The sequence below is a fragment of the Aristolochia californica genome, unplaced genomic scaffold, assembly GCF_029961685.1.
Source record: "Aristolochia californica isolate CCGP_79_NKW_82.1479 unplaced genomic scaffold, dmAriCali1.0.hap1 SCAF_8, whole genome shotgun sequence".
NCBI lineage: Eukaryota > Viridiplantae > Streptophyta > Magnoliopsida > Piperales > Aristolochiaceae > Aristolochia > Aristolochia californica.
Genome location: NW_027182279.1, coordinates 6,685,789 through 6,756,861, shown reverse-complemented (window position 1 = coordinate 6,756,861; position 71,073 = coordinate 6,685,789). Strand labels below are relative to the sequence as shown.

General features: G+C 36.0%; 4 protein-coding genes across 4 annotated transcripts; 3 read left to right on the top strand and 1 right to left on the bottom strand.

Moving 5' to 3' along the window:
* Positions 1-23,040: 23,040 nt before the first annotated feature.
* On the bottom strand, positions 23,041-23,980 carry LOC137938238 (uncharacterized). Its single transcript, XM_068783232.1, has one exon. The coding sequence runs from the start codon at positions 23,978-23,980 to the stop codon at positions 23,114-23,116; it is 867 nt and encodes a 288-aa protein (XP_068639333.1). The 3' UTR covers positions 23,041-23,113.
* Positions 23,981-45,546: 21,566 nt separating this feature from the next.
* Positions 45,547-51,082, top strand: LOC137938821 (piperic acid--CoA ligase). The gene is made up of 6 exons (XM_068783868.1): positions 45,547-46,918; positions 47,298-47,487; positions 48,733-48,878; positions 49,014-49,081; positions 49,548-49,650; positions 50,705-51,082. The coding sequence occupies exons 1-6, from the start codon at positions 45,902-45,904 to the stop codon at positions 50,816-50,818; spliced, it is 1,638 nt and encodes a 545-aa protein (XP_068639969.1). The 5' UTR covers positions 45,547-45,901; the 3' UTR covers positions 50,819-51,082.
* Positions 51,083-56,263: 5,181 nt separating this feature from the next.
* Positions 56,264-58,879, top strand: LOC137938237 (receptor-like protein EIX1). The gene is made up of 6 exons (XM_068783230.1): positions 56,264-56,583; positions 56,688-56,863; positions 57,014-57,309; positions 57,460-57,467; positions 57,800-57,953; positions 58,826-58,879. Exons 1-6 carry the CDS (start codon positions 56,264-56,266, stop codon positions 58,877-58,879), a joined length of 1,008 nt encoding a protein of 335 aa, XP_068639331.1.
* A 6,288-nt stretch (positions 58,880-65,167) lies between these two features.
* LOC137938236 (receptor-like protein EIX1) lies at positions 65,168-70,532 on the top strand. Its single transcript, XM_068783229.1, has 12 exons — positions 65,168-65,224; positions 65,284-65,496; positions 65,663-65,753; positions 66,058-66,361; positions 66,480-66,539; positions 66,626-66,640; positions 66,702-67,277; positions 67,577-67,730; positions 69,043-69,130; positions 70,013-70,089; positions 70,221-70,343; positions 70,440-70,532. The coding sequence occupies exons 1-12, from the start codon at positions 65,168-65,170 to the stop codon at positions 70,530-70,532; spliced, it is 1,851 nt and encodes a 616-aa protein (XP_068639330.1).
* The last annotated feature ends 541 nt before the right edge of the window (positions 70,533-71,073 follow it).

Genomic DNA, 71,073 nt, shown 5'->3' with positions numbered 1-71,073 from the left:
AAATTTCTTTTAAGATATTTGATTCTTTGAAAGATCAGTTGAAATGTGATGTAACTAGATTACGTAAGTTAGATCCTTGTTATATTTGTCATCTGGTTAAACAACATAGGCTGTCTTTTGAATCCAATAATCATTTGTAAAAAAATTCCTTTTAATCTTGTGCACTGTAATATTTGGAGGCCATATCAAACTGTTTCTTATACTGGTTATCATTTTTTCTTAACTCTTATTGATGACTATACTAGATTTACTTAGATTTATGTTTTGGACTCTATAGCATCCAGAGTAGCAAGTAGACGTAGAGGGTGACTTATGTAATTTTATTATTTTCTCTTAGTGGTATGACTTTACATTGGCTATGTAATGAACGTTCTTGATGTTTATAAGGGCATCATTTGAATGTAAGAGGAAGCATTAATCATTAGTATAAGTTACTTGTAAACGAGACCGGGTTCTCACTCACTCGTGAGGCCTAAGGTACATGCTTCCTCCCTGTGTTAGATCCGGGCGTACCATCAAGTATCAGAGTGAGAACACGATGCGCCCAGAAGAATGGACGGAGATGGAAAGAGAAAAGTCCTTCGAAGAATGGATGTCCATGGGCACAGATAAATGGAAAGAGCGAAGATACGGTGGATTCTCAATGGAGCAGAAAGGAAGCGGGAATGGCGTGCGGCTTACACAAAAAAAACAAATTGCAAGGAAGAAACTGGCGCTGTCTCTCCAGCGGATTTTTTCGGGCTCTACTTCGGACGGGCAGGATACCCAAAAATGGATCGGTGATCAAAAACTTCAACGAGCGCACTGTCTCGCCAGCGTCGGCGACATTCGACGTCGGGGTCTCCGCTATTCCAAAATCGGAAGGGTATTTAGTACCACCTTCGTTGGTCCAGGCTGATTTGGGTTTGACCTCCCAAATTCCCTTCTCACGCAGAACAGGCAATCTTCCCGCACCACAGACAGAAGCATTCCGATCTGCCTCAAATCCTTCTTCTGTTCGTCCTTCCGAACAAACGACGCCGGACATCAGCGAGCTCATTGTATCGGAAAAGCTTCCCGACCTTTCAAAATCCGACGACAGAGACCCTACACATCAGAACTCGCAGTCGTTCTCAAGTCTGAAATCTGCCTCACCACTTCCAAAATCAGCCGGCTGGAACTTCAATTTTGGGATAGCGGAAGGGTCTTCTTCCCCCACCTCGTTAGTAATGATTGGTGTGGGTTCGACCTCCCAAAACCCCTCCTCATGACCAGCAGCATGGCTTCCGGCTATTCTTCCGACAAGGGTGTATTTCGGAGAGCCCTCTATTTCGGCAAATCCCCAAGCGGCGAAGCCCAAAAGGGCTGCTCTTCGCCATCGGACACGAAGGCGGCTCCGTCGGCGCCGTCGGAAGCAAGTCCAGCGGGATTTAACTTCCGGCCACCACCTACCCCTCCCATTCCAGCTCTCGACAGTCCCGCGGGGAACCCACTTCAACGTCATTTGGTGTAAGCCTCTGAAACGCCAACAAATTTTCTGTCTCAACGGTTTTTCCATGGGGGTGAAGGGGCTGAGCAACGCTGCTCAAATTTTTGGCCGGGAGGTTCTCTGTTCCGGGAGGCAGAGAAACCACACCGTTTTGGCGCAATTATGGCGGGTGTGTATGAATTCCGTGAGGGATTTTTTCTGGGGACGCCGGGAACGGTTGCCATAATTGCTGATATGGGTGCTCCACATTTGAAGCAAAATTTTGGTGGGTATGGAAACATTCCCAGCGCTGTAGTACTGAGGGAAGGAGATGAGAAATTCCAGTGTTTTGGATTTGTTAATTTTGAGCATGCAACAGATGTTGATCTTATCGTTGAAGGGCTTCATGACATACAAATTGATGCCAAGGAGTCGTATTTTGGGACGGTTCTGAAGAAATCAGAAAGGGAGAGGTTCCAAGCGGTAAACCTGTACTGGAAGAACCTGATTCACGGCACAGATGACTAACAGCTGAACGAATTGGTTTCTGAGTTTGGTCTAATTGCTTCACACAAGGTTTTTGCAGTGGACTTGATAATTGTGTTGCGTGGTCTATATGATATCCTTCTCAGGATTGAGAACTCTGCTACGAGCCTGGCTGTTTCAATTAGCAGGCTCTCTAACTCCATCTCCTTCTCAGGATTGAGAACTCTGCTACGAGCCTGGCTGTTTCAATTCCGAGTGGGGATCCGCCTGCTAAAGCTGGTTCTCTAACTCCATCTCTGATAGAGAGTGGTAAAGCATTGACTACAACAGGTATGCCGATTCTTGAACTTGTTGGCAAAGCGACTATGACGCTACTGATTCTTGAGACTGGTATTGAGGTTGAGCAGAATTCAAAAGCAGCTGATCTGGAAACTTCTGCTGAACAGTTTGAGGCAACCACATTTGACCGATGCTTTTACATCTATGGAGGAGTTGTACAACTTGAGGAATTGGAAGCCCTATCAACCCATTTCTGTCTTTTATTCAATCGGAGGAACACAAAATTATCATCACAGTAGAAATCATTTTATGATGCCGCAGTTAAGCCAGTTAGGCAAATTTTTAGCTTGAATACAGAAATGGATGCTCACATTCTGCATCCCGCCAAAGGAAAGAACATTGAGACCATTGAAGGTGGGAGCGGTTGTGAGATGAATGTGTTCTGTTATGAAAGTGTCAACAAGGCAACTGATATGGCTACAGGGTTTGCAGCTGCTCTGATACCAACTACAGCGGGAAGAAGGAAGATTGACAGAAGGCAAGTAAAAGGGACAACAGGCAGAGAATTACTTTAACTTACTGTAACTTACTACGAATTGAATCACAATATCATAAAGTACTTACAATAAACTTCAAGACTTAAAACACACGAGTAGGCAACCTTGAAGACAGAGGGGAAGGTTTTTCAAGTGATGCCTTGTCTAACAAAACTAACTCCTTATATAGAAGGAGTGAACTAATGTGGATTTGAACATATTTGAAATCCACCACTAGTACAAAAAGTAACCTCTATGATTGAGGTGATGAGTCATGATCTCTATAATTGAGATTCTTGGATGATTCAGCATCTGTATTATCTTCATCTTTATCATCCACTTTATCTCCATGATGGGGATTGGAAAGAGACATTTGATGGGCTGTATCCCAAAGCATCTTTTGTTGACGAAGAGCCTTAACTCTTATCCGATGCAGGCGGCTACTGGCGGCATCCCATGAGTGAGACTTTATGGAAAATGGCCGACCAAATATACTGTAGGAGCCTTGATTGATGTGACAAATAGGCCAGCTGTGGGCCGGAGGATAAGATTTCCTCTGAAGCTTTTGGACGGACTTGGCCGACGAATCTGGAACAGATTGATCTGTCATAGTCATATCCTGCAAAATTATTTCTTTTTAGCTGTTGCCTTGAATGCTTGCAACATTAAATTAATATATTCTTCCGGATCCTCATCAGGTGGCTGACTTATCCGGTAAAGAATCTTGAGCATTATCATCTTGCTCTGTGCTATTATAATCAATATCTTCATCATCTTCAGCAGCAGAAGGTTCTGAGACAGACATGTTGTCGTCTGCTGGGTGGTGAGAAGACGTGCCTTCATTGCACTGAGTAACCATAGAATCCTTCATTGATTCTAATAATTTTTGCATAATATCTTTTTCCGAGATATTCGGAATCAAACTCTTTAATTGAGTTTTAAAACTTGCAAATAAATTGTCGGAATCATAATGGACTTCCGGGATGCGATGCAATCCAAGATTGTTTTCATTCTGTATGATAGCAGACTTAATTTCTGCAACTTTGGTATCAATATTGGGGAAATTTTTCCACCATCGAACATGAAATGTTCGTAATAATACTGGTAGGCTTTTATCATTAAAGCCTGTAGTACAATCCCACCTCCAAATCCATGGTAGAGAAAATACCATATAGAAGATAAGACTGTCTCAATGCTTTGGGGGTTTTTCATAACCCAGAGCTTTAAGCTCAGGACTGGATTGAGTCCATTTATTAAAACAAGCCTTAATGGGCTCAGGTAATATGGAAATGGGTGGCCCAAATTTGATCCACCATGCAAATACCCAACTGGGTAGAGGTAATGACCTCTGAAAGACATTCTTTTCCCATTGGAAAAACCAGGAATGCCTATGGGAAGGATTTTGGTAATAAAAGGTATTATACCAAGAATCCATATAATCCCAATAATTAAATTCCTTATCATTAGGAAGGTTAGCAGCTTTAGCCAAATCAAATTTTCCCCATGTTGAGGGATGCATGAATCTTTGGATTGTACATTTACTGTACGCTCTTGGGCTATCCCATTTAGCCACATTTGTCAGTGTATGATGCACTGATATAGAATTTAGATGAACCAAAATAGATTCAAAGGAATACCATCGTTTTCCTGCACGGATGGGACAGTAGGCTTCTCCAAGCCATTTCTGTAACATCTCCCAGGAATCCAATGTACCCTCAAGATCCTCTTTATTGAGGAGTAGAATTGTTTCCGTATCCGGAAGAGTAATATACTCTGGTTCTACTTCAAGTGTCTCTTTATACGACACTGGGGCTTTGCCCTTCTTGTCTGAGGAATTTCCTCTTTCTGGATTCTTTCGGCCTCGACCTCTGGATTGTTGATTTCCGCGTCCTCTCATTGGGAGTGGATTGCCCCTTGCGGGGTTATACATGATTTTGACCCTGGAGAAATTCACGGGTTAGAAAATCAGGTAAGGAGTTCAATTCTCCTTTGATATGTTCTATATCAAAATCAAAGGCGCTTAATTCCGCCTGCCATCTGGCAAAGATTTGTTTGGAAGTAAGATTCTTCACGTCCTTCTTAAGAATCGATTTGGCTGCTGAACAATCAACTCTTAAAAGGAATTTTTTATTTAATAAATCATCCTGGAATTTATGAATGCACTTAATTATTGCCAATATTTCTTGTTTTACAGTGGAATAATTAAGCTGTGCATCATGCCAGTTTCCAGAGGTAAATCGAACAAGTTCTTCTTTACCTGATGGATTTCTTTGTTTCAAAATGCCACCATAGCCTATATGGGATGCATCAGTTTCTACAACCTCGGATAGGAAGGATTAGTGAGGTTAAGACAAGGGAGTTGTTTAACCTTACTCTTAATTAGTTGGACTGCCTGGGTATGATTGGGAGTCCAGGGCTCAGGATTCTTTCTGAGTCTTTTATGTAATATTGCAGAATCTTGTGCAAGGTGAGGATAATAATCTGCAATATAATTGAGACTTCCTAAAAATCTCTGAAGTTGAGTTTTCTCCAAGAGCTCATCTGGGAACTTAGAGGCAAACTCAATGCTTCGATCAATGGGAACTATTTTTCCCTTGTGAATATTATGACCTAAAAATCTGACAGAGGTCTGAAATAATTTCATTTTCGGTGCCGATATCACCAACCCATGTTTTCGAATAACTGATTTGAAAACATGTAAATGCTTAAAATGAGCATCAAGAGATTCTGAATAAACAAGTATATCATCAATATAAACAATGGTAAATTCAGAAAAAGGAGCAAAGATATCATTCATGATATTTTGAAATTCAGATGGAGCATTTTTCAAACCGAAAGGCATAACATTCCATTCAAAGTGACCAAAAGGGACAGTGAATGCAGTTTTATATTTATCCTTTTCATTAATTTGAATTTGCCAATATCCAGATTTCAAATCAAATTTGGAAAAGATTTTAGCAGAAAATAATCTGTCTAATAAATCTTTTTTATTTGGGATGGGGTATCGAATCCATCGCAAACAATCATTAAGTGGTTTGTAATTAACTACAAGTCTGGGAACACCTCGTTCCTTCTCTGCATTTTTATTTACATAAAAAGCAGTACGACTCCATGGGGAGTAAGATTTTCTAATTAAGTTTTTATCCAACAGATTTTGGATTTCCTTTTTGCAGAGGTCTAGTAAAGCATGTTTCATTTGACTAGGCCTAGCTTTGGTGGGAATGGTTCTTTCATTGAACCCATCAATATAGGGTAAAGACACAATATATTTATGTCGTTCCCAAAAAGCAGTAGGAATTTCACTACAAATTTCTTGGGTTAATAATTTCTGAAGAGAACTAATTTTCTCTTTGATCTCTACAGTTTCCAATTGTTGTTCAAGGGTTAACAACTGTAATTCTTTGTGCAGGAAACTTAGATGATGTTCTTTAACACTTCTCAATTCAGAGATCTCATTGATGAAACTAATTTGAGGAGGAGATTTGAATGAGAAATAAATAGGTTTATTATTAACCTGACCTTGGATTCCATGATTATCGATGCCTTTAATTGGCATGATTTTCTCTAGAAATGGAGTACCTAATATGACTTGTTGAGTCATATTCTTGACTAATAAAAAGTCAGTTATAATGCACTGATTATTAGTGCAGATGGAGGCATTATTCAATTTGTATTTAATTGTCATTTTGTCTCCATTGGCATTTGCCAAAGTTTGAGTGGTTTTCTCAAAATATTGGGTTGGAATTAACCCTTCCTGGATGCAGTTTAAGTCTGCTCCACTATCGATCAGCGCTGTCAGTTTAGGAATGACAAAGTTCTGATTTATTACCAAATTAATTACAGTATGCCATCTTTGATGGATGACTTTAGTAATTTGATTCAAAAAAGAACCTTCAGGTGTCTTTTCTGATAAACATGTGTTTTCACATTTTTGTTCAAGCTTTTTATACAAAGATTTTAATTCTTTTAATTCATGCTTGATTTCTTTAATTTCTCCTTGTAATGAGGAGATGGATATTGGTTGTTTTGAAGAGGTGTTTGCTTCATAACGACCAATAATTTCTTTCAAAGAATAGGGTTTTACTCCTGCTATAGGAGGATTATTCTTTGAAGTACTTTGAATTTGATCGAGATATTCTTTAATTAAATATCTCTTGGTTTGAGGATCTTCCTCTTGATCAATATTCTCTAACATGCGGCTTTGCAGGGATGTTAGAACATTAATTTGATGCATTTGAGCTACAGATTGGAGATGAGAACAACTGCAATCTGGATCTTCTGATTGACTGGATGAGGCATAAGCAATATCGTCTCCAGAATCAGAATTTAAGAGAATTTTAGCCAACTGGATTCTCAATCCTTCATCTATCTGAAGTTGGTTTAATTTCTCTTTTGTTTTGCATCTATTAGAATAGTGGCCTAATTTACCACATTTATAACAGACAATTTTCTTTTTGTCTGGAGGAGTCCTGCGAGGAGGCGGTTTCCGCGGGGGAGGTCTCCTAGGTTCAGGATAAGTCTTGTTATGAGACTGTCTTTTGGGATATCTCCTACTCTGATGAGAGTAGGGTTCTCTCTTTGGATGAGAGACTTTCCCTTTACCCTTCCTTTGATGGGAAGGTTGGGGTCCTGTGTCACAAGCAAATTGTTCACAGAATTCCCCAAGCTCACGCTTACCAGATAGATTCTGTTGTTTAAGCTGAGCCTGAAGCTTTAAATCATTACATAAGGCCATTCCTTCTTGAATAATAGCACTGGTAAGGAGGCCATATGTATATTGGTGGTAGTTAATTGCACCACCTTCATTGCCTATTCGCTTTCTGACCTTGTTGGCAAAAAGCGGAGGTAAGCCATCAATATATTTGGCTTTCCAATATTCATTATTGGCATCATTTCTTTGCATCACTCTAGAGAGGAAAACATCTTTATACCATCTGAAATGGCTAAGTGTTTTACACCGTAAGTTTTGCAATGTCTCTCTTCCCTTATCGGTTTGGGAAGTAAGTCTGCCAATAAAATGATGAACAATACAGGAGATTAAGGTATAAACTGCATCGTCCTCGCCTAGGTATGCTAGACCAGCTTCAGTTTTAATTACCTTTTTGGAATTATAAATTTCCTGCTGTTGTTCATGGGTGAGGAGATTATCCCACCAACCTTTGAGGATTCCCGAGAATCCAGCAGTTATCATTTCTGCTATTCCTTGATCGGAATTTTTATGTTGTCGACAGATGGTTGCATACATTAACATCCGTTGACAATGTTCCATTATCTGATATTCAGATAAGCCATCTATACTCCATTCATAGATGGTTTTCCCATCATAGGATTTTTGATCTAGATACAAATTTTCTTCATACAATAGGTCCTGAGGGGTAGGCCTATGGTAGTATCTTTTGAGTTCTAGATCCCATTTCCGAGTAGATGATTTTTGGTAATCCAATTTTTGGATACTCGGTTGATCTTGAATCATTTCCTGAAGAATTTCTTCAGTCTGAGTGATATTGGTTAAACCCAAGTCATGAAGATCAGGAGTTTGTCCTATATCAGAATCAGAGTATGCTGAAGGAGTTAAATCTTCAGAATTATTTTGTGATAAAGAACCTTCTTGAGATTCTTCATCTTGTGTATGGTCAACTTCCAAAACATGTAAAATAGGTAGATGCTTTTGGATGTGTTGACTCACCACATTCGCCGAAGTTTCTGGCTTCTTCTGGGCTTGTTTAATCTGCTCTTCCGAGAGATTTAATTTGCCAAGCCTTAATAACAATTCTTCTGGGCTTCTCAGAATTGTTATCTAATTTAAAGTTCCTGATTGGAACCGGGGGTTTGATGAGTGGTTTATCATTCATCAACAATGGTAATTTTCGAGAAGATAAGTCATAAGGATTTTGACATACCTTTTCGGTGACATCTTTCTCCAATAAATCTTCCATACGTGTCAGCTGTTGGCCGATCGTTTGAAGATTTAAATTGGTGAAGTTGTTTTGTCTTCTGATTTGACCCATGGGGTTTATGGTCACTTCAGGGTTGACAAAAGCAACTGCTTCAACAAATTCAGGAGATTTTCCTGAGGGACTTGCAAATTCAAGTTTAATTGGATCAGTGGGAGGATGGACTGATCTGATATTAATGCCAGACATAAGATGCCATTCTTTCGTTAGGGTAGAAAGAGATGGAGCATTGGACGAAGAAACTAAGGGTCGTTTCTCGGCCTTCTTGAGTCTGGTTTGCATGAACCAATCAACAAAGGACATAATAACCTTATTTGTTTCCAAATAAAGATAAAAGTCATTTGAAAATTCCATGCGTTCTGCGGCCCCATAGGTGTCAAAAAACCAATTTTTGAAACCTAGATTATTGGGGTGAAAGAATTCAGCTTTAATGGCTGCTCTATCCACCACAAAAGGTGGTGGGTCTGGGTTACTCTGGTAAGGTGTAAAAATCATAATCACAGAGTAAAACCAGTCATCTCACTGGGAGTGGGAGAAGTTCGATCATGCTCCCTTTCGCGGTAGACCCCATGAGGTACCTGGGTGTCTGATAGTTGGATTCCTTTTAATGAGGAATCATCCTTTACGGATTGTTTTTCATCCAATTCTTGTAGGCGACTGGATGGACCTACATCCGAATATCTGGATGACGTGGGTGGTAACGAGACTCGGTAGGGAGTCTTATCTTTGAAATTGATTACCACATCGCCATCTGTTGATTGGATGACATTATCAATATCCTGATTTATCAGGAGACGTGGAGGAACAGCCTGAGGAATAGTCCAGTTAGCTGGGAAATGAATTTCCTCCCAATTGATCATTCTTGGAGTGGCTATATTAGCACTCATGAGATCGGTTTCGATCAAAACAGTCTTACCTTGATCTGGTAAGTGTAATACCTTAGGGACTAAGGTATTCATAATTTTGAAATGAATCCTTGCTATTACAGCAATGGTTTCAGTTCCAGGAATAAAATTGTATCCCTGTGTTAGAATCCTCAATTGGATAGATTCTAACAAATTCCTATCTGTTAATGATAGGGTAAGGTTTGGATGGACATTAAAGTAAACAGGTCCCCTACTGAGGCTTGTTTCTACGATACCCATTAATGAGGGTTTCCAATCCAAACAACGACCATCTCTAAGTATGGCCTGCAGACATGTGTTCATCCCTAATAAGGTCAAGGGTTTGAACGCAATCTGTATGCATCCAATATGCATATATTTTTTCTCAGTATCTGCAAGATACTTATTGAGATCTGTTAACTCTAATAATTTTAGAGTTGAATCTTGATTTTCAAGATTAATTGTTTGTTCCATGGTTTTAATTCCCATGGTACTCGAAAGGGTGAAAGTTCCTTTCTTGTATATGGATGTAGGTTTGATGGACGGAATTGTCCAATCATTCAATTGTTGTTGAACTTTATATTCAACCAGAGATGCATTCTTAACTGATCCAGTACTCCTACTACTGGATGCCATTTAACAACAAATTATAATGATAAAAACAATTACACAAAATAAAAGTAAACTAAATTAACCTACAGCTAAAGAGTTGGTATCAGAGCCATGGAAGGCTAAACCTTGAATATCCAGGTATGAAGTGAATTATTATAAATTTTATATATCTTAATCATCAGAGGAGTTAACTTCGTTCTCATAATGTTATACTACTTTACTATTCATCTTCGTTCCTGTTATGATATGGAACGTCACCCAAGTCGCGTTGAGGTATGCCCGTGTTGCCGTTGCCGTGGATAGGCATAGGCTGTGAAGGGCCACTATACTCTTAAATCGTTGACAGACGTGTATCTGATCAAGAAGATGATGAACAGTAAATTGATTATGATATTAGGAATCAAAGTTTGCTTCGTTCATGATTACAATATATTCTGTTTATAATATGTTTAACTAAAGAAATAATTCAGTGATTGATAAGTACTGCTGATAGACTTGAAACTATTCACTCTAGAGGGTGTCCACAAGCTTTCAGAACTCTGTTGCAATGTTGTTTCTCAGCTTTTGATGCTTGGAATCTCAGTCATTTCTAACGGAAGCAAAACTCATCCTAAGTCAACTGCGGGTACACTGGCCAATCTGGGACAGACACCAGTACTTATCAATCACTCCAATTCTGTTTGGATTCCAAACTTCCGAGTGGTGTCTCAAATGGAACCTGTCCAACCCCTGATATGTTGGGCGTCTGCTATTGCTACCCAGTTTCATGCCCTGCGTGTCAAAGTTCTTAGGGTGACTCTGCCATCTTTTATTCGTCGGGGTACTTGTGTTCGGTCCGAGCTCATCACTCCACAGGGTTGTCTCCAGGAAGGTAGTAGACTGGATGATGCAGGTTTTCACACCAAAGGACTCAGACTGCTGCACAACTGATGATGCGTACCACACAAAATTTGCTGCTTGGTGATATGTAGCGACGTTCTGCACGTATTCCTACATACAAAAAAAATTGTTTTGCTCCTCTGGTTAGATGCTCTACTTTTGTCGTCCAAACGGCTGACACAGAGACCACAGTTGACACTTATGCAGGGGTGGCGACGTCCGCATGGGCCCGCACACCTACCTTCGAGCTTGAGGGCAAGCTCACTCTCCAGGAGGGGATTGATGTTATGGACTCCATAGCATCTAGAGTAGCAGGTAGACGTAGAGGGTGACTTACGTAATTTTCTTATTTTCTCTTAGTGGCATTGATGTAATTTCTCTTTAGAACTATGACTTTACGTTGGCTGTGTAAGGGACGTTCTTGATCTTTATAAGGGCGTCATTTGAATGTAAGAGGAAGCATTGATCATTAGTCTAAGTTAGTTGTAAATGAGATCGGGTTCTCTCTCTCACAAGGCCTAAGGTGCAAACTTCCTTCGAAAGCTTGATTCTTCATCTTTTTCCTCCCTGTCTTAGATCCAGGCATACCAATTTATCTGTTGAGGAATAAATTTGATATTGTCTCTGTGATACCGAAGTTTTTTAATATGGTTTTCACTCAGTTTAGTGCCAAAATCAAGGTTTTTCGATATGATAATGCACCAGAGTTATCTTTTGCTGCTTTTTTCAAGATAAGGAAGTTTTGCATCAGTTTTTCTGTGTTGAAAGGCCTCAGTAAAACTCGGTTGTGGAGCAAAAACCTCAACATCTCTTAAATGTGGATCGATCATTGTTTTTTCAATCTCGAATTCCTGTTTCTTTTTGGACAGATTGTGTTCTTACTGCGGCTTTCTTGATTAACAGAACTCCTCCTCTTTTGCAACATAACACCTTTTCATTTGCTATACAAAACAACTCCTAATTATACTCTTTTTTGAGTTTTTGGTTGTTTAGCTTTTGTTTCCACCTTAGCTGCTCATTGTACCAAGTTCCAACCTCGTGCTCGAGTTTGTGTTTTTCTTGGTTATCCGGCTGGTGTGAAAGGTTATAAGTTCTATGATGTGGAGACAAAACATGTTTTTCTTTCAAGAGATGTAGTGTTCCATGGGGAAGTGTTTCCTTTTCATGCTATTACAAGTTCAGATCAAGTTACTGATCCATTTCCAGATTTGGTTTTGCCCCATTACTCAATAGAAGTTCATTTTATTCCAGAACTTGATTCTTCACATATTCGTGATTCACCTATTACTTCTGATGTTCCAGCTATTGTTCCAGTTGATGATACTCCAATTGATGATATTCCAGCTATTGTTCCTTTTACATCTGGTGGTGCTATTCTTAGACAATCTACCAAAGTGATTCATCCACCTCATTACTTGAAGGATTATCACTGCAATTTACTTGCTGATTTTTCTCCTCCTGCTTCAACTTACACATTTTATCCAATCTCTAACTACATCTCTTAGCATGGCCTTTCTGATTCACACAAACAGTTTGTGCTCAGTGTATCCTCTCAGGTTGAGGCTCAATTCTATCACCAAGCAGTGAAATTTCCTAAATGGAGATTGGCTATGCATGAAGAGTTGAAAGCTATGGAAGGAAACAACACCTGGATTGTCACTTCTCTTCCTCATGACAAGCATACCATTGGTTTCAAATGGATTTACAAAATCAAGCTTAAATTAGATGGGTCTATTGAGCGACATAAGACTCGTTTGGTTGCCAAAGGCTATACACAACAAGAAGGTTTGGACTTTGTTGAAACTTTTTCTCCAGTGGCAAAATTAGTAACTTTGAATGTTCTTCTTACTCTTGTTGCCTCACATAATTGGCATCTAGCCCAAATTGATGTCAACAACATTTTTTTAAACAGTGATGTTTTTGAGGAAATCTATATGGATCTCCCTCTCGGCTATCTTAGACATGGAGGAATCTTCTTCATCTCAAAGTAAACTAGTATGCAAGCTTCACAAGTCAATTTATGGTCTCAAACAAGCTTCCAGGCAATGGTATTCAAAATTTTCTCAAGTTTTGATCAAGTTTGGTTTTCTTCATTCAAAATATGATTACACTCTCTTCACAAAAGGTCATGGATCCTCTTTTTTTTTTTGCTCTTCTAGTTTATGTGGATGATATCTTCCTTACTAGTCCTTCATTGCTATTGCTGAGTTCAAACAGTTACTGCATACACAGTTTAAGCTAAAGGATCTTGGTTGTCTCAAGCATTTCCTTGGTCTTGAAATTGCTCGTTCCAAGCAAGGTATTGTGCTTTCTCAACGTCATTACACCTTACAATTACTTGAAGACACAGGTTACTTAGCTTGTAAACCAACTGTTGTTCCAATGGATCCAAAACTTCGTTTAACTGCCACTGAAGGTGACTTGCTTCCTGATATAACACACTATTGGTGGCTTATTAGAAAACTTCTTTATCTCACTTTATCTCATCCAGATATTACTTTTGCAGTTCACAAACTCACTCAATTCTTGGCTCAACCTCGACTTCCTCATCTCAAGGCAGTGCATCACCTGCTTCATTATCTCAAGAACAGTCCTGGTCAAGGGTTGTTGTTTTCTTCTACTTCTACCTTGTAGATGAGAGCTTACTTTGATGTTTGTGCTTTAGTTCATTTGTAGGCTTTTTCTGATGCTGATTGGGGATCACGCCCTGATTCTCGACGCTCTACTACAGGTTTTTGCATATTTATTGGTGACTCTTTAGTCTCTTGGAAGGCCAAAAAGCAGACCACTATCTCTCAATCCTCAGCAGAGGCTGAGTATAAAGCTCTTTCCTCTACTGCTAGTGAGCTTATTTAGTTACAAAAACTTCTTCAAGATTTTCAAGTCAAGGTTGATTCTTTGGCTTTGCTATATTGTGACAATCAAGTTGCGATACATATTGCTTCTAATCCAATATTTCATGAGTGCACTAAGCATATCGAGATAGATTGCCATTTTGTTCGTGAAAGAGTTACATCGGGAGTTCTCAAATTGCCTCCCATTCGATCTCAATACCAATTAGCATACATGTTTACTAAACCTCTCCCTTCTACTCAACGTTTTTCTTTGTTGTCCAAGATGGCTGTAAAGGACAAAACAAACCACATTGAGGGGGAGTATTAGTGTGTATATATTGTATTTTAGAGTTTGAATAGTCTTGTACACGTGTCATTTGTTCATTGGTTGAACAGTTGTAAACAATGTTTTGTTTTCTGTATTTATATCTCTCTTTTGGAAGATGAGTTAGATGATTAGCAAGGGTGATAAAGTCCAAGATCTCTATGTTCTTAATGTTTAGTGTTTGAATTCTGTTTCCAATGCTTTTGTTAATAATGTTTCTGATCATATTTGGCATAATAGGTTAGGACACATTTCTTTTAAGATATTTGATTCTTTGAAAGATCAGTTGAAATGTGATGTAACTAGATTATATAAGTCAAATCCTTGTTATATTTGTCTTCTTGTTAAACAACGTAGGCTATCTTTTGAATCCAATAATCATTTGTCAAAACTTCCTTTTGATCTTGTGTACTATGATATTTGGGGGCCATATCAAACTGTTTCTTATATTGGTCAACATTTTTTCTTGACTCTTGTTGATGATTGTACTAGATTTACTTGGATTTATCTATTGAGGAATAAATCTGATGTTGTCTCTGTGGTACCAAAGTTTCTTAATATGGTTTTCACTCAGTTTAATGCCAAAATCAAGGTTTTTCGATCTAATAATGCACCTGAGTTATCTTTTGCTGAGTTTTTTCAAGATAAGGGAGTTTTGCACCAGTTTTCCTGTGTTGAAAGGCCTTAGTAAAACTCATTTGGGGAGCGAAAACATCAACATCTCTTAAATGTGTCTCAGTCATTATTTTTTCAATCCCGAATTCCCGTTTCCTTTTGGACAGATTGTGTTCTTACTACGGGTTTCTTGATTAACAGAACTCCTTCTCCTCTTTTGCGACACAACACACCTTTTTATTTGCTATACAAAACAACTCCTGATTATACTCTTTTTCGATTTTTTGGCTGTTTAGCTTTTGTTTCCACCTTAGCTTCTCATCGAACCAAGTTCCAACCTCGTGCTCAAGTTTGTGTTTTTTTTGGTTATTCGGCTGGTGTGAAAGGTTATAAGTTTTATGATGTGGAGACAAAACAGGTTTTTCTTTCAAGAGATGTAGTGTTCCATGAGGAAGTGTTTCCTTTTCACGCTATTACAAGTTCAGATCAAGTTACTGATTCATTTCCAGATTTGGTTTTGCCCCATTACTCAATACAAGCTCATTTTATTCCAGAACTTGATTCTTCACATATTCATGATTCACCTGTTACTTCTGATGTTCCAGCTATTGTTCCAGTTGATGATATTCCAACTGATGATATTCTAGCTATTGTTCCAGTTGATGATATTCCAACTGATGATATTCTAGCTATTGTTCCTTCTACATATGGTGGTGTTATTCTTCGACAATCTACCAAAGTGATTCATCCACCTCATTACTTGAAGGATTATCACTGCAATTTACTTGCTGGTTCTTCTCCTCCTGCTTCAACTTACACATTTTATCCAATCTCTAACTACATCTCTTATCATGGCCTTTCTGATTCACACAAACAGTTTGTGCTCAGTGTATCCTCTCAGGTTGAGCCTCAATTCTGTCACCAAGCAGTGAAGTTTCTTGAATAAAGATTGGCTATGCATGAAGAGTTGAAAGTTATGGAAGCAAACAACACCTGGACTGTCACTTCTCTTCCTCATGGCAAGCATACCATTAGTTGCAAATGGATTTACAAAATCAAACTTAAATCAAATGGGTCTATTGAGCGACATAAGGCTCGTTTGGTTGCTAAAGGCAATACACAACAAGAAGGTTTGGACTTTGTTGAAACTTTTTCTCCAGTGGCAAAATTGGTAACTGTGAAGGTTCTTCTTGCTCTTGATGCCTCACATAATTGGCATCTAGCCCAACTTGATGTTAACAACTCTTTTTTAAACGATGATGTTTTTGAGGAAATCTATATGGATCTCCCTCTCGGCTATCTTAGACAGGGGGAGTCTTCTTCATCTCAAAGTAAACTAGTATGCCAGCTTCACAAGTCAATTTATGGTCTCAAACAAGCTTCGAGGCAATGGTATTCAAAATTTTCTCAAGTTTTGATCAAGTTTGGTTTTCTTCAGCCAAAATCTGATTACTCTCTCTTCACAAAAGGTCATGGATCCTCTTTTGTTGCTCTACTAGTTTATGTGGATGATATCATCCTTACTAATCTTTCATCTCAAGCTATTGCTGAGCTCAAACAGTTTTTGCATACACAGTTTAACCTAAAGGATCTTGGTTATCTCAAGCATTTCCTTGGTCTTGAAATTGCTCGTTCCAAGCAAGGTATTGTGCTTTCTCAACGTCATTACACCTTACAATTACTTGAAGACACAAGTTACTTGGCTTGTAAACCAACTGTTGTTCCAATGAATCCAAAACTTCGTTTAACTACCACTGAAGGTGACTTGCTTCCTGATATAACACACTATTAGCGACTTGTTGGGAAACTTCTTTATCTCACTTTATCTTGTCCAGATATTACTTTTCCAGTTCACAAGCTCACTCAGTTCTTGGCTCAAACTCGACTTCCTCATCTCAAGGCAGTGCATCACCTGCTTCATTATCTCAAGAGCAGTCCTGGTCAAGGGTTGTTGTTTTCTTCTACTTCTTCCTTGCAGCTGAGAGCTTACTCTAATGTTTGTGCTCTAGTTCGTTTGAAGGCTTTTTCTGATGCTGATTGGGGATCACGCCCTGATTCTCGACGTTCTACTATAGGTTTTTGCATATTTATATGTGACTCTTTAGTCTCTTGAAAGGCAAAAAAGCAGACCACTGTCTCTTGATCCTCAGCAGAGGCTGAGTATAAAGCTCTTTCCTCTACTACCAGTGAGCTTATTTTGTCACAACAACTTCTTCAAGATTTTCAAGTCAAGGTTGATTCTCTGGCTTTGCTATATTGTGACAATCAAGCTGCAATACATATTGCTTCTAATCCAACATTTCATGAGCGCACTGAGCATATCGAGATAGATTGTCATTTTGTTCGTGAAAGAGTTACTTCGGGAGTTCTAAAATTGCTTCCCATTCAATCTCAATACCAATTAGCAAACATATTTACTAAACCTCTCCCTTCTGCTCAACTTTTTTCTTTGTTGTCCAAGCCGTAAAGGACATTTACAAGACACCTTGAGGGGGAGTATTAGGGTGTAAATATTTTATTTTAGAGTTTGAATATTCTTGTACACGTGTCATTTGTTCATTGGTTGAACAACTATAAACAGTGTTTTGTTTTCTGTATTTATATCTCTTTTGTAAGATGAGTTAGATGATGAATAAAGAGTTTTTTCTTCTTCTTGAAATTAATAGAGGATTCTCCTTGACTTGGCTCATTTCTTCAACTCTCACCAACAAACCATATCTACCGAAGACTGCTTCGAAAGATCATCTTTCAATTTTGGTATTCTATTTCTGGAAGAGTGTTGGCTCAATGCTACTTTTAGACAATTTTCATTGTTGTCCGATTTCTATCCCAAGCATTACTCTGTCTATGGAAATCAAAGTTGTGTTGCTCTACTTGATCTAATCTGGTACGTTCATCATTCCCATCATCGGTTGCTGTCATTGCTATGTTATTATCTCTTTCAGCCTTATTGCTCCCGAGCCAATCTGGTTTACTGTCTTCAATCTTGTTCTTTGCTGGCCTCACTGATTCTCTTTCAGTCGACTGGTTTATTTCGGGAGTTATTCTGGAAGATTGGAGCTGGACAAAATGATCTCACTGTTAAGGTTCCATTGATTATCTTTGTCAACTTAGGAGACGATGACTTCTCACTGGTATCGTCGACAGGAAGTGGCACTGGCCACTGTGGTATCGTCACACTGGAAGATGAAGACATTGTCTCTGCTCATTTAATCTACCAAGCAACCAGAGCAATAGTAATGTAGGCATAAGTACTTGCTGGTATTTGCTGACTTTGGCAGTCTTCGTAGTTGAGACTTGAAACGGACTATACTTTAGGAGTAATTTGTTTGAGTTACTGAAGAGATGGATGTCCTAACCCATTGTGCCATTGAAGAGTCATAAGTTGAGCACTGGTGCTAGCTATTAGTGCTGGTGGATCAAGATAGTAGAGCCCCACTCTTTCACGGCTTTCATCAATAACCTATTTTGTCTTTAGATCCTAAAAAACACAAAAAGTTGGAGAAAAATTAATGAAACAGTTAAATATTTTTTTGAGTTGACTAACAGATAAGAGGTTTATTAGAAACTCAGGCATAAATAGGACATATTTTAAATGAAGAGTAGGTTTAGCAAATGTGGACCCCACCCCTGTACCTTAGCTTGGGATCCATCAACTATAGAAACAAAATTTTTAGGTGAGCAAGGAGATATAGAATTCAGAAGGGTACCATTACCTATAAAGTGCTCAGAAGCCCCAGAGTCAATGATCTAGGATGGAGAAGTAGTTGAGACCATACCTTGTATAGGAGTAGCATCAATAGGAGAAATCTTGTTGGAGGTGGCCTAGCTATTTGTATAAACCATCAGATGCTTTATCTGTTGAAGTAGTGCAAATTCTAAGGCAGAGACAATCTTCATCGTAATGCAAGTTGTCACTAGTCAATAAGAGTCCAAGGTAATAACTCAGGGTAATAGTCAAGCCAGAGTTAAGAGGCCAAGTCCAAAGGCTGAGTGACTGAGTCAAGAAACCGGGTTGAGATGATTGAGTCAAGCTAACTCATGAGTCCGAGTGGACCCGGCCCGAGTATGACCTTGTTGGTCCGAGTTAATATGAGTGAACCCAGTCCGGGTAGTTGACTAGACTAAGTCGAGTCTGAGTTGACTCGGTCTGACTTGAGTTAACCTGAGCGGAATAGAAGTAATAAGTTGTAATAAGCAATAGACCATGTGTTGGTTCGTTGGTTTGCTTAGGTTGAGTTGTCTAAAAGTAAACAAATAACAAACACGCAGATAACTCGGCAGTAACCAAGACACTCGTATAATTAGTAGCTTGTATAATCATCGACAACAATCCGACAGAGACAATCTTGGATGAGTTTCCGAAAAAAACTTTTGTCAACGTATATGGCTGCCACCAGTTGGAGGCGATAATCAAGCAACGAGACTTTCGTTAGCAATGCAATCTCGGATTATTTTCCAAATGAGACTTCCGTCAGCATGTAATGAGATGGATGATAGCAAAGACAACGAGAACGGTGAGAGTACCATTGATAAGGTGATGCTATTGGAATAGTCGACAACGATAAGGTGATGCTTCTTCGGAACAGAGGTAATGATACGATTCTGTATCAGATAACACCTAATATGGATTTTGTATCCTTTCTTCAGAATCAATTATTTCCAATATTATATCTTGTTATTGATCAAGTAGAGGTAATAACTAATGCCAAGATAATAGAGATAACAACTAATAAAACTAATACCATGATACCAAGATAAGATAGATACCAGATAACAAGATACCAAGATTATCTCCACATATTACAGCTAATTAGATCACCAAAATACCAAGCTTATTCCAGAAACAACTATTGTCAACAAGACAAGATCACCAAGATCACCGGTCAGCGTAGTAACTAAGCTAACTGGATCCACATCAGCTATTCCAGTTGTATTACAAAGCCAAAAAATGACTCAAACTCGAACTTTTGAGTCACTAAATAACACCACAATTGGCGTGTACAAGTTAGTAGCAATAGCATTGGAGCTCAAAAAAACAAAAAAATAGATTTTCCCTTTGCTTCGTTGCTGGCTCAATGTTTTGTTTGTTTCTTCTACTAGTTTTATCTATTCCAACTTTGGCCTTTGCTCAAACTCAATTTGTGGATCATAACTAGAAGTTTGAGACTCACCATAAGGGTACGTGATTGCCTTGGCTAGCACAACAGGAGGTCGAGATTGAGGGAGACCCACCAGCCAACCAACCAAACCAGGTGCCTTGCTGGCACAATCTGGTAGAGAAGATTGTTACAAGGAGGGTATCTGGTAGAAGGGATTATAAGCGAGTTTGACTAATCAGAAAATGAAGATTGGTTGCCACAAAAAATAATACCGAATTCTCATATGGGAGGGTCCTTCTATTTTTAGCCTCTTAAAAACAACTGAATTGGTTTTCATAAAACTTAAACCTTGACTAATACAAGGTCACCCGAGCAAGGTAGCATGCATACCAACAGATTAGCAGCAAAAAAACATTGTACTGAAGGAAAGCATGAAATATCAACTTCTTCAGAACCAAGAACAAGAGATAAACTTATCTTTGTCATGGAGTTCCTCATGAATCATGATTCAAGTAAAAAAAAAAAAAATTGAATCCTGAAATCTCTGATTTTATACCATGTTGATTTTAGGATTCCATACTACCGAGATCTTCAACTTAGAGTATAGGAATGAAGAAGGAAGAAGAAGAAAAATGAGGTGAATGAAGAGAGAGATGAGAATGAATGAGAGAGAGAGAGGGAGAGAGAGAGAGAGAGAGAGAGAAGAAAATAAGGGTTGTGGAAGATATCCAAATCCTCCCCCTTAGCATTTATTAGTAGATGATGTGAGTACATAAATTATGAGTATACCTTTCACCGTAGAGAAAGCGAAGAAAAGACAAAGAACATAAGATATTTACAATAATGGCACTTATGCTTGTCTATTATTTTCAACAAGCTTCTCTGCACGTATTGTTGGGAAGTCCAAAAATAGACAATGTAGAGTTAATCATGTTTAAAAATGTTCTATTTTTCCTTTCAATAGTTGCATTGGATTGAAGAGAATAAGGAGCTATAGTCACATGCATGATACCATGTTCCTCACAAAATTTTCCTCCTCCACTATCTAACCTAAGTTTTTTTTATTATTTTCTAGGTTTGATTTCCTACTTCTCACTTATAAATTTTAATTTTTCTAATCCTTCACCTCTAGTCTTGATCAAATACACAACAATATTTTGACAAATCATCTATAAAGGTAATAAAATATCTTTTTCCTCCTATGGTTAAAATACCGCTCATCTCATAGATGTCAATGTCTAAAAAATATTCTAGAAGTAAGAATTTCTTCTTGTTAACTTAAATAGTTGTCTAGGTTGTTTCTTTTGGAGACATATCTTACATTTATTTTTTAACTCAATATTATTTTGGGGTTTTAAATCTAAATCCATCATTCTTTTTATACTATTAATATTTATGTGTCCAATGCTATTGTGTCATAAGCGAAAAGAATCAACCAATATGACATAAAATGAAACTTTATTCTCATTAATATTCTTGGTAGAAATTATACAATTTAAATAATCCATTAGAAACATAACCATGCCCTACAAAAGACCCGCCCTCAGTAATTACAACTTTAATTGAATCAAACACTAATTTTTGGCCTAGTTGACTCAAAAGGAAATCGTTAACAAGATTTTTTTCATATGTTTGATATGTACTACACATTGTGGAGACTAAGAGTATTTCCAGGTGTGAACTTCAACTCTACTTCTCTTTCACCGATCACAATTGCCCATTGTCACAATTCTCTCTTTGACCTTCTCATAGGAAGTAAAGAAGGAAATATTTGAACAAATACGAACAATTGCTCGTGTCAATCTACCAATCGGTTGGGCTAAATGTTATATTTAGTTTTAAGTTAGTTGTAACTAACCTTCATTGGTTGTTGTTGAGCTAGTTTGGATTATCATGTTCGGCTAAGGAGTCATACTATCACCTTGCCCTTTTATTTTTCCTATGTCAACATTGTTTAACAAAGTGACCCAATTTTTCCACCGACATAGCATGCCTCTTGTTGTACTCCTAATTTTCTATTTAGGCTTACCAAGGTATTTCTTGAGTTTCATCTTTATGAAGTTAGTCTTCTTTGATTCTATCAAAAAAAAATTTCCACTAACATCAGATCCATTACCTAAGTTTCCATGTGTGTTGTTTCTCTATTTTTCTTCTATCTGGATTGATACCAACACTTGTTTAATGAAAGAAGTTGTCTTTGATGCTTCACCTAGAGTTTGAAATCTAACCATGACTGTGAAAGTTTTTTCTATGACAGGAGATGATTGAATTCTATCATCTAATGAAATTTCCTTGGTAACAATCTTAGCAACATTATTTTAAATCTCATGTGTTTGATGGATCACCGATTTTTCTTCTCTCATCATATAGGTGAAATACTCTCCTATGAAAAACTTTTGTTTTGATTCTATTGCTTGCCCATACCGGAAGTTTTCCATAAATTTATTGAAGTTTTAGCATTTGAGTACAAGTTATACAAGTTGTTGCTTAGTGCACTTAGGATCAACCCTCGACACAAATGATCTTCCTTTTCATATTTGTGTTTAATACTAAATCTCATTGGTTAATAGTTTTTAGAGTTACTTATGGGTGGTTCACTCACAAGTATATAGAACAACTCTAGAGTTGTGAACCAATGATTCTCTTATGCCATCTATTGAAATTCTTTCCATCAAACGAAATTAATGAAATAAAATGTTTAAGATTTTTAAAACAAAAAATTAATGTTTTTAAAATATTTTTTTATTATAAAATTAATTAAATCAATAATGAAAGAAAAATGAGAGAGAAAAAAGTAAATTGATGTGGATGTTGATACATCATGTGATGACATGGCTGATGATGTGGCAACTTACATGGATAGTGACATGGTTGTTCGAAGATGTGTTGGGTGATAAGTCGTGAGACTCTTTGGATGATAATGTGGTATGATGACATGATATTATACTAGTGGTCAAAACTTATGTGTCACCTTGGAAAGTCAAAATTGGGTATTTTTATATCAAATCTAGAAGTTAGTTATTTGCGCTAATATTTATAAAAAATATAGTAAAATAGTTTTTACAAGATTTTCGTACCCAATATCGCCAATCTCACGGCTGTACAAGGTCTCAGTCTCCTTTTCCTCGGATTGTTTTTTCTTTTACATGTGTTTCTTTCTCTACTGCGTGACTACATTCAGCAACGAAACTCTTGTACGGATTACGCTCCCGAAGACCTTTTCGCTTTCCCTCTCAAATCCGGCAACGCATTTCTCCAATGCCTCCAACCTTCTCAAAGCCGTCTTCTCCTCCCGCTTCATGAACCGTCTCACTTCCTCCCCAGACGCCTCTTCAAACTCCCTCAATCTCTCCTCCCTCTTCCTCCTCCTCAATCCCATGAAGGACCTCGATGACCCTTGTGATCCCACCACAGCACCGAAAACTGCAGCTGACACCCTCACTGTCACCAGGCTGACTTCCCTGAGAATCCCCGCCAACTCCATCTCCTCCTCTTCTGCAGGCACCACCATGGCCTTCTTCGCTATCTCCCTCACTACCGCCAGCAACGGCAATACCTCCTTTTTGAGCCTTCGTCGGCACTTCACATATGCATCCACCCTCGACTCGCACTCCTGCCGGCGGCTCCTGATGGCCACCTGGGTCGCCTTCATCTCCTCGAGGAAGGCAACGAGAGCCGCCCGGAAGATCCCGAACGCGTCGGCAAACCGGAGGAAGTGTTCGAGGAGGTTCTCGACCAAGTGGGATCTCCGTCGGAGGGAGTCCTGTGACTGAGGAAGTTGAATGAAGTCATCGAGGGAGTCGTGTATGAGCTTGAGGCGGTTCAGACCGGAACAAACCCAGGCAGAAGTAAGACGGTCCGGAGCGGAGTGCCAGGACTTGAGACCGTGGATCTGATCCTTGAGCTGGGCGATAAGAGGGTCGAACCGATTGGGGAGACTGGTAGAGCGGACATGGAGAGATTTCACCGGTGCAGGTCGGGTGTGTTTGGGGAGAGAAATCGAGCGACGGAAACTAGAGACCACCATAATTGTCTCCTTCTTACTTCTCGGGCTTGTTTGTGAGATCGAAGACAAAATTCGTTATAAGAAGGGAGGGAGGGGGGCGAGCTTTTATAAAGGGCAATGTATGAATAAAAAAGTGGCGCACGAGCGGAGCGCGATCGGAGTAGGGAGCTGGATCCGCGAATAAAGACAAGGTGTCATCAGTCGTGGGCGCTCCTTGGCTCTCGAGGGAGCCGGGTTTCCACCATTAATGGGGGAGAGAAAACATCACGTGCGACACCAGCTGGCCCGACCTTCTGGGAACCAAACTAACCCAGGTGGACATCTTAGAATGCGCGTCCCCTTGCCGCGTTTGTCCTCGCCTCGGGACCCACGAGGGCTATCCGCGTATTCCGAGCGGAAATCATGGCCGCTGAAGCTACCGGCGATCGGGAAAGGTACGATCTCCTGATCAGGTGACGTCATCTTGTCGTTGAAATTTGGGAAGGAGACGCGTCAGTTGAAGGGTTTCTTGGGATGAATCAGTTTCAAATACTCAAATTTGTTTATTTAAGAAAGGTAAGGAAGGATTTTGTCTTTGTCTCACTAATCCGATGAACTGCCGGGGAGGCAGTGATGACAGAGTGGAGTTGAAGTAGTAGACACAAGGTTCTCATTTCTATTGAATCAGATTCTTCGTCGTCTCTGATATCAATTTGATTAGCATCTCTATGGGAGAACAGGCTAGCAGAGGAGGAAGTCTATGGAACGCGTTTAATCCATACAGCTCATTTCGATCAGGTCTGCTCGTTTTAACTACATTTTGGGAAGGTAGGAATGTAGACCTGATTCATTGCTGGTGTACAGACTCAAATGCCTCTCCTACACACTGGTGGTGGGTTGGCCTTTGCTGTCTTAAATTGAAAACTCGTAAATGGAGATCCTGGGTTTCGAAGACAGGCAACAGAGTCATTGACATTGATATTGCAGTGTCAATTTTAATAATCGCTTTTATGGAGAAGAAGATGAAAAAGTGAAGACTTTCATGTCAAAGCAATGTCAAGTTCGGGTCACAGAATTAACAATGGAAATTACAACCAAAAAAAAAATGGAGGACAACGAAGATGCATATGTGTGAGACAAAAGTTCTTATGTTCGTGAATGACACAGTTAAGTCAAGTTCTATGACATATATCAACGAAATGTATGATTCTGTACAACATAATATATTAAATCCTATTTCACCAAACTTAAAGAATTGTGGGACGATAGAGATGCTCTTTGTTCTATCTCACATTGCAGTTGTGGATCTATAAAAGATGAATTATCCTATCCAAAAATATAAAAAATCATCAAGTTTTTCATGGAATTAACTGAATATTGTTTTATAGTACATGGACAGATATTGACAATGGATCATTTGCCTAAAATTGGCAAGGTTTAATCCCTCGAGCTCAGACATTAATGACAGAAAGATGTATATGATAAAAAAAGCATATTTCAACCTGGGGCAACAACTTTTACCGTCAAGAATTCAAGCAAGAAAGGTGGTACTTCCACCTATACAAAATATAACAAAGACAGTCACAACGCTGCAAAATTTTGGGCACATTTAAAATGCACTTATTCAAATGGAAGGGTTACACAGTTGAGTTTTGTTGAAAACTCAATAATGCATAATCAACTAAGGACACATAGAAGAACATCTCCAATTCATTCTCTTTTAGTCGGAGCAAATGATCAGTAATAATAAATCCTCCAAGGCAAATCATGTGGGTAACTCCTCAACCCATGATGAACTTTTAGGTCAAGCCCTCTACTTCTCCTCTCCAAAAAGCAAGCCACATGGATCTCGATAGTGGAAAAATTTATCATATTGTTTATTGTCCTGAATTGATTACATCTTGGAGAGTTGTTACAAACAAAACAGTGGAATTATCAGATGGTTCTGATGCCAATGTTACACATGTTGGTCAAGTGGTTTTCTCTTCTAGTTTGGTTCGTAATGTTTTATGTGTCCCAATTTTCCAATTAAACCTCATTTTCATAAGTAAACTTATTTATCATTCTCTTGGCATCACTGTGTTCCTTACCCATTTTTGTGTCATACGGGACCTACGCTCGGGGAAGATGATTGGGACGGGAACTGAGTGGAAGGGTCTCTACTACCTTGATCACCCACAAAAATCATCTTACTATTCCGTACATTCTCAATATGGTATTTGGCATCAACATCGCGGGCATCCTTCAAATAAAGTATCCGTTTCATTTCCTTTTTTGAATAAAAACCATTGTAGTTCAAAAAATTGTATGGTTTGCCCTTAGCTTAACAGAATAGATTGCCATTTTCATTGAGCACAATCTTCAAAAAATAATTTTTTGAAATATTGCATGTTGATATTTGCGGGGAGTTACCAAATTGCATCTGTTTCTGGGGCCCAATATTTCCTCACCATAGTTGATGACTTTACTAGATACACATGAATTTATTTGATGTGCCACAATCTGAAACTCAGATTCACCTGACTAATTTCATTAGTATTGTAGAAACCCAATTTTCTTCCAAGGTGAAAGTTGTGCGTAATGATAATGGATTTGAATTTAATTTTGCAACCTACTACTTATCCAAAGGCATTGTCCACCAAACAAGTTGTGTTCACACCCCGCAACAAAATGGGGTAGCATAACGCAAACATCGACATCTGCTAAACTTGGCCCGAACCTTGATTTTTCAAGCCCATCTTCCTAAAAGATTTTGGAGGGATGTCATTATAACTGCTACTTATCTCATAAATCGAACACCTACCCAAGTTTTGCAAGGTAAAACACCTTATGAGTAGTTATTTAATACTTTACCCACTTACTCACATTTACGAGTATTTGGATGTTTAGATTTTCCTCCACTCATGCCCACAAGCCATCCAAATTTGATGTGGGTGCAATCCATTGCATTTTTCTTGGGTGCCCTTATGGAAAAAAGGGAAATGGAGTATATGATCTTGAACTACATAGAGTATTTGTCTCGCGAGATGTTACTTTCTTTGAAAAAGAAATCCCTCTCAAAAAATATTTCCATTGCAAATAAAAGCCCCTTGATTCCTCCTCCCATAACATTTGCTTTTTATGATGACCCTATACCAGGCCAATTAAGTGACCCAACTTCCTTCTAATTTTTTATGTGGAAGTAACCCTACCGTCACGACCTAAACGATCATCTGCCTCCAGGGTGGTCACCACATCAGGTACACCTTATGAACTCTCTCAAGTTCTTTCTTATGCCAAGTTATCTCTATCTCATTAAGATTTTACCAATTCATTAACCATTACCAAAGAACCAACTAGTTTCTTACAGGTCATGAGGGATCCTAAATGGCGTCAAGCCAAACATGATAAAATTTTGTTTTCAAAATATTGTCAAGATTTTACCAACTTAAGCATCTTTCCTTCCTTATTTCCTGTATTTGATCTCATATTACATTCATTTCCTTAAGAGAAGTCTTTCCTTATACAAGTTATGTTTCCTTTTTTACAAGGTTTTAAAATTTTGAATTAGAAAATCTTGTTTCCTTATTCTAAATTCAAAATATTAGTGATCTAAATCTCCCTTTATTCCAAAATTTATCTCTTGAATATTGTTTTTTTCAATTTTGTCAAGTTGTATTAAAAAAATATCCATTATTATGTTCCATCTCAAAAGTTTCTTATTAGAGATTTTTTTTAAGTTTCCTTAATCATCATGTTCAGAAAGAAATTATTTTTTTATCTCCCTCTTCCTCTTGGGTCATACTTGATCAAATTTATTAGATTATTTTAGTAGTACTGTTATAGTTTCCTTCTTATTACAATGGTGGTTATTTTATCTTCCTTTTATCCCCCATCACCTTTTTACTCTGTTGCCTTTCTCCTACCATCATTTATAGGCTCTCGTTGACCCTCTTAGGCCAACACCTTGGTGTGTTGTTGTGGTTAGTCCTCTTTTTTTTTTTTGTATATGGATGTTTTTAAGTCCATAAAACTCTTTTTATTGGTACCCTTTGGGTTTTTATTACCATATTTTAAGTGACAGACATTACAACTCTTTAGTGATTATTATCTATATTTTTTTCAAAATCATTTGAGGTTAGTTTTGACTTCTAGTTTATCACCCATGTTTTTAACTTTTTGAGAGTCTATGTGTGTGATTAAGTACTTATCTTTGGGACAACTTGATGGAGGAATAATTACTGTAACAATTTTTTTGTTTCAAGCTGGGATCACTACCATTACCTCCCAACTTCAGGAGAAGAATAGAAGGAGGAGTTTGAAGGATGAGGTAGGTGAAAAAATTTACCATGATGGATTCTAAAAGCCGAATCAAGTCTTTCACAATCATTACTCAATTGATTTGATGTCTGTCTTCTTCTTATTTTCTTTACGTGTAAGAATTCAGATTGGAAGTTGAGTGATGCAGTGGTTACGCCTCCTTCCGAATTTAAATATGGGTGTTTCAATCATTTGAGAAGAAGACGTACAATCTATACGTGACTAGAATATCCAAGTAGGGGAAAGAATAAGATGAGAATAAGGTGAGGATTGCAAACAAGATGCGAACAAGAACAAGATGAATCAAAGGAGGGCAATAAAAATTTATTTCTCAAGCATACAAGTTTCATGACAAAGATTATTTGCAAAGTGAAATTACAAACATCACCTTGAGGGGAGGTGCTAAAAGACACCCATGTGTGTAGGGGTGACATGGTTAGTAAATAAGCATAGAATTGTAATTATGCTTGTCGGTGTACGTCCTCTTATGTCTATTTAATTTTGAAACATGTAGACCTAAGTGCATTGAAGTCATTGTAAACACCTGTCCACGACTATAAATACAACTTCAAGGCATGGGTTAGAACATTGAAGCCTCTTCCTCTTGGCTCAAATTCGTCCTTTCACCTCTCTCCATTTTTTTATTTTTTCTCTCCCTTGGTTTCTTCTCTCCTCTCTTCCAAGAGCTAGAGTTCCTTTCTTCTCTCCTTCCCTTGAGATCTCTTGTGTTTATGTGTTGTCCCTAGAAATCAACAACATATATCTTCATCAAAGCAGTAACAACAACAACTCTCCATAATACTTACACAAAATTGGAGATTTATGATGTTTATACACCAGATTGAGGGGAAGTATTAAATGTCACGCATATGTTGGGATGTCATGGCTAGTAAATAAGGGGATTTCCATACAGATGATATAGAATTGTAATTATATAAGTTGGAGTATATCCTCTTATTTTGTTTTTAAGGATGTTACTCTAAGCGCATTGTAGTCATTGTAAACATTTTTCCACAACTATAAATACAACCTCAAGACATCAGTTAGAACATTCAAGCCTCTAGCCTCTCGGCTCAAATCATCCCTTGCTCCTATGTCTTCTTTCTCTCCACATTTCTCCTCCTCTCCTACGAGCTCTCTCTCTCTCTCCTCTTCTCCTCTCTTCTTCCCTCTTCTCTCTTCTCTTAGAACATTAAGATTATGAGACGAAAGCCCTAGAAATCAATAGTAATCATCGTCTAATAACCCTTGCTTGAGAAAATTTACTAATTTTCTCTACTAGAAAAATTACAAAGAGGCTAATCAACTTTCTTTAAGCCAAGTGTAATACCCAATTACACTGTCCCAATCTAACCCAAAGAGAATTTTCTATAACTGCATTCTAGCTCTAATGGACACATTCCTTTTAGATATAAGATTTTCAAAAACCTCTTTCAAAAGAATGTGAAAATACAAAAGAGAAAAAAAAAAACTTACACCTTTTTGGAGAGACAACCTTCTCCTAGTTAGGTTAAAATTTCCCATCTTTAATCATGTAGAATAAAGTGTATCGAGTTTGATGGAACTAGGAATGCCAAGAAATATGTAAAGAATTTAGGAATTTTAGACAAGTTTGAGATTTTTCTTGTGAAAAGGGTAAAATCATGTAGGAAGATGGGCTCTAGCCCACAAGCTCAAGACAAGAAGCCCACACGTCAAAGGAGTAACATATGTGTAAAATATGGTACTTTCCATAAAGATGGCATAAAAGTGTAAACATGTGTTCCTTTTATGTCTTTTGTTTTATCAAGTTGTAGCCCTAAGGGTATTGTAAAACTATAAATAAAGGCATTGGCTAAGAGGTAGGGCATTGAAGCACTCTCCTCTCTTTCCACAAATTTGTCCAGCCCTCATTTTTCTTTTTGACGCAACCCTCTTCTCCCTTAATCCAAACTCTCTTCTTCCATGTTCTTCTTCTTCTCTTCTCCTTCTCTCTTCTCCTTCTCTCTTCTTCTTCTTCTTCTTTCTTGTTGATCTAAAGTTCCTTTCATGATATCCTAAATTTCAGATAGTATCAGAGCAAGGAGTTTAGGATCTCTTCATGGAGTTATTATGAAATCTGTTCTAGAAGTTGTAAAAGGAGTTCAGTCATAAATAGATAAGTTCATCATCTTCTTATTTACATTTTTTTTTTGTTTCCTTTTCTTATTTACATACTTCTTTTTACTTTTTTTCTTTACTTCTTGAATTTTGAGTCACATCAAGTCAAGATAAATCTTTATATGTTGTAAAGATTTATTTCTATGACTAAATTGATGTTATAATCTTGACTCCTTGTAAATCAATTACAAGAGTGATCAAGATCATTTGCTGTTTGCATATTATTAAGATTGATGGGTAAAATTCAATTACCTTTATGTAATTTGGATCCATCTCATTTGAGGTAGAATTCTAGCACATGTTGCTGTATCTTCTCCTACTTAAGGTTGCTCATGGGTTTGTGTTATGTTTTTGGATGCCCATTATATGTTTGATGAAATGCCAACAACCATTTACCCTTTGTAGTTCCGTTTTTTTTAACTTCAACAATTGAATTTTTTCATACGTTGAAGTCTCCCATGAGCTAAAGATAAATCTCTTCCAAGTGTCTTGGTTTGTCATTAAATCTTCTCTAATTTTTTTTCTTTTGCTCGTTTGTGTTGGAGTTTGGATTAAGGCCTAATCGATTGCATCTACTTTCTTCTCTTTGTTCTTATGAATATAAGAGAAGTTGAGTGATGGCTGGATGTTATTATCACATTCTAAAGGCACAAATTTGTTGATAATTTGGTGTTTTCCTGTGTGAAAGAAATTGGTTCTTGTTCTCTTTTGTTGGTGATTGATTTGGTCTACGGGTTCTTCAAATTACATAGAGTAATTATTCTTTGAAGAAGACCTTTTTCCCTTGACCTCCATATTTTACTTGCCTCATTATGGAGATTGGATACAATAGTAATAAGAGTGATATACTCCGTATTACTACAATTCCACTTAGAGGTCTCTCCAATTACATGAGCTGGTCACAATCGGTTCGGAGGGTTCTTATTACTCCTCCGTTTGATGAAGAAGATGTGTCCTACCACAAGTGGGTTAAGGATGATAACATGGTGATAAGTTGGCTCATTAATAGCATGGAAGAGCAGGTGGCCAACAATGTGGTCCACTTGGAAACCGCCAAGAACATATGGGACACTTGTGCCAAGCTTTAATCAAGCACTGCCTCATTACAAAAAATATATGATGTCTTACAAAACATGCTGCATATGAAACATGGAGATAATATTCATGAATTTTTGGCACGGTTTTGCGGTCTTCTTCAAGAATGGAAACTAGCTCAGCCATATTCCACTGATATTGCCGTTCAAGAACGACAAAGAGAAGCTTTGGCAGTAGCCATTTGCTTATCGAATATTAAACCATACCTTGAGGTCGCCAAAACTCAACTTCTAAGTTCCTCTGCTCTTCCATCCTTTGATGATATTAGTGCTACATTACTTAGGATACCGGATCCATCCCCTCCTTCTCCTATTGATGCTCCATCGGCGATGTTTTCTAGCAATCGGGGAACATCTTCCTCATCCCGAGGACGGGGCAGAAATATGAGAGGGGGTCGAACTATGAGAGGATCTGAAAATAGAGGTGGCAGAACGGGTCAGAATTCTTTCCGTACTGAGCCTCAACTTTGCACTTATTGTGGCCGTCAGAACCACCTTGTGGCATCATGTTGGAAACTTCATGGCAAGCCTGATTGGGCCACAGCTAACCCAGTCTCAGTTAACGTTGAGAAAAATGAAGATAAGGCTGAATCATCATCTGAAAATGTGACTCTTATGGCTGAGGACTATGCTGCATTTCAGAAAATGAAGTCCTTCATAGAATCATCTATTCCCTCATCATCTACTGCTGCCACTACTATTGCCTTAGGTATGTTTTCTTCCTCGTCTTCCTCTTCCTCTTGGATCATCGACTTCGGGGCCTCCGAACATCTATCAGGTAACAAACACTTGTTGCAGTCCTTATCTCCTTGTTATCATCATAAATTTGTTACTATTGTTGATGGTACCCAAACCAAGGTCCCTGGCAAAGGTTCCTCCTCTCTTACTTCATCTATTCCCCTTCAAGATGTTTTGTTTGTTCCTCAATTTCCTTTAAATTTGCTATCGGTTAGCCAATTGACCAAACAATTAAATTGCTCTATCACCTTCTCACCGTCTTCTTGTATCTTTCAGGATCTCACTACGAAGCGGGTGATTGGTGGCGGCCATGAAAAGGAGGGTTTGTACTACTTCACTCTTCCACCATTAGCTGCATTATCTTCCACTAAATTTGAGGCCCAACTTTGGCACAACCGACTTGGTCATCCGTCTACCCCTTCACTTCGTTTCTTTGGTTCCATCTTTAAAAGGACTTTCTAATATCAGTTGTGAGGTTTGTCAATTAAGTAAACATGTCAGGAGTACATATTCTCCTCATCTTACAACTACAAGTACTGCTCCATTTGAGCTAATACATTCTGATGTATGGGGCCCTTTATGTGTCTCAAATATTTCCCAAGTTAAATATTTTGTCATTTTTGTTGATGATTTTACTCGAGTGACTTGGTTATATCTATTTAAAGAGTGTTCCGAAATTCTTCCTTTGTTTAAAAAATTTCATGCTATGGTCTTGACACAATTTGGTAAGAAAATTCAAACCCTTAGATCGGATAATGCTAAGGAATACATGTCTCATGACTTCAAATCATTTTGTGAGAGTAATGGGCTTATTCATCAAACATCATGTGCCTATACTCCTCAACAAAATGGTGTTGCTGAAAGGAAGAGTCGTCATCTTCTTGAAGTTGCTCGGGGCCTCCTCTACTCCATGAAGGTACCCTATTTCTATTGGCCTCATGCTATACTTATAGCATGCTTTCTCATTAATAGGTTACCTTCATCAGTCCTTCATCATAAAACTCCTTACTCTGTGTTATTTAATGGTGAAGATTCTTTTTCTCTTCCTTTGAAAGTGTTTGGATGTACATATTTTGTTCATGTTACATCTCCACATAAAAATAAACTTGATCCTCGGTCTATGAAGTGCATTTTTTTGGGATACTCTCGCACCCAGAAAGGTTATGTCTGTTACAATCCTACCCTTCAGAGGATGTTTATCTCTAGGGATGTGACTTTCTTTGAGGACACTCCCTTCTACTCCTCCCATGATGCTCCTCCAGGATGGACTTGTCCTTCTTCTACTCCTTGTCTGCTTGTGCCGTTCAATCTTGAAGTGGATCCATCCCCTGATACACCGGCCGTACCTTCACTTGTGGAGTTGTCGGATCCACCCGAGGTAAGTCCTTCTCTTCCTATTTACGGGCCTGAATTTGATACTCGGCCTATTGCTTTAAGAAAAGAACGTTGCTCCTGTACTACTTCGCATCCTATCTCAAATTTTATGTCTCACCATCGCTTGTCTTCCGAGTGTTTTCAGTTTCTTGCGTCCCTTTCTTCTACTTCCGTTTCGTAGTCGTATCAGGAGGCCTTGAGACATCCAGGATGGAAGGCGGCTATGGATGAAGAAATGCACGCTTTATACGAAAACCAAACCTGGTACTTAACATCACTCCCGAAAGGTAAAAGACTTGTTGGTTGTCGATGGGTTTTTTTGGTGAAAAATAATCTGGATGGATCAGTTGCTCATCTTAAAGTTCGACTAGTTGCTAAGGGCTATACGCAGTGCTATGGGATAGATTATAAGGAGACCTTCTCTCCTGTTGCAAAATTGAATTCGATACACATCATCTTATCTATTGCTGCTAACTCCTCATGGCACGTCTATCAGTTGGATGTTAAAAATGCTTTTTTAAATGGTGATATCAGTGAGGAAATTTATATGGTTCAACCACCTGGTTATGTGGTTGAGGGGGAGTCAGTATGCCGGTTAAAAAAGTCTTTAGATGGGCTTAAGCAGTCCCCTCGGGCTTGGTTTGATAAATTTAGTCAAACACTCCTACGGTTTGGTTTTCATCGGTGCTCAGTTGATCATTCCGTATATTATAAAGATACGGTCAAAGGGAAAATATTATTGGTCATATATGTGGATGATATTATCTTAACCGGTGATGATGCTTTAAGCATACAAGAGGTGAAACAGATGATATGTCAGGAATTCAAGACTAAAGACCTTGGTATGCTTAAATATTTTTTGGGTATGGAAGTTCTTCAATCCAAACATGGGATAATATTGTCTCAAAAGAAATATGTCTTGGATCTCCTTGAAGAAATAGGAATGAAGGGTTGTAGACCAGTTGACACACCTATGGATACAAATGTAAAATTATGTGCCACAAATGAAGAAGATATTGATATTGGTAAATACCAAAGACTCGTGGGAAAACTGATTTATCTCACGGTAACTAGGCCAGACATATCATATGCTGTAAGTGTGGTGAGTCAATTCATGCACAAACCACAAATTATCCACTAGCAGGCTTTAGAGAGAATATTACGTTATCTAAAAGGAGCTCCAGGAAGAGGCTTGCTATATAAAAAACATGGACACTTCAACATAGAAGGCTTCTCAGATATAGATTGGGTTGGATCTCTTGATGATAGAAAATCTACATCAGGATATTGTACTTTGGTTGGGGGAAACTTGGTTACATGGAAAAGTAAGAAGCAAAATGTGGTTGCAAGATCTAGCGCCGAAGCAGAATACAGAGCTATAGCCCATACCGTTAGTGAACTTTTATGGATTAGGACCCTTCTTACCGAACTAGGTTTTTATAAAAAGGGGTCTATGAATCCGCATTGTGATAATCAACCAGCCATTCATATCACTTCAAATCCAGTTTTTCATGAAAGAACTAAACACATTGAGGTGGATTGTCATTTTACACGGGAGAAGTTTCAAGCAGGAATAATCTCTCTCAAACATGTGTCATCTCAAGAGCAAGTGGTTGATATTTTCACTAAACCCGTTACATCTAAAATCCTATCGTTTATATGTGGCAAGTTGGGTATTTATGATGTCTTTTCTCCTCCAGCTTGAGGGGGAGTGTAGGAAAATGGGCTCTAGCCCACAAGCTCAAGACAAGAAGCCCACACGTCAAAGCAGTGGCATATGTGTAAAATATGGTACTTTCCATAAAGATGGCATAGAGGTGTAAATATGTGTTCCTTTTATGTCTTTTGTTTTATCAAGTTGTAGCCCTAAGGGTATTGTAAAACTATAAATAAAGGCATTGGCTAAGAGGTAGGGCATTGAAGCACTCTCCTCTCTTTCCACAAATTCGTCCAGCCCTCATTTTTCTTTTTGACGCAACCCTCTTCTCTCTTAATCCAAACTCTCTTCTTCCACGTTCTTCTTCTTCTCTTCTCCTTCTCTCTTCTTCTTCTTCTTCTTTCTTGTTGATCTAAAGTTCCTTTCAAGAGATCCTACATTCTACAAATCAAAAATTTAGGGATGAGTTTGACTCCCTATATTACAAGTTTCCTAGTAAAACTAGCCATTTTTTTCTTTTTTTTAAAAAGGTGTAAAGGAGGTTGATCAATCATACCTTTTCATTGATCGATCAATCAACCATTCAACCCTTTGGAAAATTTGTTGATTGAGGATGCTTCATACCCTAATAGATCGTGCTTTATATTTTTCCCTTGCAACACTTTGTATGATTGATCATGATTTATAATTCTTGTCTTGTTGCATTCTGTATGATCAATCATACTTCATAAAGGATGATTGATCATGCATTGTAAATCCCACCTAAGCTGGTTTTAGGATGATCAATCGTAGCATTAAGTGGATGATTGATCATGCATATCGATAGTGTATATACATAAGCTCTAAATATGATTTAGGTCAAATCTAAGTGAGGTTCTAAAACATAACTATTTGTTTCGAAAACATATTTTTAGAAAGCACAACATGCCTGGGGCTCCAAAACATACTTTTACCTTAGAATCGGAATTTGGCTGGCTATCATCTTTCATGGCTAGAGTTCTTGAAATTTTTTATGATAGTTAAATTTTAGATGTTTAAGTCTTTATGGTTTCTCTTCATGTAAGTTCTTCTTATAATAATATTTATCCAGTGACTTTTTTCTTTGGATCTTGACTTTGGCAACTTGACTATTCACTATCACGTCTTGAGTTTTTACCATAGGCCATATAAATTTGCATTGGAAGGAATATGTCTAACATACATTAATAATCCCCTTAGTACTAAATTTCAAGCTACTCATTTTATTATCATCAAAATAATAGGGACTCATTGGTTTAGTAGGGATGAGGTTGAAGACTAGAGAAATGGGATGGGGATAAGGATGAGGTTGGAGAGAAGGAAAATGGGACAAGGGTGAAGTTGGATTTTTGCCTATATCAAAGGGTTTTGTAGGGACAAGTTTTTTTTATTAGGTTCGTATGGTAGGTTTAGGTTTTCAAAAACTTGCAAAAATCTAAGTAGTAACTATCTTTATAGCTTATGTGAGACTCACTTATTAGTCATTATTGAAGAGAAATATGAAATAATCTTACATGACTCTCATAGGATGAAGTCTCAAAGAAGGTTAATTACCATGGTGGAGTCTAACAAGGGTCTCATAGGGGGAAGTTTCGCAAAAGTGTCTCATTTCAAAGGTGTTTTAGTTATTTTAGTTCTCTTTAATTGTTATTTAGTTTGATTATAATGAGTACTATTTTGAATGTCATGGGACTTGAGTAGTTTGATTTTACTATGATTCAATGTTTTTCCTCTCTTATAAATAGAGGTCTAGTGTACTCAAATTAAATCAGTCAATGAATTATTTCTCTTTTTCAAAAATTCAACATCATATCAGTGTAAGTAGTGCGAATTGTCTCTATCAACCCACATAGACAATGTTTTTCAGTCTCTAGTCTAAGGTCTCTTTCCTTTATTAATTTTCTTTTTTTCTTTGTTTTTAGTAATTAGTATTTTTTTTTTTTTTTGGTTATCAATATTGCTCCTGGTTATACCATTGTCTCTTTCTCATATGTTGTTGTATTGCTGAATCACCCCCTAACCTATTTGAGGTTTCCCGGTCATCACCAAAATGTTAATTTAGAAAGTCTACATGCTGCCCTTTTCAACTAGTTTTCCAATGAATATTTGAACACTCTGCACTGCTGCAGTTTTCTCCTATTGGCATTCTTATGCTCACCAGGATAGTATCTTACCTAGATGTAGGCTTCACCATTGTCATATTTTACCTCTTTATAGTTGAGATTTTGGCTAAAGCCTCTTTTACCACACCACCTTTTAAAGCATGCTCACCATATTCCTCTATTTTATTGTGACAATGGTGGTGATTCTCCATGTCCATGTCCACGTACAAACTTGCTACTTTGACAAAGACCTTGCCATTATCATCTGAACAAATACTATTCCTGTATTTGTTACAGTGGTGAAGACAACACCTGATTTGTTACTTGTATAGTCTAATCTTTGCACTATGGTTGTAGAATTTCTCATAGGAAACAAAGCCAGGATTAATCCTAATGGCAACTGTCATAGCCTTTGGGGAGACGCTCGCCAACCTCTATTTTGCTAATTGTTGCTCTCAATCAAATCAATGAGATTGCAGCATAAAAAAGTCCATATAGTTTCCGACTAAGAGATTTTTAGATCCAAACCAAAGTCGAGCCGATGGAGCCCATGACTTTCATAACTTTTCTAATTTGCCAAATCTAGTTCAGCTCCTCAAAAATTGAGGTGGCACTCAGAAACAACCAAAGTAGAAGTTGAGAAGAAATAGACAAGGCGACTTCTCATTACCGGAGTGCTATTCAGATTAAAATTTCTCTATCCCTAGAATTTCCTTCACAATTATGGGGGGTTAGTACACTTTGGGGGGGTTAGTGCACATGACTCAGGACATGATCTTCATGCGCATTACACAGTTCATGTCCTGATGTCGTTAGGGGGTGCTAAAATTCATGTCATGTACATGAATATACATGAATCAAGAGTTCATGTCTCAAGAGTAACGGGCGAAAAGTGCTTTCCGCCCGATTTTGAGAATCATCCACTTGACTCTCTCGCGCGGGCTCTCTCTGGCTCGACCGTCTCGCTCTTTTTTTTTCCCACACAGACACTCTCGTTCCCGCAACCCTCTGTCGTCTCCGTGAAGCCCGAGCTCTCTGCTCGCTCTCTCGTCTCCACCGTCCCTCTCCGGTATCCCTCTCTACTGCCTCCATCTCTCACTACAAACATTCTTCCGGCGTCCTTCTCTTTCTCGGATTCGCTCTCCCTCTGAACCTCCCGCTCGCTTCTCCCTCTCTCTTATCTTTTTGTCTCTTCTCCCTCTCTTCTCCCTTTCGGCATCTCACTCCCTTCTCCCTCACGCTATCATTTTTTCCCCCAAAAGACCTTCCAATTTCTTGCGATTTCCCCTGTTTCAGTTTCGTTTTTCTTTGATTTTGACATTTGGACTTCTCGGCCTCCCTCTCTTCTCCCTCTCTGCGTACCGTCGGAGCGCCGCCACCGTCGCCGTTGCCCATTGGCCTGTCGCCGTCGCCGTTGCCCGCTGGCTTGCCCCTGAGGAAGACGACGATAGTTTAAAACTATCGTCATTAATTTATAAAATTTATTTATAAAATAATTATTTTTATTTATTTAATACATTTATTTTATAATTACTATATTAAAAATAGTGATTTAATAGTCATAATTAAAATATTTTTAAAATAAATATTTGATAAATTATCTTGGCATAATTATCCAATTGCTATAGTTAATTAAACTAATGGTTTTAAATTTTGTGATAATATATTATTAATTAATAATACATAAAATATATTATATACAAATATATAGTGTGTTAAATTTATGATTAGATCAATTTTTTCTCTTAAATTATTCATTTTTAGGTTAAAGTATATCAAATGTTATTAATAACTCCACGTATTACTTTCATTTTTTTTATTTATAACGTTATTAATAACTCCACGTTATTTTTTATTATTTGTAATTAATCATGTGCGTATTTCATTGGCTTATTAATGCATAATAATATATCTAATTCAATTAATAAATATATTAATATATTTAATTATACATTAAATAATTTATTCGTGTAGTAATAATGGTTGTTTTACCTAATTTGGAGTTTAAAGATTATATTGTAATTAAGTGTATTGTAAAGGTGTAGAGATTCTCTTATTTTTTATGTTTTTCTCATGTTGGGGCACTAACACTGGAAACTATTTTCCAGTGCACATGAAGTTATCAACACTAACACTAAATGCGAAGATGATCTTCATGTTGGACATGAACTTGATCTTCAAGAATCCATTTGGGGCACTAACCCCTCTTTTGAAAATGTTATGGTAAGTGAAAGTGAAAATGCTTTACCTAGTGAAAGTGAAAGTGAAAGTGGATTACTTTTTTTTGTCTTAGTGTGCATAATGGGAAGTGCCGTGTAATGTATTTTTTTGTGTTAATATGCACAATGGAAAGTGCGGTGTAAAGTGTAGAGAGAATTTTTATTAATAAAATATTTTGATAGATTTAACTTTTATAAATTATACTTAACTTTTTTATTCAAGAAAATTAGAAGGAAATCATAGTTGTTATCAATCTTCTTCTTTAACCAACTCTGCATTTCTTTGGTAATTTTTACCTAATCCTTTTGTGATTTGTACCCTCGATGACGGTGTTATCTCTATTCCAACTAACAAAAGTAGTACCAATGAACTTGCTAAATGTAAGGAAATTTGATATAATAAAAGCAATAGTTGTTAAGGAAAAAGGGTTTGCTTTAATTTTGTATAAGTGGAAACGTTGTCAAAATCTCATTCTTTTGAATGGTGCATAAAAGCTTCAGAGAATCGTTTACTGTGTATGATTTCAAGGGCACAAATCACACATTTGATTAAATTACCTAGTTTACTAAAAGCCTAAAACTGTGAAAGTTCGATGACGAGAGATTTGGTGAACAAAAGTCAAATGAGTGATGAATGGGCATGCTGGTGTGAAACTAAAACGAAGACTATTGAAATCTAATAAAGTAACCTTTCATTAGGCTTCTCTAGAACAAACCTTTACACCTTTGATTCAACAAAGATATCACTCAGAAGCAGGTCATTTTAGATGTTATTTTCTTGTTCAAAGTTCACCCGGCAACAGTTTGCAAAAAGAAAAAAGTAGGGACAAGTCAAAAGCAAAAGGAAACGAGGACAAAAATGAAAGAGGTTAGTGTACGCCGGACCACGTTGTTCAATCTTTGATCATGTTCCTCATTGTTGAATTTATGGAAAAGTGAAATACTTCATTGACATCAATAACTTGTTGTAATAAGAGTACATGAACCTCTATTTATAATAGAGGAAGGTAGTAGAGTCCAATTACAATAAAACTACCCTTGTCCCAATTACACCCAAACTCTAACACTTAAGGTAAGTCCTAACATAATTAGGTAACTCAATTTTGATAAAAGACAAATATAACTTAAACTAAAACTCTTCTTGGTCGTGACCCTAAGATAAAGATACTTTTGTGAGTCCTTGATCTTCCAACTGATGTGATAAGGATGTCAGCTCTTGGTAATCATTGTAGGTCCTACTTCTTATGGGCTTGGGCCATTCTTGTAGGCCTTCCTTGGTCATGTGGCCCATCTTATAATAATCTTAGATATGTGGGCCTTCCTTGGTCGAGTGGGCTTGAGCTTATCTTTCAACACTCCCCCTCAAGTTGGGGGTGAGAGAACAACATGAACTCTCAGCTTGCTGCAAATGATGTATAGAATATTTTTGTATAAAATGACTCATCTTCCAATATACCTTCATTTTTCAATACTCCCCCTCACGTTGTCGAGTCCTTCATTGAGGCCCTGCAACATTATATTAGTGAGAGTAAAAATCACTCCTAGCCGGTAAGTCATTGCTTCATACTCCAGTCCTAATGTTGGATGTAGGACACTCCACTTCTATCGGTAGTGTGTCTATCGGCATTGCTTTGAAGTGTCCACCACCGTGTCCCTCCACGGACAACGACTCTCAAGTGGTAGGAGACATAAAAGCCATTACAGGGGGGGGGTGGATTGCATAGATGTAATAATAAGTTCCTCCGCCATGGACTTCCAACCACAAATAATTTTGATCTTTTTTACGGGGATAAAGTTCCTTCGTCATGGACTTTCAACCACAAATAATTTTGATCTTTTTGACGGGGATGAAGTTCCTCCGTCATGGACTCCCAACCACAAATAATTTTTATCTTTTTGATGAGGTAAAATAAATGATGACATGAGGCCACCTCTTCTTCAATAATAATGTCCCCAAATAGACATAATAGCTGCAGTTGAATATAACACGACCATCTTCCAACACATATAACATGAACCAAAATAATAAACCTTGTAGAAGGACCCATGAAATAATCATAATCAGATATAAATATTTTTTCTTAGATGCACAAGCTTCATCTTTTGTGTTCCCCCTTTCTTGAATATTTTGGTCACATAAACTTATCCACAACATAAGGAATAAATACCTCTTTCTTGTACTGCTTGTACTTCTCCCCCTCAAGCTGGGAAGTAATGGCAGTGCTCCCAGCTTGAACCAAATATCATAGATGTAGCAATAAGCCCAAATAATAGAGATGTATAAATAAGCCCTCAAACCAGGGAGAAGTAAGATATTTTCCTGATATATCAACCCAAAAAATGACTCAAAACAATGGGCATAAATTCGGATTTTTCAATACAACAGAATATCATCATGACCTTTGATTCTTCCAATGCAAATATATCTTTAAATATAGATCAGATTGACATAAAATTTTTTTTGTCTGAAAATAGACTTAAATACCTTTCATCCAAGTATAATTTCTCTTCATAAAATATAATTATAAGAAGATAAATAATTTGATATATTTCGGTCTCTATCATCTGGCCGAACTAAGTATTGTTTCTCTTTTTTTTTTTACAGAATGACTATCGACTCTTCCAAGAATAATATCTCTTTATAAAAATATCATAAAGATAATTGGTTGAATAGGTAAGAAAATAAACTTACTTATGTTTCTTTTGATATAAAATTCTCCATATAAAGTCTCTTTCTTGATAGCATAAAAGACCTCGGAAGTTGAGGCTTTCTGATGCCGCTCGAACCACTTTTTCAATCTGACCTTTGCTGCGTCAAATATCGATTTCTCTTTGTAGATAACTAAGATAAAAAATTTGTTGAATAGGTAAAAGAATAGACTTACAGATCTTTCTTTTGATATATATTTCTCCATATAAAGTCTCATTCTTGATAGCAAAAAATACCTCAGAATCTAAAGATTGTTGTTGTTGCTTGAACTTTTTTGCAATCTAACCTTTGCTCATTCAAATATCGACACCTCTCTGTAGATAACTCCGATTGGAACAAATCATTTTTCTTTAAAAATTAGACTCAAATATCTTTCTGTAAATATATAATTTTAAATATTAAAATCTCCTTATAGAGGTAAAAACCACAAAGACAACTGTGGGTATAGGGACTGAAAAAAATAACTACGAACCTAGACTTAGGGTTTAGGGTTTAGAAAAAAGGATCACATTACCTCCGTGAGTTGACCAACTCAACTCATAGAACCTGCTCTGATACCATGTTGAATTTATGGAAAAGTGAAATACTTCATTGACATCAATAACTTGTTGTAATCAGAGTACATGAACCTCTATTTATAATAGAGGAAGGTAGTAGAGTCCAATTACAATAAAACTACCCTTGTCCCAATTATACCCAAACTTTAACACTTAAGGTAAGTCCTAACATAATTAGGTAACTCAATATTGATAAAAGAAAAATATAACTTAAACTAAAACTCTTCTTAGTCGTGACCCTAAGATAAAGATACTTTTGTGAGTTCTTTTTGATCTTCCAATTGAGGTGATAAGGATGTCAGCTCTTGGTAACCATTGTGGGTCCTACTTCTTATGGGTTTGGGCCCATATTGTGGGCCTTCCTTGGTCATGTGGCCCATTTTATAATAATCGTAGATATGTGGGTCTTCCTTGGTTGAGTGGGTTTGAGCTTATCTTTCAACACTCATTATCTTCTTCATCTTCTTTGTTGCATTCCTTCTCCACCTCCACCACAAGACCAGGAACTACCATCTCCTTCACGACTTCAATTTGTTGTGGCCCATCCACCTTCTCTTGGTGAGCTATGCCCTCCTCTTCTCCACTAGCGAGCTCCTCCACCTCGCACGCTTCTACTAAGGGAACTTCTGCCCGTTTCCCATCCTCTCCATTCTTTCCATCTTTAGCCATGTTGTCCTAACATCTATGTTGTCGCCTCTCAAGAGCTCTTTCAGCCAGCGCTTTTCATCACACTTTTGTTTCTTCTCAACGCTTCTTTGTGAAAACTTGACTATGAGGAACACACCCTCCTAAAGGTGCACACTCGACTACGAGGAACACACACACCTGACTGCGAGAACCCGATTATGAGGAACACACCCATCTCTTTCGAGTGAAACTGTTGAGCGTCGAGTGAAACCGTCAAGCGTTGAGTGAAACCATCGAGCATCGATTGAAACAACAAGTGAAACTGAATTCAATGGTCTCATGAAGTGAATTCACTTTCACTCATTTTTTCACTTGAACAAGTGAAAGTGAGTTATCTAGTAATTCACTTTCACTTACATAGTGCAAGAACAGGGTCTATGCTTCTATTAGAGTTAATCACTTACATGCGTTTATGAGATAGTTTCAAACGACAACAACGTTGGAGGGTTATCTATGTAATTCACTTTCACTTAGACAACACAAGAACAAGGTCTACGCTTCTATTAGAGTTCATCACTTACATGTGTTTATGAGATAGTTTCAAACGACAACAACCTTGAAGGGGATGGAATTCCGGTGGCGTGACGTCATGCAGTGAAAGGAGAAAAGCATAAGAACGGTGATTAACCAACACAGATTTTGATCTCTACCCATAACTGAAGGTTCCTGCTCCTACAAGATTCAAGATGCGAAGACCTTACTTGTTTTGGCAGTTCTCTAATTCTCTCCCACTTTATATTTCATGTTTTTTCTATAAGCAGGTTTCCCAAGAGAATTTCATTCCTTCACGATTTGGTATTGGGTTGGTGTATTGGAAACAGAAGTCCTAATTTTGGAACTATGTTGAGCTGTGTTTTTCTTACTGCTACAACTCTTTCTTTTTATTTCATGATCTTCTAGGACTTCTCGTGGACAAATTTCCCCTTTTCTTCCTTATCTAGTTTTTGTCTTTACCTTATTGTTGTTTTGTCTTCCTATGCTTTGTCTTTATTCTGCATGTCATCCTCAACCCATAAAGTGGTGGCTTTGTTGTAATAGTAGTTTGGCCATTGCTAACCATCAATTGTTGTTGTCTTTTTTCCCTTGCTAGAATAGAAACAATTACTTTATTAATGTAAACTCTTGTTCACATGGATGGAACTGTTAACGGTTGCTACCTCTCTCATGACTTAGTTGTTGTTAACGTTTTCTATTTGTCTTATTGTTGCTATGAATAATTATGTGTTTCTTCAAGTTTTATGAGTTAATCCAATTGATTTCTCTAGTGTCGGACTTGTTTGTTTGTATCGTCATGTCTAATCAATTTACCTCAAATCCCATAAATTTCTTGGAAGTCATACTTGGTCCAAGTTTTTTGTTAGCTTTATGGTTTTACTGTTATGGTTTTCCCTATAATTTCAAAATAAAAAATAAAAAATGGTAACACTTTTGATTTGATGAAAACGCCTTTCTTCTTATTTTCCTTAAGTTTAGAAAGTAGGTTTGGAAGTAGAGAAGATTGAAGACCACTAATCCTACAAATTTGTTGGCTCATAGTCCAGTTTCTAGCCTTCAAATTATTTCTTATATAATTATTTTAATAGTTTATATTTGAAATATTATTTCATATATAATTATAACCAAACATAAAAAATAACTTTCACTTGAAAGGTACAGCCGACCAACACTTAAAAATAAAAAAATAAAAGTCTCTAACTCTTTAATGAGACCTGTACTGAAAGGGGCAATACAACGTTGGGTTTGTGTTGGACTCATCTTTTAGGACTTTTTAAGTTGTGTTGATTCTATTCTCTCCTTTGGATTCTGGTTGGTAATATCAGCTTCAATGTTATGAAACTCAATCTGTTAAGGTAATGAGGCCTGATTTTACCTGTTTAATTACATGATGACGGGTCAACTGAATTTTTCCTTCTCTTTAATGTCTTACAGCCCGAAGATAGCGAGTGTTATCTTGAATCATCTGATTCAAGAGACTGGACTGGTGCCGTCTCTTCACATATCTAATAGCTATTGACTTCAACCTCGAGACGCAAGATTAGTTGTCTGCCCATTCTGGCAACAGCGCTTGCCTATCATCTCGTCTTCCCGATTATAAATCCAGTTCAAATCTTGTTTTTGAAGAATCCTATTATTTGGTTTCTTTCATTCAACCAGTATCTCTCCCAGTATCTCTCTTCCTTCACTCTGTGTTTTTTTTTTTAAGTTTAGTTGTCTGCCCATTCGGGCAACAGCGCTTGCCTATTATCTCGTCTTCCGGATTATAAATCCAGTTCAAATCTTGTTTTTGAAGAATCCTATTATTTGGTTTCTTTCATTCACCCAGTATCTCTCTTCCTTCACTCTGTGTGTTTTTTTTCTTTTCTGAAACAATGATGGAGAAATCTGGTTATGGCAAAGACGGAATTTATAGGTCTCCCCGCCGTCCTCTTATCTTCCCCATAGACCAGAACCTGTCCATGGTCTCCTTCCTTTTCCAGAAATCCTCGTCTTATCAAGATCGCCTCGCGCTAGTGGATGCTGAATCTGGGGAAGCTTTGAATTTCGGGCAATTTAAATCTATGGTCCAAAGAGTCTCTCATGGTTTCGTTAAACTTGGACTTAAGAAAGGGGATGTGATTCTTATTCTTGCCCCCAATTCGATACACTATCCTGTTTGCTTTCTGGGTGCCGTGGCCTTTGGGGCGATAGCGACTACTGTGAATCCTATGTACACTGCTTCGGAGATATCAAAGCAGGCGAAGGACTCGGGTGCGAAGCTCGTTGTTACAGTGCCAGCATTATGGGACAAAGTAAAGGACTTGGGTCTCCGCCCTGTAATTCTTGAGCCAAAGAATGAGAGTGCAAAGTCCATCGCATCAGATTATGGTGCCATCCATTTGTCTGATCTAATTGAAATGGCGGGTCCCGTATCGGATTTCCCTCCAGCTTCTATCAAGCAGACGGATACGGCTGCTCTTCTCTATTCTTCAGGTACTACTGGAGTAAGCAAAGGAGTGATTCTGACGCACCAGAATTTCATTTCTGCGTCTCTCATGGCAGCGGCTGATCAGGATTTTGACGGTGACGGCCCGAACGTGTTTCTCTGCTTCCTTCCAATGTTTCATATATTCGGGCTCTCAGTTATAGCCTACTCCCAGCTAAGGAGGGGTAATTCCGTTGTTGTGCTCGCGAGATTTGATCTTCAGGTGGTTCTGCAATCCATTGAAAAGTATAGGGTGACACATATGTTTGTGGTTCCGCCAGTAATGATTGCTCTCGCGAAGCAGAAATGGGGAAAGATGTATGACTTGTCATCCTTAAAGAGACTTGGCAGTGGTGCTGCGCCACTTGGAAAGGATATAATGGAGGAATGTGCTAAGAACTTCCCCCATGCTCTGGTTATGCAGGTACTGTAACCTGTAACTCAAGTAATATAGAAAATACTTGTGATTTGTTGGAAGCAACTGAGGAGTTGAATTTGCTGGCTCCTTATCTAAGGGCAATATGTGTATGTGTCGTTTGTAGTTGATCACGTTCTTAAAACTCCCTGCTTCCACTGAGCTTTTGCAAATTTAAAGACTAGCAACTTCTTCAGGAATTTGCTCCCATGTAGATCTGCCAGTGGTTCCTGATTATTGCAGTTGTATCAAAATATTAAATAGGAAAATGTTTGGGGTATTAGATATGTGAAGAACTAGGAAGAATACTTGCTTGGATTAACCAAGTTATTTGAATTATGGGTCTAATCTTTATATTGAATGACCTCAAAGCAATCTGTGGTTGCAGGGATATGGTTTGACTGAGTCCTGTGGAATTACCTCACTGGAAAATCCAGACCAGGCTGTTCGTGACTATGGTTCAACAGGCTGCCTTCTTCCAGGCGTTGAAGCCAAAATAGTTAGTCTTGACACATTGAAGCCTTTGCCTCCAACTCAGTTGGGGGAAATATGGATACGTGGGCCTAATATGATGCAAGGTAAAGCAACTGTTCTTTTACTTATTACCACTGCCATTTGATTACTAGTATGATATCCTGAAGCTACCATAAAATCATTGACAGGATACGTATTCATGATATCTGACATGTGCACGTGCACGAATTGACAAAACACATGGACATATTTAGACTTCAACTTTTTGGTTCTGTATTTTAATCTTATTAAACTAGACAAAGATCTTATAAAGGCTTATGGGACTGAAAGCAGACCCAGGGTGCTGGTTTCTGTGAATTGCTGGGTTGACCCTGATTTGGGAAGGGATTGGTTGGGGGGGGGGGGGGGGGGGGGGGGGGGGGTAGGTTGAACTGATCCCTTCTATTTGCCAACGAGTCCTCCTGACTCCCTTCCAACCCAGCCTCTAGACTTGAGTGTCCAGCGACCCGATTCAGGCAACCCAATCCGGATTTCATTGAAACGAAGTTGGGTTCTGAATACAGGTTGCAAAGCCCTGCTGAAAACCAGCATATGTTCCGTGGTTTTAACATTTTATGTTTTATTTACTTGGTATCTCTCTCTGATTTTTGTTTTCTTTCTGGCTACTTGATTCATCTTTATTTCCATTCCAACTAGTCGTGATAGAAAGTTTGAACCATGCTAAACTCACTGGCTTTTCTGCCATAGGTTATTATCCAGGGAAGAAGAGGAAGAAAATAGCTGGAAACTGTGATAGTAGGAGAATCCATTATTTTTGTTGCCATTTAAGAGTACATGTTTTGACTTGTTAGATGAAATGATGTCCTATTTAAACTTTTGCCCTTACAAACAAGGTACTTGCTAGATGCAGATTAAAAATTGATAGATACTATTGACATTCTTAGATAAGAAAAATTAAAAAGTCATGGTAGAACTTTAGATATGTATGTAAAACTCATCTTGGAGCAGTTATAAATCATAAGTTTATTTACATGTGAAATGAGTTGCAAGAATGCTTCAGCATATTTCATACACATCTTAATGATTTTTACAACCGAAATCTACATTAGAACCTACAGTCATAATGGAAGACCACGCCAACAAATTCTTGGCTTTGTTCTTACTTCAGTTACAAAATGTAATATTGTTTACGTTACTCTTTGATACATCATCAGGGAGTGATTTGTCTGATGCTGATGCTCCTTTTTCTATATGACATTTACATACTATTGAGATTTCATCCATGTTTATCTGCATTTTGTGTGAGCTTAGATGCTTTTTTGGTTATTGACTATTAATTATTATTGTAGGTTACTTTAACAATCCACAAGCAACGAAGTTGACAATAGATAAGCAAGGCTGGGTTCATACAGGAGATCTTGGATATTTTGATGAGGAAGGGAAATTGTTTGTTGTGGACCGCATAAAAGAACTTATCAAGTATAAGGGATTTCAGGTGAACTCCATGTGTGGAACTGAATATAGATATCTTTGCTTGATCTTTATAATGCGCCATGCAATGTAATATGGTATTAAAAAATCTGGACATGTTCTTGTTTTGACTTTTCCATTTCTGTTGAGCACTTAATAGGTTGCACCTGCAGAACTCGAAGGGCTTCTCCTTTCTCATCCCGAAATTTTAGATGCTGTTGTCATTCCGTAAGTTGTACAGCAACCCGTTTTATTTAATTCTTTTTCTCATTTTCCCTGTGTATTTTTGTGGTGCACCTTTATGTTCCAGAAGCAGAGTTTCTGTCCAAACAAGGTTGACCTAAAACAGGATGCCTAGCTGGTTCAGTTAAATCTGGAACCCTTGCTTTGCAACCATATGTTTAAGTGGTTTGACTGGTGAAACAGTGTACCCAGTCAGGTTTGAACTATATTCATGTGAATAATGTTCAGTATTTTTTCAAATATTTGTTGTAGTTTATAATTGTTCTGTCTTAATCTTCGTTTGTGAGCTTCTTGTCTGTTGAATTAGCAGACATCTTATAAAATATTATGTCACTCAACTGTATTTTAGTCTCAGTTGAACGCATCCAGTTTGATGGCTGGTTTGGTTTCATAAAGTTGAATTTTATTTGCAAGAAATGTATTGAAGATTCTGCATCTTCTGGTTTTCAAGGTTTCCTGATGCTGAAGCTGGTGAGGTTCCCATTGCTTATGTTGTCCGCTCTCCCAGCAGTTCTTTGAATGAAGAAGAGGTTCAGAAATTTGTTGCAAATCAGGTATGAAAAAGTTCTATCTAGCATATATGGTGAAAATTCACTTGTCTTTCCTTTCCATCCGTAATTGGATACAAAACCAATAAAAAGGCACCTTGCGTTTTGTGAGCCTAAAACTTTTTAATAAAACTTATTATGACTTACTGCTGCCTCTCTCGCTTTCTAATGTTATGGACCATCAAGATGCTGTACAGAATCTTATATTCCTGAGATCCTGTGTTAATAGAAAGAGTGTGACATGATTCTTTAGGCTGTGTTTGGAACACAAAAAGTGGAGAGAAGAAATGAAAGAGAAAGAGAAAAGAAAAGAAAAGAGGTTTTTTTATCTTGTTTGGATGTCCATGGAAAATGAGAGAGAAAGCGAAAGAGAAATATAGTTTTTCTTGTTTGGATATACGTGAAAAATAAAATAAAATTAGTAAATTTTAAAATTTTGAAAATTAAAATTACCTCTCAAGTTTCTTTTATCTTTTATTTTCTCCCTAAATTCCATGATTTTGTGAGAGAAAATTTATTAACTAAGAGAGAATGATTTTCTCTCTCATTTTCTTTTCTCTCCATGATGATCTACTACCAAACAATAGAAAATACTTTTCTCTCCCTTTTTCTTTTCTTTTCCTTTTCTTTTCTGTGGGTTCCAACAGAGCCTTAGAGAATTACCACATTTGACCAATAATTAACAAAGAAGGAAAAGGCAATTCTCGACATGGACGGCAATGGTATTTACTTTTGTCAAGTATCTGTGCCATATTTTCTTCTGATGTTGCCAAATAACCTTTAAATTCTGTTCTCAAATGGGGAGAAGCACACAAGAAACTAGGAAGAGTTGCACTAAGCAGAAAAATCCTTTTAAGTGTATTATATGTAACATTCTATCTGAATTTTTTTTTCACATTATGTTGATACCTCTTTTTCCCATTTACCTTTTCTTTTCTAATTTCTTTTTCGTAACTAGTGTGTATCAAGATCAATGAAATATGGAACAACTATTTGTCTTTCTGAAAAAAAAAAAAACAAAAAGAGCAAACTGGCCAAGCTGATTACTCCTTAATTGCAGGTGGCACACTTCAAGAGACTACGAAGAGTGACATTTGTAAATAGCGTACCAAAATCAGCTGCTGGGAAGATCCTCAGAAGAGAGCTCATCGAGAAAGTAAGGTCAAAGCTTTGAGACATAAGAATGCTCGAGTGTTTTTTATAGAATTGCAGCACAAAGCCAGCCGTTGTCTCTGCCTTCTTTACAAAGTTTAGTTCCTTTTATTTGCTGGTGTAGAAGTTGGTTTAGTCATTACCATGGGCGTATGAAAAGCCCGCTTAGCCCTGAGTATTTTGTACTCACAGATGGATTCAAATAGTATATACTTTTTATTGGCAAATAGTGGTTGTGATTCAAATTTTATGACTAGAATCAATACATACTGTGACGGCGCTCCGATTGTGACCATCATCTTTTGTCAAATCTCGCAAAAGAAATGAAACATTAAGGGTGAAATGGTTAAATTAATTATTTTTCAGAATAATAATAGTCAAATTCTCATTTTGTTTTCTTTTTTTTTTCTTTTCCATGGGGTTCTAAATAGACCCTAAATAAGTCAACTATCAACGAGAGAAGAATTACATAAGGAGAAGCAAAAGCTCTGCATTAACTATCTGGTGCTCTTTGATGAAGCGAATGCTTTAGGTTTTACCTTCTGCATGAATGACACTTAAAAAGACAACAATAGCATAATATGCTTAGAAAAGCTCTAATGAACATGTCTCCAAATTGCGTCATCGATGAACTAGTAATCTACCTAAAGCACTTAATTTTTTATAATTTCTGCAATATTTTTTAGCTTTCTAAGACAAGATTCCCAAGTTCACCTCTAATTCAAACAATAGTTATCCTATTAAAAATGGGTGTATCTCGAATGTTTTCTTAATTTAATAAAGTTATTTGAAATTTTTTATATGGACATGTTGAAAATAATGTGGCATTTAAAATTTTATTAATTTAAAAATATGAGAGTATCATGGGGTGTAAATCTCCCACCCATGTCTATCCCTATTAAAATTGATTTTGATTTGTTTCATGTGGGTGGATAGAGAGTGATTGAGAGGAATCTTACTTAATATAGGAATTCATATTTGAAACGTACTATTGATGGTTATGAGAGGGGGTAGATGGTTTGACTGTAGTTGGTCTAGTAATTTTAGAAAGAGAGAGAGAGAGAGCTAGAGAGAGAGAGAGAGAGAGAGAGAGAGAGTTAAATTTGATATTTTGAATAAAAATCCAATTTGGACCCTAATTGGTTGATGAACCAGTGGTCCTGATAGAGTGGCCCTAGATTGGTCCAAAGTATGTAGGAGAGAGACAGAGGATCCTTGCACTGGTGTGTTTATGAAAGAAGGGTTGGATGTATGCCTTATATATGACATCATATATTTTTTAGGGGGTGAAATGATATATCTCAAAGTTTGATCTAGGTGACACATATCAAAACAATCCAAAACACTCATGCCAGTTTAAAGCAACATTTGGGGCGTGTTCTTTCCTTAGGGTCCATAACCTTTCTCTTACCTCATGAAGTAATGAAGGAAAAAAACGACCACTAACAACCAATATGAAATTATGTTGTTTCCTCCTATTAGTTTAATTTTTCTTTGTTAAAAATTATATTTAAAAAAAATAAAATCAAAATATTATGTAACTATGTACCAGAAGGGCTATAAGTTCTATAAATATGTTCAATATATTTATATTACCTATTTTTTTTTATCTATTCCATATTATAACTTTGAGTCACAAAATACTCTGAATGTTTGTTTTAATTTGATAGACTTCTATGAGCCAATTGTTCCATTTAGGATAACAAGTTTTATGTTTCTACTTATTTATCTATTTTGGTACTAGTGATATTTCAAAACTAAAATTTTAAAAATAGAATTTTTATTTTTGAATGTAACGTAATTTATGTATAGTTTTCAAACTATAAAAGATACTTTTTTCACAAGTGAATTACCAAAATTCGTAAATCCTATTGCATCTACTATAACTAAATTGTCCTTAAAATAAACAAAGAGGGACAAACGCACACACATACACATAATCATCAAAATTAATAAACTCGTTTCCAAAATGGGCAATAAGAAAATTATTTTTGTCCTCTTTAAACTTTTTTTTGAAGATCTGGGGTCTCCCAAAATCAACACGAACAAGATTTTTTTTGCTAGAGCAGTTTTTTTTTTTTTTTTTTTTGGTCCCATTAAAGAGTTTTGTGGGGCTAGTTGAATCAAGAAGGAAATTGGTTTACCATTTAAGGCCTACATATATCAAAAAACTTATTTCAAGTGAATAATTATTTTTCTCTATACTTTCTTACCTAGCTATGATTTCTTCTTAGGCATAAACACATATTGCTAGACATATTATGTCATTTTCATAGGTAATACTTGAATATTTTTTATAGTCTTTGTCCTCTTTATTCTATTGGTGATGTCTTTGTGAACTTGTAGCATCTTAGTCTATCCCATTGGTCACACTGCATATGTAGTTGTATCATTTGTTAAACCATAATCTTCGCTTAAAGGCTTCTATGCATTTTTCCATGGGATAGTCAAGTCCTCATTTGGGCATTTACGGGTCAATAGTCAAGTATACATTTTGTCCTTTTTATACCAAGCTGGCCAACTTCTTCATCAGGTCATTTTCATCCCCAAGTCAAGACATGGTGGCAATATAGATAAACCAATTTGTTAATTCGTTAAATAACTTAATTAAATTTTTTTTAAGTAGGTGGCAAAGTGATAATACTGTAAACTTATGTGAAAGTTGGTTTGTTTTTGTTAAAGGTATCAAATTGAATTAAGATAGAAAAAAATCCAAATTCCAATGAAGAGAGGTTAATTGGAATAGAAAATGTCTGCTAACAATTTTGTAGTAAATTTTATTCAAGTAAAAGCTTAAAAAAAAGTCCCAAATATAGTTAATAAGACTAAGTGTGGGAGAGACAAGAGATAGGGTTGTAAATAGGTAATAGAGGGAAAGGGTAGTGATTATTTCATTACTTGTTCCTTTACTTGTTTTATCTGAATGGAGGAAAAGTTATTTTAGCATCGGTTTCAGACACACTCACGCTCACATACACATAATTAACAAAATTAATAGACTCATTTTGAATAGGAGAAATAAGATAATTATTTTCTATCCTCTTAAAGTTTTGTGGAAGAAGTGGGATGAAAATTTTCTCATCTAACAAAATCAACACAAACACAAATTCTTTTTTCAAGAGCACGTTTTTTGTTAGTTTTCTTGTCCCATTAAAGTGTTTTTTTAGAGAAAATTGAATCAGGACTAAAAAAATTTAACCACTTAAAATTTACTTATATCAATAAAAATTATTTCAAGTAAATAATTATTTTTGTCTGCACTTTCTTACGCAACTATGATTTTTCGATTGGCATAAACACACATTGTTAGTGATATTATGACACTTTCATATGTGGTACTTGAATAGTTTTTATAGTCTTTGTCCTCTTTATTTTAATGGTGATGTTTTTGTGACTTTGAGCATCTTAGTCTATCCCATAGGTCATGTTATATATAATGTTTTATCATTTAGAGGACTACAATCTCCACTTAAACTCTTCATTATGCATTTTACTGCAAGCTAGTCAAGTCCTCATATGTAGATATATCATTTAGTGGACTACAATTTTTACTAAAAGTCTTCATTATGCATTTTTCCATAAGCTAGTCAAGTCTAACTTCTTATGACCATTTTCATTCCCAACTCAAGTCACCAAGGCTTTCATATTCCAATACATTTACCAAGTGGATTTTCTCCACATTTTTGTTTAAAGGCCATAAAGTCTAAAGTTCTAATAACCGAAGGGCCTTAAAATTCATTAAGGCCATTAGAACTTGAACATTAGGCCATAAAGTTTCAAAAAGAAAAATTGAGATACACCGGTATTTGTATCAAGAAGTCTAATAGTCGCCAGATTCTTGCTTATCATCATCGACATGAAATAAATAAAAAATAAAAAATGCAAATCTCTTGTGTTTCCTTTCGCTGACCATTTAAACACCTATACTCAATGCGTCGAGAATTAAAGAAGTAAAACATGAGATAGAGAAGAGAGAAGGATTTACAGGATTTTTTATTTATTTTACCACTAGATTGTTCTATCAACTACATGCAATCGCTTCCTTTCTGTTCATTTCAGACTATTCAGCCTTTAACTTGTCAAGTCGTCAATGCTTTGGGTGAAGGAGAAAGGAGGAGACAGTAGAGTGTGCAACACGTTCTCTAACACAGAAATTTGATTCAGCTGAACCTCATTTTCTGAAACAAAACCTCCTATGTTCAAACTATAAAGAGATGAAAGGAGAATAAAGCACCGGGAGAACAGAGTTAGTGTCCAAGACATGGAGGTGACTTCAATTGTGAATTCGTTTGTGGCCCGTATGGTTCACCATTCTCAGTGTTGAATAATTGCAGTGAGCTTACGGAGGATCGATGTAGGGTTGTTGCAACTAAAACATCTCCGACACCTTGACTTGAGTGGGTACTCTTTCCATGGAGTTCAAATTCCGGATTTTTTTCAGTTCCTTAAAGAAGTTGAGGCATTTGAACTTGTCGTATGCAGGATTTAGTCGGAAAATTCAATTCCTTTCCATCATGGAAATCTTTCTTATATTGAATTTTTGGATGTTTCTTCCAACATAGGACCGAATGAGATCTCCTCGTGTTTGTATGCAGATAATTTTGACTGGATGGTAAATATGCCATCTCCGAAGCAGCTAGAGATGAATTAGCTCTTTCTTCTCTACAAATACTCGATATGCAGAAAGATTATTTTTCAGTTGTCCCCCAACGCCCTCATTTCTCAATCTTACACAACTGCATTATTTGGATCTTAGTTCTAATGACTTCTATGGCGATGTATATTCAGAGTTTGGAACATTGCCTCACTTGGAGGAGTTCTATTTGTGGTATAATTATAACCTCAAAGTAAATTTCTCAAATCTTTTCGGTGGCAGTTGGAAGAATATTAAGGCGATGTAACTAAAAGGGGTTGAGCTATCCAAAGAAATCCCAGAGTCTATTGGTAATATGACCTCTCTTACTAGTCTTTACTTGGGAGTCACAAGAGGTAATCGAGCCACAAAGGGCTTTCTAAGCTAAATGGGAAACTTTCACAACCTCCAAACTCTGTACTTAGATTGGTTATGCTCCTTAACAAATTTAACCCAGTTATACCTCATGGACAATTCTTACATGCTTGGGAGAACTCTCGTCTCTGGAAGTTCTTACAATTGAAAATATTATGTTGCAAGGTGTTGTAATTGAAAAACATTTTTTGAAATTTGAACAACCTAACCACCCTAGACTTATTGTTAAATTCACTAGAGTTTTGTCTTCCTATAGACCGGGTTCCTCCATTTCAAGCTGAATATCTCTATCTTGAATCTTGTCGTCTTGGCCCTCAATTTCCTCTATGACTTCATACTCAAAAAATAAAAAATAAAAAAAATAAACTCTCTTACCTAGATCTATCCCGAACATATGTGGGTAATATACTATCGTGGTTTTGGAACAAGGCTTCTCAACTTTATTTTTTGAACCTCAGTATGAATAATAATTCAGGTTCACCTCCATACATTACACTTGCCACTAATTCATATACATATATTGATCTGAGCTACAACAAGTTCACAGGTCCAATATCTTTTCTCACAAACCTTGTCTATTTTCTTGATATCTCCTACAATCAATTTTCTGGGGTTATTCCTCCTCTGTTGGGTAAGATGAAGAGATTAGAAATTCTTAATCTTTCTCATAAAAATCTCACTAGAGGAGTGCTCCCAACCTTGGCTAATTGTGGATCTCTCAATGTACTTGATTTGAAGGCAAACCATTTATCTAGCAATATTCCATGGTCTTCCATCCAGTTTGTGAATATACAAAGATTGCACCTTGAGAAGAATAAATTATCCGGAGAATTTCCTTTGTTTTTTTTAAAAAATGTAATAATTTGAAAACTCTTGACCTTAGTGGGAACGAATTTAGTGGAAGCCTTCCAAGTTGGATTGGAGTAACGTTGTCTAACCTTCAAATACTCCAATTGAGGTTGAACATGTTTACTAGAACTATTCCAGAACTGTGGAATTTGGGTTATTTGGAAGTCGTTGATGTGTCACATAATCGTCTGACAGGAGCCATTCCAAGAGGTATAAAAATTTATGCAACCATGAGAATCAATCATGTTTCAAACAATAAATTTTTTTATAGGGGCACCTATTACAAAGAAAGGGTCGATGTGTCGATGAATGGGTTTGTGTATGAATACACTACCAATTTTTCATTGGTTATTGTTTTAGATCTCTCAAACAACAATTTATCAGGAACAATCCTAGAAGAAGTTACAGACCTTATTGGTTTGATAGTTTTGAACTTGTCGAGGAATAGATTTTTTGGGAAGCTCCCACAAAGCATTGGAAGGCTGCAACAATCAATAAATCTAGATTTGTCAAGAAACCGTCTTTTTGGGTTGATTCTTGCAGCTATTGCTAGTTTGACATTTTTGAGTTATCTCAACCTTTCATACAACAATTTGTCTAGAATAATTCCATCTAGTAATCAAGTTGATACCTCAATGATTAATCGATTTATGTGGGTAATGAACATGTTTGTGGATATCTATTGAGAAAAAAATGTAAAAGTGATGGGAGGAATCAAATTCCGATCCAAACTTTTGGTGATGAAGAGTTTAAAGACAGGTCTGAAATGAGATGGATCTATGCTGACATTGCTCATGGATTTGTAGTTGGCTTCGTAAGTGTGTTTGGAATTTTTTATTCAAAAGGTCTTGGAGAATTATGTATTTTTCGATTTGTAGATGGTTTTCAAGATTGGTTTTGTTAGAAATATACATAATATTGTCAAAGCTCAAAAAGTGTTCATGGGATATGGCCTTTTCTTCGTTTCTTTGTAACTCATCCTTTTTCAAATGCAAATGTCACTCAATAATTTCCTTCCCATAATAATTTAGTAGGGCTTTTCAAAATACAGTGACATTCTTTTTTTTATTTATTAAAATATTTGTGAAATTTTCAAAAGACAAACAGTGATAATGTATGTCTTCTTTGGTGTCAAAATAACGACAGCTATAAATACTATTCTTCTTCCAATAGAAGAGAATTGAGCAACCCAAAAGTGACTTTATTGCCAATGGAGCCTAAGGGAAGAAGGAATACCAAACAAAGTAAAGATACAACACCCAAGAGAACATATGGTGATATTCCATGGAAGAAAGATCGAGTCTGTATAGTTAAAATATAGGTGATTATAAGACAAGTCCATGGCCACATAGTTCGTGCCAATTATGAAAATCAATAATCGGTTAAAAGGAAATGTTGAATGCTCTATTATAAACCTGGATCAGATTAACCAATTGGCCCAGGAGATGTTGTTGAATGTTTTATTATAAATTTGGGATTGGATAAGTCAATTGAATCTAGTTCAACCATGCCATGTACCTTGACCAAGTCAAGTTTTTAACAAAGGTTTGCAACTAAAACTTAAAATAATTAATTACATAATTAAATATAACACTAAAAAAAATAGTTTTTACTTTCTTCGATAGAAGCCACCTTATCAAGCATAAATAATAATTCACTGGTAGAGTAACTAAGAAAGAAAAGAAAACTCTACCATCAAAAATTGATTTTTTGGTCGTAGAGTTATGACAAGTACATGGCAAGATATGCTTTCTTTCAGTAGAATTAATTTTCAATTGAAATAAATTTTTTAGGAAAATAAAGTCTTTTTGAGAAATATTGTTTTGACAAAAAATATTGTGTACCACATAAAAATTTGGTGGAAACAATTTTCATAAAAACATTTTCTAATAAAAAATAATTGAAACCATCATGGTGGAATTTATTTTCCACCACAAAAGTTTTACCATTTTGGTAATGAAAAACTTTTCTACCAAAAATTTCTTTATTTAAGATAAATTGCATGATCTTTGAAATAGTTTAAAATTTTATTTTTCTAGGAAATATAATTCCTCTACGAAAGATCATCTACTATGGTGGAATTCTATTTTGGTTGAGAATTTTTTTCTTTTTTGAATTTGATGTGAATGGCAACATAGTTTTAAAATCTAGATGATTATAACAACAATGTAGGTGGAAATCATGATAAGACCAACTCATTCTCATTGGTACACTGCTTTCTTTTGAGTCTTTGATATTTGATATTTAAAATATTCTAAAAAATAGCACATTCTAAGTTTTATTATTAGTTATTTTAGTTATTTTTGAGAGTTGGGTGCCTTTAAATTTTCATTTTCTAGTGATGTATAAATGTGTATGTTCTGAACTTCTAATCCACATTTGAGATGAAATTCTCAAGTTATACTCTAATTCAAACAAAGATTCATATAGTTATCATTTTCAAAATTGGTGTATCTTGATTTTTATACAAATATGTTGGAAATAATGTGTTTTTAGGAATTTTAATTTTTAAAAATTATGAGCGTATTGTCCTATAAAGTCCATTGAGACATCATGGGTGTAAATCTCTCATATATCATAATTGGATTTTTGGGTAATTGATATATATCAAACTTTTGCGCCCACCCCAGCTCTATCCCTATTAAATTCGAATTCGATTTTGAGTGTGATTGAGAGAGATTGAAAGAGAAAGAAATTTTACATAGTATAGGAAGTCATATTTGAAATGTATTGCTAACGGTTGAGTGAGAAAGAGAGAGAGCAGATAGTTTGATTGGTAGCAAGTTCGGTAGTTCTGTAGAGAGAGAAGGAAAGAGAGATAATATTTGATTGATTGACCGGTAGGTAAGCTTGGTACTTTCTTTTATATTAAAGTCCAAATAAATGTGAGCCAACATTCTTTTTTCTTTTTTATTGTAGAGGCACGGTAAAAGTAATGTTAGTGGCTTAAATTGACTATTAGATTATGAATAAAACTCCATGTGCTTGCATTTCTTTTTAAAAAGACGTGATAATCCTTGTCTAGTGATTCTCTCCCAAGATAATTGGGCCTTCGAATTGTCGGTCCTAAAACTGGTTTCATTTATTCACGTAATAACACCTCTAAATATTTTTATTTTAGAAGTGCATTAAAATTAATAACATGATTGTGTTAGTGTGTTGCGCTTACCTCATAGTGTGTTGCGCTTCCATGGAAGATTCCTTGAAGGGGAAAAGTGACCATTAAAAATAATATGGGAGTAAAATTATATTATTTTCTTGGATTTGTTTGATCTTTTGAGGAAAATTGCATTTAAAAATAAATATGATCAAAATATTATGTATCTATGTATTGAAAATGATATTAAATATTACAAACACAGGTTCTTGAAGGCTTACAATTGACACCTAGATAGTTCTGATTTTTGAATCGAGTTTTAGAATAAAAAATAATTTGACCCCTACATGGTTGATGAAATTGAGATCTCAGTGGCCTTGATGACTATGAAAACTAGAGTTGGATACGTCTCTTATATATGATTGTGGAAACATGTTGTTTTCAATAGGGAGAAGCTAGGGTTACAGTGAAACTAAGAAGCTCTCCATTTTTTTCGTGAATCGAATCACCCTTGTTCAAGTTCATGTAGTTTACTTAAACAAATCGAAAATCGATCTCGAATTTGATTTGAGATGGGATTTATTTGAATCGAATCAAGCTGGCTCTAAGCCAAACTGGAGTTATTCATGAACCAGTTCGGTTCGATGCCACCTAAAAAGACATAATATGTCCAATTCTTTCTTTTGACAGAAAACCGACGATGAATGGACTAAAAAGTGCTCCAATTTTAAAAGAAAAACACTTCAACAAAATCTTGAGGAGGACGAATTGAATACATAATTGATCTTTTGTGTTCTCAATACTCTTCCAATTGTCATGACTCCATAATTGTTCCCGCCTCGAGGATTAAGAAAACAAGCAACTAGAAAGAGGAGAATGTTAACTCCAAGTAGACTAGAATAATTTCAGACTCTTCTCACTGGTAATTTCAAGAAAAATAAACTCGGAAGTTTTTGGCAAGTGCAGTGTTTTTCATTCTTCAAGGCTGACCACTCGGCTTGACTATTTTTTATATAAAAAAATGACCTTTTTATCCTCTAGCTAAAAAACAATCAAAATATTTCTAAAAAAATCAAGGAAATACTTCAAAAAATTTGAATCCATTTTTAGCCTGAGTACCCTCTATGAAGAAGATATTGTTTATCTCCCAAACAAGCCAATACACTTTGAGTATATAAAGAATAACATTTTATATATGATATATAATACTATATATTTTTAATAATTTCATTATAAAAACCCTATTAAATTTAACATGAATTTTTATTTCTTGTGCTAATAAAATTTATAATTATTTTTAATAGATTAAAAGTAAAAACTAATTCCCAATTATTAAAACTCTAAGTGGTGTATGCATTACTTAAAAAAGATGATGACACCTAGGACTATTTTTTTCCACAGGTAAATCCCTCTATGATAATCCCAATTCATAAGAAGATAGATGAATTGCAATAGAAAATGCTTGCTATGAATTTTATAGTAAATTTTATTCAAGTAAAAAATTGAAAAGATCTAAATATGCTTAATAAGACTAGGATGGGAGAGACAAGAGATACTGTTGTAAATAGGTAACAGAGGGAATGGGAAGTTGGTATTCAATTACTTGTTCCGTTACCGATTTCATCTAAATGGAGAAAAACCTATTCCCATCCCCATTTGATGTAAACCAAACAAAGAATGGTCATAATCCTGTCTAAGCTACAACATGCGTAATAGTTGGTCCAATAATTTTACAAAGAGAGAGAGAGAGAGAGAGAGAGAGAGAGAGAGAGAGAGTGACAAATTAACTCTTCTTCAAAAACGTAAAATTATCTAGTGATTCTCTTTCAAAACAATTGGGTCTTCATAATGTTGATCCTAAGACATGTTTTCATTTATTCAGTTAATAACACCTCTAAATAGATTTCCTTTAACTAACTAATTAAGGTAATGATAATTTGATTGTATAATATCCAAGTATTTAGGAAAGTAATTTACTCATTTTATGAATTTACGTAAGATTACACATTTACCTAAATACATTTTACTAATAAACCAAATAATAAGGCGCATTGAGAGAGAGAGAAAAATACAATGCATATGTCATTTTTGAAAAAAATTACATATACAATTAATCAAATACTGAATACAGATGTAATAGGAGAAATATTTTAATTGTCAGCTATTTAAATTGGGGCTGTCTAACTTTGGCTTAGGCTTATTAGAGCAAGACAGTGGACCTCATCCTACCATCTTTTGATACATGTTGTGAAGATGGACTTGACTCGTCATTAGTGCAAATTCACAAGAGTTAAATTTGATATTTTGAATTAAAAACAATAATTTGGACCCTACTTGGTTGATGAACTAGTGGTCTTGATAGAGTGGCCCTAGATTGGTCAAAACTATGTAGGAGAGAGACAAAGGATCCTTGCATTGATGTCTTTACCAATCCAAGGTTGGATGCATGCCTTATATATGGGATCATATATTTCCTAGGGGGCAAAACGATATATCTAAGAGTTTGATCTAGTTGACACATTTCGAAATATCCAAAACACCCATGCCAATTTAAAGCAAAATTTGGGGGGTGTTCTTTCCTTCGGGGTCCACAACCTTTCTCTTGCTTCGTGGAGCAATGAAGGAAAAAAGTGACTACTAACAATCAATTTGAGAGTAAAAATATATTGTTTCCTTCAATTAGTTTAATGTTTCTTTGTTAAAAATGATGTTTACAAAACAATAAAATCAAAATATTATGTAACTATGTAATGAAATTATAATTACAAGGGCTATAATTACTATAAATATGTTAAAAAAAATTATATTACTTAATATTATATATATTCCATATTGTATCTTTGAGTCATATAATACTCTGAATGTCTGTTTTATCTTGATAGACTTTCATGAGCCAATTGTTCCATTTCATATGATAACAAGTTTTATGTTTCTACTTATTATCTCTTTTGGTACTAGTGGTATTAGTTATATTCCTAAACTAAAATTTAAAAAATAGAATTTTTATTTTTGAAATTTTAGTTTAGGAATATAACTAATACCACTAGTACCAAAATAATTTATGAATAGTTTTCAAACTATAAAAGATAATTTTCACAAGTGAATGACCAAAATTTGAAAATCCTATTAAATCTACTAAACGTACACTATCCTTTAAATAAACAAACACACAGATACACAAACACACATACACATAATCAAAAAAATTAATAGACTCATTTCCAAAATGGGCAATAAGAAAATTATTTTTTGGTCCTTTTTTTAAATTTTTGTGGAAGATCCGGGGTGACAATTTTCTCATCTCCCGAAATTAACACAAACAAGGATTCAATTTCATGAGTAATTTTTTATATGTTTTTTCTTTTGTATTAAAGGGTTTTGTGGGGTTAGTCCAAAAACATTTTTACCACTTAAAAACCTACATATATCAAAAAACTTATGTCATGTGAATAATTATTTTACTCTTCCTTTCTTACCTAGCTATGATATCTTCTTAGGCGTGAACACACATTGCTAGTGATATTATCTAATATTCATAGGTGATATTTGAATATTTTGTATAGTTTTTGTCATCTTTATTCTAACAATGATGTTTTTATGAACTTGTAGCATCTTAGTCTATCTCGTTGGTCACGCCATATATGTAGTTATATCATTTACTGGACCACAATTTCCACTTAAAGTCTTCACTATGCATTTTTCCATTAGGCTAGTCCAGTCCTCATTTGGGCATTTACAGGTCAATAGTCAAATCCACATTTTGTCATTTTCATACCCAAGCTAGATAACTTCTTCATTGGGCCATTTTCATTCCCAAGTCAAGTCAAGTCAAGGTAGGTTTCATATTCCAACACATTTGCATATAGGATTTCATTGCTTAGTACTAATCTTTTAATATTTAATTTTTGTGTGGAACTGGGACACGAGTGGTTTAATCGTCATAGAATTCTACCTTTTTTCTCTGTTATAAATAAAGACTCACTGAACTCAAATTACAACAAGTCAGTGAAGTATTTCTCTTTTTAAAAAATTCAACAGTTTTCGTCACTTACTACAACCAAATTTTAAGGGGGGTGATAGACAATTCAGCAATGCCAAGATAATGTTACAAAAACTGCTACAATTCAATACACTTTCATATGTGGTACTTGAATATTTTTTATAGTCTTTGTCCTCTTTATTTTAATGCTGATGTTTTTGTGGCTTTGAGCATCTTAGTTTATCCCATAGGTCATGTAATATATATTGTTTTATCATTTAGAGGATTGCAATCTCCACTTAAACTCTTCATTATGCATTTTACCACAAGTTAGTCAAAGTCCTCATATGTAGATATATCATTTAGTGGACTGCAATTTTTACTAAAAGTCTTCATTATGCATTTTTCCACAAGCTAGTCAAGTCTAACTTCTTCTTATGACCATTTTCATTCCCAACTCAAGTCAGGAAGTCTTTCATATTCCAATAAATTTACCAAGTGGATTTTCTCCACATTTTTGTTTAAAGGCCATAAAGTCTAAAGTTCAAATAGCCGAATGGCCTTAAAATTCATTAAGGCTATTAGAACTTGAACATTAGGCCATAAAGTTTCAAAAAGAAAAATTGAGATACACCGGTATTTGTATCAAGAAGTCTAATAGCCACCAGATTCTTGCTTATCATCATCGACGTGAAATAAATAAAAAATAAAAAATGCAAATCTCTTGTGTTTCCCTCGCTGACCATTTAAACACCTATACTCAATGCATCCAGAATTAAAGAAGTAAAACATGAGATAGAGAAGAGAGAGATTTACAGGCTTTTTTATTTATTTTACCACTAGATTGTTCTATCAACTACATGCAATCGGTTCCTTTCTGTTCATTTCAGACTATTCAGCCTTTAACTTGTCAAGTCGTCATTGCTTTGGGTGAAGGAGAAAGGAGGGGACAGTAGAGTGTGCAACACGTTCTCTAACATAGAAATTTGATTCGGCTGAACCTCATTTTCTGAAACAAAACCTCCTATGTGCAAGCTATAAATAGATGAAAGGAGAATAAAGCACCGGGAGAACCGAGTTAGGGTCGAAGACATGGGGGTGACTTCAATTGTGCATTCGTTTGTGACCCTTATGGTTCACCATTCTCTGTGTTGGATAATTGCAATGAGCTTACGGAGGATCGATGTATTGTTGTTGCAACTAAAACATCTCCGACACCTTGACTTGAGTGGGTACTCTTTCTATGGAGTTCAAATTCCGGATTTTTTCAGTTCCTTAAAGAAGTTGAGGCATTTGAACTTGTCGTATGCAGGATTTAGTCAGAAAATTCAATTCCTTTCCATCTTGCAAATCTTTCTTATATTGAATTTTTGGATGGTTCTTCCAACATAGACCGAACGAGATCTCCTCGTGTTTGTATGCAGATAATTTTGACTAGATGGTAAATATGGCATCTCTGAAGCACCTAGAGATGAATTATGTTAATCTTTCCATGGTAGGTTTTTGTTGGTTTCATGTAATTAACTCACTTTCTTCCCTACATATACTCAATAGGCAGAGATTTTCTCCTTCAATTTTCCCCCAACGCCCTCATTTCTCAATCTTACACAACTACATTATTTGGATCTTAGTTCTAATGACTTCTATGGTGATATATCTTCAGAGTTTGGAACATTGCTTCACATGGAGGAGCTCTATTTGTGGTATAATTATAACCTCAGAGTAAATTTCTCAAATCTATTCGGTGGCAGTTGGAAGAATATTAAGGCGATGTAACTAAAAGGGGTTGAGCTATACAAAGAAATCCTAGAGTCTATTGATAATATGACCTCTCTTACTAGTCTTTACTTGGGAGTCACAGGAGGTAATCGAACCACAAAGGGCTTTCTAAGCTAAATGGGAAACTTACACAACCTACATACTATGTACTTAGATTGGTTATGCTCCTTCATGGACAATTCTTACATGCTTGGGAGAACTCTCGTCTCTGAAAGTTCTTACAATTGAAAATATTATGTTGCAGGGTGTTGTAATTGAAAAACATTTTTGAAATTTGAACAACCTAACCACCCTAGACTTATACTTAAATTCACTAGAGTTTTGTCTTCCTATAGACCGGGTTCCTCCATTTCAAGCTGAATATCTCTATCTTGAATCTTGTCGCCTTGGCCACAATTTCCTCTATGACTTCATACTAAAAAAAAAAAAAAAAAAAAAAACTCACTACCCTACATCTCTCCTGAACATATGTGGGTAATATACCATCGTGGTTTTGGAACAAGACTTATCAACTTTATTTTTTGAACCTCAATATGAATAATATTTCAGGTTCACCTCCATACATTACACTTGCCACTAATTCATATACATATATTGATCTGAGCTACAACAAGTTCACAGGTCCAATACCTTTTCTCACAAACCTTGTCTATTTTCTTGATATCTCCTACGATCAATTTTCTGGGGTTATTCCTTCTCTATTTGGTAAGATGAAGGGATTAAAAATTCTTAATCTTTCCCATAACAATCTCATTGGAGGTGTGCCCCCAACCTTGGCTAAATGTGGATCTCTCAAGGTACTTGATTTGAAGGCAAACCATTTATCTGGCAATATTCCATGGTCTTCCATCCAGTTTGTGAATATACAAAGATTGCACCTTGAGAAGAATAAATTATTCGGAGAATTTCTTTTATTTTTTTTAAAAATGTAATAATTTGAAAACTCTTGACCTTAGTGGGAACGAATGCAGTGGAAGTCTTCCAAGTTGGATTGGAGTAACGTTGTTTAACCTTCAAATACTCCAATTGAGGTTGAACATGTTTACTAGAACTATTCCAGAACTATGAAATTTGGGTTATTTGGAAGTCCTTCATGTATCACATAATCATCTGACAGGAGCCATTCCAAGAGGTATAAAAATTTATGCAGCCATGAGAATCAATCATGTTACAAACAATAAACTTGTCTATAGGGGCACCTATTACAAAGAAAGGGTTGATGTGTCGATGAATGGGTTTGTGTATGAATACACTACCAATTTTGCATTGGTTATTGTTTTAGATCTCTCAAACAACAATTTATTAGGAACAATCCCAGAAGAAATTGGAGACCTTATTGGTTTGATTGCTTTGAACTTGTCGAGGAATAGATTTTTTGGGAAGCTCCCACAAAACATTGGAAGGCTGCAACAATTAATAAATCTAGATTTGTCAAGAAACCGTCTTTTTGGGTCGATTCTTGCAGCTATTGCTAGTTTGACATTTTTGAGTTATCTCAACCTTTCATACAACAATTTTTCTAAAATAATTCCATCTGGTAATCGACTTGATATCCTCAATGATGAATCGATTTATGTGGGTAATGAACATCTTTGTGGATATCCATTGAGAAAAAAATGTAAAAGTGATGGGAGGGATCAAATTTCGGTCCAAACTATTGATGATGAAGAGTTTAAAGACGGGTTTGAAATAAGATGGATCTATGCTGACATTGCTCTTGGATTTGTAGTTGGCTTCGTAAGTGTGTTTGGAATTTTACTATTCAAAAGGTCTTGGAGAATTATGTATTTTTCGATTTATAGATGGTTTTCAAGATTGATTTTGTTAGAAATATACATAATATTGTCAAAGCTCAAAAAGTGTTCATGGGATATGACTTTTTTTTTTCGTTTCTTTGTAACTCATCCTTTTTCAAATGCAAATGTCATTCAATAATATCTTTCCCATAATAATTTAGTAGGGCTTTTCAAAATACAGTGACATTTTTTTCTTTATTAAAATATTAGTGAAATTTTCAAAAGACAAAAAGAAATAATGTATGTCTTCTTTGGTGTCGAAATAATGACAGCTACAAATACTATTCTTCTTCTAATAGTAGAGAATTGAGCAACCCAAAAGTTACTTTATTGCCAATGGAGCTTAAGGGAAGAAGGAATACCAAACAAAGTAAAGATACAACACCCAAGAGAATGTATGGTGATATTCCATGGAAGAAAGATCGAGTTTGTATAGTTAAAATATAGGTGATTACAAGACGAGTCCATGGCCACATAGTTCATGCCAATTATGAAAATCAATAATCAGTTAAAAGGAAATGTTGAATGCTCTATTATAAACCTGGATCTGATTAACCAATTGGCCCAGGAGATGTTGTTGAATGTTTTATTATAAATTCGGGTTTGGATAGGTCAATTGAATCTGGTTCAACCATGCCATGTACCTTGACCAAGTCAAGTTTTTAACAAAGGTTTGTAACTAAAACTTAAAATAATTTATTACATAATTAAATATAACACTACAAGGAAAGTAGTTTTTACTTTCTTCGATAGAAGCCACCTTAAGCATAAATAATATTTCACTAGTAGAGTAAATAAGAAAGAAAAGAAAACTCTACCATCGGAAATTGATTTTCTGGTAGTAGAGTTATGACAAGTACATGGCAAGATATGATTTCTTTCAGTAGAATTAATTTTCAATTGAAATAAGCTTTTTATGAAAAGAATGTCTTTTTGAGAAATATTGTTTTGACAAAAAGTATTGTGTACCAAAAAATATTTTGGTGGAAACAATTTCCATCAAATTTTTTTTCTAATAAAAAATATTTGAAACCATCATGGTGGAATTTATTTTCCACCACAAAAGTTTTACCATCTTGGTAATGAAAAAAAATTCTACCAAAAATTTCTTTATTTAAGATAAATTGCATGATCTTCGAAATAGTTTAAAATTTTATATTTCGAAGAAATATAATTCCGCTACGAAAGATCATCTACTATGGTGGAATTCTATTTTGGTTGGGAAAGTTTTTTTTTGAATTTGAAGTGAATGGCAACATAGTTTTAAAGTCTAGATGATTATAACAACACTGTAAGTGGAAACCATGATAAGACCAACTCATTCTCATTGGTACACTGCTTTCTTTTGAGTCTTTGATATTTGATATTTAAAATATTCTAAAAAATAGCCATATTCTAAGTTGTATTATTAGCTCTTTTAGTTATTTTTGCGAGTTGGGTGTCTCTATATTTTCATTTTCTAGTGATGTATAAATGTGTATGTTCTGAACTTCTAATCCACATTTTGTTTTAATTTTACAAAAAACTTTAGCTTTCTGAGATGAAATTCTCAAGTTATACTCTAATTCAAACAAGGATTTATATAGTTATAGTTTTCAAAACCGGTGTATCTTGATTTTTATACAAATATGTTGGAAATAATGTGTTTTTAAGAATTTTAATTTTTAAAAATGATGAGTGTATTGTCCCATAAAGTCCATTGAGACATCATGGGTGTAAATCTCTCATATATCAATAGTATGAATTGGATTTTTGGGTAATTGATATATATTACACTTTTGAGCCCACCCCAGCTCTATCCCTATTAAATTTGAATTCGATTTTGAGTGTGATTGAGAGAGATTGAAAGAGAAAGAAATTTTACATAGTATAGGAAGTCATATTTGAAATGTATTGCTAACGGTTGAGAGAGAAAGAGAGAGAGCAGATAGTTTGATTGGTAGCAAGTCCGGTAGTTCTGTAGAGAGAGAAGGAAAGAGGGATAATATTTGATTGATTGACCGGTAGGTAAGCTTGGTACTTTCTTTTATATTAAAGTCCAAATAAATGTGAGCCAACATTCTTTTTTCTTTTTTACTGTAGAGGCTCTATAAAAGTAATGTTAGTGGCTTAAATTGACTATTAGATTATGAATAAAACTCCATGTGCTTGCATTTCTTTTTAAAAGACGTGATAATCCTTGTCTAGTGATTCTCTCCCAAGATAATTGGGCATTCAAATTGTCGATCCTAAAACTGGTTTCATTTATTCACGTAATAACACCTCTAAATAGTTTTATTTTAGAAGTGCATTAAAATTAATAACATGATTGTGTTCAGAATATAACTTTTTTTTAGTGTGTCGCGCTTACCTCATGGACGATTCCTTGAAGGGAAAAGTGACCGTTTAAAAATAATATGGGAGTAAAATTATATTATTTTCTTGGATTTGTTTAATCTTTTGTGAAAAATTGCATTTACAATTAAATATGATCAAAATATTATGTATCTATGTATTAAAAATGATATTAAATATTACAAACACAGGTTCTTGAAGGCTTACAATTGACACCTAGATAGTTCTGATTTTTTAATCCGATTTTAGAATAAAAAATAATTTGACCTCTACATGGTTGATGAAGTTGAGATCTCAGTGGCCTTAATGACTATGAAAACTAGAGTTGGATACATCTCTTATATATGATATTGGAAAGCTGTTGTTTTCAATAGGGAGAAGCTCGGGTTATAGTGCAACTAAGAAGCTCTCCATTTTTTTCGTGAATCGAATCACCCTTGTTCGAGTTCAGGTAGTTTACTTAAACAATTCGAAAGCCGATCTCAAATTTGATTCGAGTTGGGATTTATTGGAATCGAATCAAGCTGGCTCTAAGCCAAACTCGAGTTATTCATGAATATGTCCAATTATTTATTTTGACAGAAAACAGACGATGAATGGACTAAAAAGTGCTCCAGTTTTCAAAGAAAAACACTTCAACAGAATCTTGAGGAGGACGAATTGAACACAAAATTGATCTTTTATGTTCTCAATACTCTTCCAATTGTCATGACTCCATAATTGTTCCCGCCTCGAGGATTAAGAAAACAAGCAACCGGAAAGAGAAGAATGTTAACTCCAAGTAGACTAGAATGATTTCAGACTCTTCTCACTGGTAATTTCAAGAAAAATAAACACGGAAGTTTTTGGCAAGTGCAGTGTGTTTCATTCTTCAAGGCTGACCACTCGGCTTGACTATTTTTTTATATAAAAAATGACCTTTTTATCCTCTAGCCAAAAAACAATCAAAATATTTCTAAAAAACATCAAGGAAATACTTCAAAAAATTTGAATCCATTTGTAGCCTGAGTACCCTCTATGAGGAAGATATTGTTTATCTCCCAAACAAGCCAATACGCTTTGAGAATCTAAAGAATAACATTTTTATATATGATATATAATACTATATATTTTTAATAATTTCATTATAAAAACCCTATTAAATTTGACACGAATTTTTATTTCTTGTGCTAATAAATTTTATAATTATGTTTAATCGATTAAAAGTAAAAATTAATTCCCAATTATTAAAATTCTAAGTGGTGTATGCATTACTTAAAAAAGATGATGACACCTAGGTCTATTTTCTTCCATAGGCAAATCCCTCTATGACAATCCCAATTCGTAAGAAGATAGATGAATTGCAATAGAAAATGCTTGCTATGAATTTTATTGTAAATTTTATTCAAGTAAAAATTTGAAAAGATCCAAATATGGTTAATAAGACTATGATGGG

Coding starts and splice junctions, on each gene's coding strand:
- LOC137938238 (XM_068783232.1), bottom strand. CDS start 23,980: ATGGTGGTCTCTAGTTTCCGTCGCTCGATTTCTCTCCCCAAACACACC.
- LOC137938821 (XM_068783868.1), top strand. CDS start 45,902: ATGATGGAGAAATCTGGTTATGGCAAAGACGGAATTTATAGGTCTCCC. Junction 48,879..49,013: donor TCAAGTATAAGGGATTTCAG/GTGAACTCCATG, acceptor AGCACTTAATAG/GTTGCACCTGCAGAACTCGA. Junction 49,651..50,704: donor AGAAATTTGTTGCAAATCAG/GTATGAAAAAGT, acceptor CCTTAATTGCAG/GTGGCACACTTCAAGAGACT.
- LOC137938237 (XM_068783230.1), top strand. CDS start 56,264: ATGAATAATAATTCAGGTTCACCTCCATACATTACACTTGCCACTAAT. Junction 56,584..56,687: donor ATTCCATGGTCTTCCATCCA/GTTTGTGAATAT, acceptor TCTTGACCTTAG/TGGGAACGAATTTAGTGGAA. Junction 56,864..57,013: donor GACAGGAGCCATTCCAAGAG/GTATAAAAATTT, acceptor TTATTGTTTTAG/ATCTCTCAAACAACAATTTA.
- LOC137938236 (XM_068783229.1), top strand. CDS start 65,168: ATGGTAAATATGGCATCTCTGAAGCACCTAGAGATGAATTATGTTAAT. Junction 65,225..65,283: donor ATTATGTTAATCTTTCCATG/GTAGGTTTTTGT, acceptor TATACTCAATAG/GCAGAGATTTTCTCCTTCAA. Junction 67,278..67,576: donor GGAATTTTACTATTCAAAAG/GTCTTGGAGAAT, acceptor AAATAATGACAG/CTACAAATACTATTCTTCTT.